At 32.1% G+C, this 70,204-nt stretch overlaps 8 protein-coding genes, 1 long non-coding RNA gene and 2 other non-coding genes across 14 annotated transcripts; 6 read left to right on the top strand and 5 right to left on the bottom strand.

The window, feature by feature from the left end:
• Positions 1-10,481: 10,481 nt before the first annotated feature.
• Positions 10,482-14,039, top strand: LOC114178405 (mitogen-activated protein kinase kinase kinase 1-like). Its single transcript, XM_028064277.1, has 8 exons — positions 10,482-11,168; positions 11,476-11,560; positions 11,643-11,705; positions 11,833-11,990; positions 12,257-12,329; positions 12,412-12,471; positions 12,618-12,728; positions 12,867-14,039. The coding sequence occupies exons 1-8, from the start codon at positions 10,576-10,578 to the stop codon at positions 13,077-13,079; spliced, it is 1,356 nt and encodes a 451-aa protein (XP_027920078.1). The 5' UTR covers positions 10,482-10,575; the 3' UTR covers positions 13,080-14,039.
• A 1,461-nt stretch (positions 14,040-15,500) lies between these two features.
• On the top strand, positions 15,501-21,203 carry LOC114176492 (kxDL motif-containing protein 1). The gene is made up of 3 exons (XM_028061545.1): positions 15,501-15,866; positions 15,964-16,116; positions 20,965-21,203. Exons 1-3 carry the CDS (start codon positions 15,748-15,750, stop codon positions 21,068-21,070), a joined length of 378 nt encoding a protein of 125 aa, XP_027917346.1. The 5' UTR covers positions 15,501-15,747; the 3' UTR covers positions 21,071-21,203.
• Positions 21,204-21,571: 368 nt separating this feature from the next.
• On the bottom strand, positions 21,572-25,721 carry LOC114178414 (YTH domain-containing protein ECT4-like). 2 transcript variants are annotated; one of them, XM_028064291.1, is made up of 10 exons: positions 25,417-25,720; positions 24,946-25,022; positions 24,623-24,782; positions 24,442-24,515; positions 24,038-24,347; positions 23,751-23,950; positions 23,052-23,645; positions 22,754-22,966; positions 22,525-22,668; positions 21,572-22,444 (listed from the first exon to the last, which is right to left on the bottom strand). In XM_028064291.1, the coding sequence occupies exons 1-10, from the start codon at positions 25,442-25,444 to the stop codon at positions 22,208-22,210; spliced, it is 2,037 nt and encodes a 678-aa protein (XP_027920092.1). In that variant the 5' UTR covers positions 25,445-25,720; the 3' UTR covers positions 21,572-22,207. The 2 variants fall into 2 exon arrangements, with proteins under 2 accessions (XP_027920092.1, XP_027920091.1); XM_028064290.1 differs by having other exon boundaries at positions 23,751-24,347; positions 25,417-25,721.
• A 7,819-nt stretch (positions 25,722-33,540) lies between these two features.
• LOC114179661 (protein RTF2 homolog) lies at positions 33,541-34,925 on the top strand. Its single transcript, XM_028066074.1, has one exon. It carries the CDS (start codon positions 33,682-33,684, stop codon positions 34,759-34,761), a length of 1,080 nt encoding a protein of 359 aa, XP_027921875.1. The 5' UTR covers positions 33,541-33,681; the 3' UTR covers positions 34,762-34,925.
• A 1,421-nt stretch (positions 34,926-36,346) lies between these two features.
• Positions 36,347-40,051, bottom strand: LOC114175940 (pentatricopeptide repeat-containing protein At2g33680). 2 transcript variants are annotated; one of them, XM_028060795.1, is made up of 4 exons: positions 37,862-40,051; positions 37,385-37,560; positions 37,111-37,251; positions 36,347-37,008 (listed from the first exon to the last, which is right to left on the bottom strand). In XM_028060795.1, the coding sequence occupies exons 1-2, from the start codon at positions 40,008-40,010 to the stop codon at positions 37,511-37,513; spliced, it is 2,199 nt and encodes a 732-aa protein (XP_027916596.1). In that variant the 5' UTR covers positions 40,011-40,051; the 3' UTR covers positions 36,347-37,008; positions 37,111-37,251; positions 37,385-37,510. The 2 variants fall into 2 exon arrangements, with proteins under 2 accessions (XP_027916596.1, XP_027916595.1); XM_028060794.1 differs by having other exon boundaries at positions 37,111-37,560.
• Positions 40,052-40,266: 215 nt separating this feature from the next.
• TRNAQ-CUG lies at positions 40,267-40,338 on the bottom strand. The gene has a single exon. It is a non-coding gene; the product is annotated as a tRNA-Gln (tRNA).
• A 5,564-nt stretch (positions 40,339-45,902) lies between these two features.
• On the top strand, positions 45,903-52,063 carry LOC114177688 (probable serine/threonine-protein kinase PBL16). The gene is made up of 6 exons (XM_028063147.1): positions 45,903-46,421; positions 47,289-47,587; positions 48,116-48,251; positions 50,086-50,222; positions 50,465-50,588; positions 51,421-52,063. Exons 1-6 carry the CDS (start codon positions 46,358-46,360, stop codon positions 51,810-51,812), a joined length of 1,152 nt encoding a protein of 383 aa, XP_027918948.1. The 5' UTR covers positions 45,903-46,357; the 3' UTR covers positions 51,813-52,063.
• Positions 52,064-52,931: 868 nt separating this feature from the next.
• Positions 52,932-55,541, top strand: LOC114177689 (protein MET1, chloroplastic). The gene is made up of 7 exons (XM_028063148.1): positions 52,932-53,513; positions 53,818-53,924; positions 54,012-54,109; positions 54,235-54,311; positions 54,537-54,657; positions 54,868-54,927; positions 55,182-55,541. Exons 1-7 carry the CDS (start codon positions 53,095-53,097, stop codon positions 55,320-55,322), a joined length of 1,023 nt encoding a protein of 340 aa, XP_027918949.1. The 5' UTR covers positions 52,932-53,094; the 3' UTR covers positions 55,323-55,541.
• An 808-nt stretch (positions 55,542-56,349) lies between these two features.
• Positions 56,350-59,998, bottom strand: LOC114177687 (beta-amyrin 28-monooxygenase). Of its 2 annotated transcripts, XM_028063145.1 has the most exons (4): positions 59,443-59,998; positions 57,955-58,410; positions 57,558-57,745; positions 56,350-56,811 (listed from the first exon to the last, which is right to left on the bottom strand). In XM_028063145.1, the coding sequence occupies exons 1-4, from the start codon at positions 59,933-59,935 to the stop codon at positions 56,512-56,514; spliced, it is 1,437 nt and encodes a 478-aa protein (XP_027918946.1). In that variant the 5' UTR covers positions 59,936-59,998; the 3' UTR covers positions 56,350-56,511. The 2 variants fall into 2 exon arrangements, with proteins under 2 accessions (XP_027918946.1, XP_027918947.1); XM_028063146.1 differs by lacking the exon at positions 59,443-59,998 and having other exon boundaries at positions 57,558-57,789; positions 57,955-58,032.
• A 3,147-nt stretch (positions 59,999-63,145) lies between these two features.
• On the bottom strand, positions 63,146-63,218 carry TRNAF-GAA. The gene has a single exon. It is a non-coding gene; the product is annotated as a tRNA-Phe (tRNA).
• Positions 63,219-64,646: 1,428 nt separating this feature from the next.
• LOC114178093 lies at positions 64,647-67,548 on the top strand. Its single transcript, XR_003603264.1, has 2 exons — positions 64,647-65,099; positions 67,182-67,548. It is a non-coding gene; the product is annotated as an uncharacterized LOC114178093 (long non-coding RNA).
• Positions 67,549-70,204: the final 2,656 nt, after the last annotated feature.

The following is a 70,204-nucleotide window of genomic DNA, read 5'->3' as shown; positions in this document are numbered from 1 at the left end:
TAATTTCATATAAAATTATATATATATATATATATATATATATATATATATATATATATATATATATATATATATAATTATGTTAGTAATTGTATTAGATCCAACATATTTACACTCATTTTAGCATAGCACATTAACAAAAAAAACACTTGCAATATATTAAATGCAAAATTCTCACGATCACGAGCAAAAAATAAGGTAAAAATATATTATATTAGTAAATAATAATTTAGTATTTTTTTTCTTCAAATGTACAATATTGTCTTATATGCTTCCTTAAATACAGTCTATCTAAGTTGAAGAATTTATATTAAAAGTGTGAAATTTGTCTAAGTTAACTTCATTGTGACAAGATTGATCATTTAGGTAAAAGAGAATGTTTTTATTTTCATATTAAATAAATTGTATATCAGTTTCGACATTTCTTTGAATAAAATTGTAAATAGTCATTATGATAACAACAATAAGACATGAACATAATGTGTGTAAAAATGCATACTTATTTAGGACATACCAATATTTTTCTCTCCCATCAATCATCTGGTATATCAATTTTATACTTCAAATGAGACAATTTTATGGTTATCATAACTATTTTCAAGCCTTGATTTTGGATAATATCTTTTGGTTAACTCCTTAAATTTGATTGAAATTTCAAGTCACCCCTTCTTAATAAAACTAGTGTCATAGTGTTTCCCATTTCTTACGTGTTTTAAACATGATAAGATAAAACTCTCATTTACTTTAAGATCTCAACCTGCCTTTTATATTTTTGTATTTATAATTCTAAATATAAATATATTTCCAATCATATTAGTAATCATACGCTTTCGCTAGGATAAATTCTAACTTGGCTTTGATACCATGTTAGAAGTGAGTTTTTAAGCCTAACTCAACTCCACAAAATCGACTTGTAAGGTGAGGTTTGTACCTCACTTATATATTGTGAATTGACCTTATCTCTAATCGATATGAGACTTCCAACAAAATTCACAATGATATACAAATAAAGTTTGATCCCTAAAAAAAATTCTCATAAAAATTAAATATTCCACAAATTAGATTTGTAAAAATAAAAGAAACTAAAACAAAAAAAAAAGACAAAAAAGAAAAAATCACAATTGAAACAACCAAAAACTTAAAGCAAAACCACATTAATGAAGAATATATCACATTGAATAATATCGACATAATCAATAATGAGAGATAAAAAAATAAAGTTCAAAAAATGAAACCTCTAAATCAATTATAGCTAACGAAAAAGCTACAAAACGTGAATCTGTCGTCTTTAATTTCATCAATATGATTTTGATAATCTCGTATGCATCAAAATCGATTTTGTATCAATTTCTCTATTGTGCGTCTCTTATCGGTAAACTAAATTCACGCTTTATTTTGTTTTCTTTCTTTTATATTGGCACTGAGTTTATTGCAAACTTTGTTACTGCTGAGTATACGACAGCACCTTGTGGTGGTTGAAAAATAGTACATTTCTTCATAATTTTAAGCATTACATCACATTTTCATTCCAAGTTGAGGTGCTTTAAGAACAATTTTATTTTTTATTTTACCACCTTCAATAAAAACAAACAAAAAAGGACACTTTACCAAGTTGTATTGCTTTTGACTCCTCTAATACATAGTTATCAGCATTTCACACACACATGTGTATGTGTATTTATATTTCACATTTATTTGAATTTGTCCTAAATTTTCTTTGACTAATCATATTTTTCAAAGTAAAATTTTCAAGGTGTAAGCGCAGTGACGGTTCCACAAAGTGCAGGGACGATATTTAAGTTAGTATTTTAATTTATAGATTATAGATGAGTGATAATAAATATTTTTATAATTAAATTTAAAAATAAATTAATAATTTTCATATATATCTTTTGTTATAGGTAAACATGTGTTACAAAAATATATTTAAATACAATTTGATATTCTATATCATTAAATTTTAGTTTAGAGATTAATATAAAAAAGATAAAATACGTATAGTTATCTTATCAACTTTATATTAATTTATTTATTAGTTTTGGCTGAATTTACTTGTATTTTTCACCTAATAGAAAAAAAAGAGATTAGTCTATAATGTAGAAATGGATATTCTATCAAATGCTTAGATATTTAATATTAAATGTTGGGACGAAAATGAAATACCCTATTAAGCATGAACGGAGATCGTTTTGGATTAAATTTGAGGTATTCAAATCATCGAATAAAATAATGAAAACTTTTTTTTTTCGAATTTCCAAAAATGATAGCAGGAGAGGCCCAAATGAAGAAATCAACACCATCTACCAGACCAATGAGGCAGCTGACCCAATGACGTTAACAAGGATTCGCAGGATGCCAAAATATTTAGTGGATTACAAACTTTGATACGTGGGGAGTGAGTGAGGGAATATTGATATATTACGTGTCAGTATTTGAGTGGGGTTGTTATGAGTTTGTTATTCCCTGATTCTGTCTTATAAATGCTATGAAGGAATGAATGAAATAATAATAAGAAAGTTTTCATCTATTCTCTGCCCTTTTTCTGTAGGAGGTTCCTTGACCTCGAATCAAGGCTTCTTATTCATATCATTTTGGTGCTCTCGTTGAGAGGCGAACATGTCAGACCACAACACCCGTTCCAAATCCATCACCAATTTGGAAGAAGCTATTCTCAAACTCACCGTTAACCAAAATGAAATTACTACACGTTTGGACGCCATTGCTTCTCAGCTTTCCAGTCGAGACATACAATCCCCACACGCTGGTACCCATAGTTCATTTCACTCTGATTTCCCTCAATTCACACCACATCTCCGTTTGGATGTTCCACGGTTTGATGGAACCGACCCCATGGGTTGGATATTTAAGATCTCCCAATTTTTTGAGTATCATCGCACACCGGAAGTGGATCGACTTCGGATTGCATCTTTTTACATGGAGGGACCAGCTTTCAGTTGGTTCCAGTGGCTGCATCGGAACAACATGATCCCTTCGTGGCAAGAGTTTCTTTAAGCTCTCGAGGTTCGTTTTGCCCCTTCTTATTACGCGGATCCTCGTGGTTCTCTCTTTAAGTTGACACAGAAAGGTTCAGTACAAGATTACTTGAATGAGTTTGAACGGCTTGCTAACCGCATTGTTGGTCTTTCTGTAACTTTTTTGTTGAGCAATTTTATTTCTGGGTTGACACCGGATATCCGTCGCGAGGTTCAAGCGTTGCAACCTCAGACTCTAACGCAGGTCGCGACGTTAGCTAAGTTGCAAGAGGACAAACTTAATGACCAACGTCGTTCAGTACGACATCGTCTTCCCGTATCATCCTCATCGGGATTGTCGTTGCTTCCCACACCTTCTCGGCCACCGACACCGTTATCCAACTCGTCCAAACCGCAGTATAAAAAGTTGACTCACGAAGAGATGTTGGCCCGTCGTGAGAAAGGATTATGTTACAACTGTGAAGAAAAATTCAGTCCAGGTCACAAATGCAAGGGTCGTTTCTTTCTTTTAGTTGTCGTTGATGAGGAAGATGAAGTCCAAACCAAGTCCCCACATTTAGAGGCGGATCCTAGTACGCTTCATCAAGAAGGTGAAGATCTGGGCCAAAGTGAAGCCCAAATAAGTTTCAACGCTTTGGCTGGGTTGCCAGCCCCTGGAGCTCTTCGCACAGTGGGCTACATCTCTAACCAGCCCACTACTATTCTGGTAGATGGGGGGAGTACTCACAATTTTATCCAAGACAGAATGGCACGTTTTTTGAATTTGGGGACTCAACCCACTAAAACACTACGAGTAATGGTGGGAAATGGTAGTGAACTTGAGTGTGATAGCATCTGTCCAGGGGTGGAATTGAAAATTCAGGGTCATAAGTTCCTGGTGGATTTCCATGTGCTCCCCATTAGTGGTGCTGACATAGTCCTTGGCATCCAGTGGCTCAAAAATTTGGGTCCTATTGTCACCGATTATTCCCAACTCACTATGAAGTTCGTTAAGGATGAGAAATTTGTGGAGTTTAAAGCTGATGCCCCCCCAAAGCCCAGTGACATTTCAGCTTAACAGGTTAAACGAATTCTACAAACACATGCTGCTGCAGGATTTTTTCACATTCGTATACTGCCCACTACACCCTCATCAAATTCATCTAACTCACAAGTCATCCCTAACCATCCTATTCATCAAATATCGACCCTCTTAAAGAAATACTCTAAACTTTTCCAGAAACCGACATCCCTACCACCTTCTCGTCGTATGGATCACCAAATACACCTTATTCCCAATTCTTCACCAGTCTCCGTACGTCCGTATCGATATCCCCATTTCCAGAAAGCGGAAATTGAGAAACAAATTGAGGAGATGTTGTCTGATGGCATGATACAACCAAGTCATAGCCCTTTTTCTTCCCCGGTCTTGCTTGTCAAGAAAAAGGACGGTAGTTGGAGATTCTGTGTTGACTTCCGTGCCCTTAATGCTATCACCATCAAAGACAAGTTTCCCATTCCCACGATCGACGAGCTCTTAGACGAGTTGGGGGGAGCTTCGTGGTTCTCAAAACTGGATTTGCGGCAATGATATCATTAAATTCGCATGTCTGAAGCTGATATCCCTAAAACCGCCTTTCGCACGCATCACGGGCATTACGAGTATACGGTCATGCCGTTTGGGCTTTGTAACGCCCCTTCAACGTTTCAAGCAACTATGAATGAACTGTTAAAACCATTTATGCGTAAATTCCTGATTGTTTTTTTTTTTGACGACATACTGGTTTATAGCAAGTCACTAGAAGCTCATATTCACCACTTGGAGATGACTTTCCAACAATTAATACAGGGCGAGTTTTTTTTTTTTGCGTGGGACTAAGTGTTTGTTTGCCTAACAACAAGTTGAGTATTTGGGGCATGTGGTTTTTGCAGCTGGTGTGGCACCGGACCATTCAAAAATTCAGGCAATGTTAGATTGGCCACCCCCTACCACGATCAAAGCATTACGTGGCTTTCTGGGATTGACAGGCTTTTATAGGCAATTCATGAAAGTGTATGCAACCATAACTTTTCCCTTACTGCACTTTTAAAAAAGGATGCATTCCAGTGGACCAGTGAAGCCCAAACCTCTTTTGACACCTTGAAGACAACCATGACTGAGGCACCGGTCTTATCATTACCCAATTTTGACTTGCCTTTTGTCTTGGAGACTGACGCATCTGGCTTCGCCATGGGAGCGGTTTTGATGCAGGAGGGTCATCCGATAGCGTTCCACAGTAAACCATTTTGCCCAAAGCTCATGCGTTCATCTACCTATGTCAGGGAACTTCATGCCATTACCAACACCGTTAAAAAGTGGCGCCAATATCTACTCGGGCATTTCTTTACAATCCTCACGGACCATCGTAGCCTCAAGGAGTTGATGTCGCAAGTAATCCAAACGTCGGAACAACAAGTTTATTTATCGAAGTTGTTGGGCTTCGATTATTCCATACAGTATAAAACAGGGAGCACAAATGTAGTGGCAGATGCGTTGTCCCGTCCTTCTGATTTTGGTGACAGTCATCTCTTTGTTCTATCTATGCCTCGCTTCTTATTTCTTGAGGAACTCCGTAAGGCTCTCCTTACAAGTGCTGAATTTGTTCAATTATTCAAGGATGTACAAAATGACTCAAATGTTCCGGCGCACTACAGCATCCACCAAGACCTCTTGTTGTACAAAGGCAAAATCTGGTTAAATCATAACAATCCCTTCATTCCAGTATTGTTGGAGGAATTTCACAACACTCCACTCAGCGGGCATACCGGGGTTGCTAAAACTTTGTCGAGGCTTCAACACAATTTTTATTGGAAAGGCATGCGTGAGGATGTTCAAAATTTCGTTGCTCACTGTGCAACTTGTATGCAAACCAAGTATGAAACTAAGCGGCCCGCCGGACTATTGCAACCTCTTTCTATTCCAGTAGAACCATGGGTTGACTTGTCTTTGGATTTTATTACGGGCTTGCCACTCTTCCAAGGTTGTACGATCATTCTGGTGGTTGTTGACCGCTTCTCGAAGGGAGCGCATTTTGGAATGCTACTCGCGCATTTCACATCCTTTAAGGTCGCACAACTTTTTTTGGATATGATTTGTAAACACCATGGATTCCCTTGTAGCTTGGTCTCAGACCGAGATCCAATTTTCATTAGCAAATTTTGGAGAGAATTATTCCGGTTGTGTGGCACCAAGTTGCGCATGAGCACCTCTTTTCACCCGGAAACGGATGGCCAGACAGAGGTTTTAAACATGGTCTTAGAATAGTACCTACGTTCCATGGTTCACAACAAAGCTAATGATTGGGGAAAATATTTAGGCTTAGCAAAGTGGTGTTACAATACAACCACTCATTCAGCCACTGGAATGTCTCCTTTTCAGGTCACGTATGGGAAAGAGCCTCCTTCGATTCCTCAATATTTGGTGGGTTCCTCGTCAGTGGAGGCAGTTGATTCTCTACTTTCAACTCGACAAGACATGCTAATTACTCTTCGAAGGAAACTCCAAAAGATACAAGATCAGATGAAGGCAAGTGCAGATGGCAAGCAAAGAGAGGTGGAGTATCATGTTGATGATTGGGTTTATGTGAGGTTGCGACCCTATCGCCAAAATTCTGTTCGTGGTTCATCTTATGCGAAGCTGGACAAGCGGTTTTATGGCCCATTTCGCATACTGGCACGAGTTGGACATGTTGCTTACAAGCTAGAGCTGCCTTCAAATTCCAAAATTCATCCAGTTTTTCATTGTTCGGTGCTTAAAGCTCATCTCGGTCCTATTCCTGTTCACCAAGTTGAGATGCCAGTTGAAACCCATGGTAATAGCCCGACAATTACTCCTATGGCTATACTGGATTCTAAGATAGACAACTCCACGAACCCTCCTGTGAAATTCGTTTTGGTATAGTGGAAAGGATGGGCTCCGGAAGACACCACTTGGGAAGAGTGGAATGAATTGCAGCTGAACTATCACCTTGAGGACAAGGTGATTTTCCCAGGGAGCAATAATGATAACAATACAGGCCCAAATGAAGAAATCAACACCATCCACCAGACCAATGAGGCAGCTGACCCAATGACGTCAACCAGGATTCGCAGGATGCCAAAATATTTAGTGGATTACAAACTTTGATACGTAGGGAGTGAGTGAGGGAATATTGATATATTACGTGTCAGTATTTGAGTGTATTTGTTATGAGTTTGTTATTCCTTGATTTTGTTTTATAAATGCTATGAAGGAATGAATGAAATAATAATAAGAAAGTTTTCATCTATTCTCTGCCATTTTTCTGTAGGAGGTTCCTTGACCTCGAATCAAGGTTTCTTATTTATATCAAAAAATGACTAATTTATGTTCATTAAATTTTCTCCTAGATGTATATCTTTCATTGAGAGAAATAATTAGTTAGAGACAATTTAAAAGAAAACAACAAAATTTAGTTTAAAGTTAGTTTTAAAATAAAGCAATACCAAACAAAATCTAATATACTTTTTATTGTTTTGAATATATACTTTGAAGCAGTTTTTAAGTGGAAAAAAAAAAAAGTTTGGATAAATATAACCTTTGTTTGACACGAAAATCACTGTAATAATCAACTTAACTAAACGCTCTTTGAGTATTACTTCTTACATGAATAATTTATCTATAAGCATTTTGTATAACTTTTTTTAGAAAAAAATGTGGTTAAACTTTTATCGTCAAATATTATTTTTAAACGTCATTTGTAAGTTACCTGTGTTGTGAAAAAAACTCTAAACATGGTTTTCACAAGTTATTTCAAATACTTGTACACACATGAAAAAAAAAAACACTTACAAATCTTTAGAATTTAATGTTACCTTGAAATACTTATTAAAATTATTTAGAGTGGACCATTATTTTCGGTAATTAGATTAATTTGCTTTCATAATTTATACACATAATTTCTCACTCTTTTACATCATTTTACTTTTATGGTCTAAGTAGGTAACATTTATATTCTAACTAGTTTGGATTCTTAGTTTTATGGTGACAAAATCTTCAAAATTATGTAATTTTTACTCTAAAATTACTAAAATAATTTAATTTTAAAGTTATATGAGTTTAATTCAACTCTAATTAAAATTTAAAAAAATATAATAAAATAAAATTATACTAAGTTGACATAACTTTAATTTATCTCACAATACTATAAAATCGTGCTAAACAAACACAACTTTAATATATATATATATATATATATATATATATATATATATATATATATATATATATTTTAAATTATACAATTTTGAAGTTCAAAATACACCATTTTGATGGTGCTTTTGTCTCTAACTTTTTTTCATCTTACAACTTACTTACTACTACTCCTTTAACATGATAACAAAACGAGTAATTTGATAGAATAATAATTTCTTAAAGTTTCATTAAACATACATATTTGATTTGGAAAACAAACATAAAAACATGTACCTAATAACACAAAGACGTAAAACACTCTCATACTCGTAAACACCGCTTTGGCTAAACCCTTGAGGAAGATTTGATTACGGAAACATATAATAATCTTTTATTGAATGTTATAAACTTTATTTTGTGTTCTCATCCTTGGAATGAGGGTGAGAAAATTTGATTTTGAATACAACACATTTGTTAACTTTTAATGTTGCAAATCTCTTGGTGTTTAAAATAATAAGTGGTATAACATTCAAAATTTGGGTGTGTTATGATGCATAAGAACCATTCAATTCAAAGCCTGCGTGGGCTTCGTGTAGCAATAATAATAATAATAATAATATTATTATTATAGCATTTAGATGTATTTAAAAATTTGTTTTTTCTTTTTTTTAATCGGGGTCGAAAATATGAAATAATAGGACATATGAAAAAGAAGTGAATAATATTTATTTATCTATTTAAATAACGGGTTAACTATATTTTGACATTGGGTACGAGCAATAAAAGTTGACATTGACAAATAAATTGGTTATGAAATTGATAACATTGAAACTATTCTTTAGATTTTGTGTTGGCCGCCACGAAAATAATGGTCAAATAATTTTGGTTTTAGAAGATATTTAGGTGGGTGTCTGTGTAATATTTTAATTTTATCATTTATTATATTATATAAAAGTAAAATGAGTTCACATCATGAGTCATTTATTATATTATATAAAAGTAAAACAAGTTCACATAATGAGTCATCTTTATTTTTCACATAAATCAAGGATACGAAATAACTTATTTTTTCATAATCATTAATAACACTAATAAACACATTAAATGTAGTAAATCCAACAATAAGATTAGGAACTTTCTCCGCCCCTATGAATGAACTTGTTTTTACAAAAGTATTGCAAGAACAATTTACCTGAACTTGTTACGAGTAAAAGGAGAAAGATAATTTTCAATATTTATTTTATTGAAATTTATTATCAAATACATTAATATTAATTTCTAACATTTTTACTTTATCTAACCATAATAAACTCAATTTCTTATTTACTTTCTCTTTTATTCAGGTTGGTTTATCCTATTAATTCATTTATTACCTCTTAACTCGTTAACCAAATCATCCATGTTATATAAATAGAGGTTAATACAGATTAAATTTTAAAAATCTAATTTAAATTCAATTTATATTTAAATAGTTAGAATTGGATTCAAACTAAATCTAAAGTTATATTGTCGAAAAAAATAATTTAATTTTGTATGGGTTTAAATCTAAAAGTTTGAATTCAATTTTAAACCTAAATCCAATTCTTTTGATATAGACTAAATTTTAATTAGATTTTTAAAACTTATAAACTGGAGTCCGGGCTAATACATAATAAATTGCAAACAATACTCTATGTTTTACACTTCAATCCTCCAAAATAAAATAAAATGAAAACAACATAAACAAATAAAAAACAATACAACGGATTAAATTTAAAATAGTGTAAAATGGAAAATACAGACGAGCATTTATTAAAATATATCGAATTCGTTCCTTACTTAATTGATTCGATAACTATATATCATTTTAATTTAATTTATACACTTAAAAATGACAGGTTTTAGTTTATTCATTACAGTTTTAGAGACAGGAATAAATTCGTTTAATATCAAAATGAATACGTAAGACTTAAAACATAGGACTTATGTATGTTAATGTCAATTGAATGATTTAATAATGTTTCAAAGGATATAATTCTTTAATTATCGATAAAGAATTATGCCGTACTACGTGGAAAAGAAAAATTAAACAGAAGAATGAAAAATGAAATAGAAGTTAAATACATTCTTATAATTTAATTAATAATTTTGATTTAAACTTTAGATAAAGATAAACATAAACATGTTTTTTTTATGTTTTATACGTTTGGAGGTTAGAAAAAAGAAAGACATTGCACCAACTGCCACGTGGCGTGAAAGGTTTCCTTATGTTACAAAAAGTACAATGATTGTGCAAACAGTATTAAAATAAGGAATAAAGACTATAAATGTGTTGTATTGCGTTGTGTGCAGTGCCGTCTTTGGCTAATATTATGTTTTGGATTGGAAGAGAAAGAGTCAGTGGCGTTGTGCGCGTGTGCGTCTCAGAACATTATGGAAGGTCACCGGAAGCCGTTGAAGCCGCGCCTTGAGCGGCGGAACGCCATGAAGAACATCGATTACCGGTTGAAGGAGGATGAAGACACAGACACCGACACGGACATAGACATAGGTAGTTTGGATGAAAGGAGTTTCCGAGTGGAAGGAATTGACGGCGAATTCGACCGGATATTTCGGAGCTTGGGTCTGTCCGGGCCCGAGGACTTTGCCATCCCAGCGGCGGCTTGGAAAGAAGCCCAGGCCCAGAAGGCCCGCAGCACCGTGAACCTTCAACACGAACCGCCGCCACAAAATAAAAAGCAGAGAGAGGGGGGAATAAATGGCGTTAGGCCTCCCATTTTGGAACCCACGCAGGTTACCTCATCTTGGACCACCCAACAACCAACGGATTCTGATTCCGTGTCACGTGATGAAGACAGTGATGTTGGTGTTGAAGCTGAAATTGAAAAGGTTTCTGCTTTGGTCGGGAATGAGACCTTTGATGTTCAAAACTTGTCGCTGAATGCAACCGGATATTTCGGGTCGTGGCAGAAAGGCGAGATCTTGGGAAAGGGCTCTTTTGGAACTGTTTATGAAGGCTTCACGGAGTCAGTACACTACACTACACTGCTCTTCATTCTCTTTTTTTCTTCCTTTCTTGAGCTTCCCATGCATAGAGATTATCAAAATAAATATTGCAAATTCGTACACCAACTATTTGACATGTTTTCTGTGTCACACTCACACACTTGTTTTGAAAAAAGGAGAACATCAACGAATTATAACTAGTTTGATAATAATACTAAATACTATAATAAATACATTGGTATTTATTTATCTTGTTGATATTAAATTTCACAATTTTTATAATGTGCTTGTCGCTGATGTAGCACATACATTTTCTTTTCCTTGCAGCGATGGGAACTTTTTTGCTGTAAAGGAAGTGTCTTTATTGGATGACGGCAGCCAGGGAAAACAGAGCATTTTCCAGCTTCAGCAGGTGAGAGGCACATATTCCTCATTTGTTTGATCCATCTTATACATAAGCATTTGATAATACATAACTATTTTTGTTCTTCCAGGAAATCTCTCTTTTGAGTCAGTTCCGACACGACAACATAGTTCGATATCTTGGTACTGACAAGGTATGCTGCTTTCTTAGAATGTGTGTGTGCTCTGAAAACTGCATCTTCCTTATGTTTCGTTATCCGGTTTTGGTGATGCTCCTTGAATTATTTTTGTTATCTGTATTTACGTCTTACTATTTCTCAGGACAATGACAAGCTGTATATCTTCCTCGAACTTGTAACAAAAGGATCATTGGCAAGTCTCTATCAAAAGTATCGACTAGGGGACTCTCAAGTATCTTCATACACAAGACAGATTTTGAGTGGCTTGAAGTATCTTCATGATCGTAATGTGGTTCACAGGTAACACGAGTAAAATTTCTATCTTGATTCAATGCAATGATTGTAACCATAATAAGTGCAATCTTTCTTAGGCATTTTGGATTTTCATTTCTTCTTTCTGGTATCCTCAAGAATCTATTTTGAGCCATTTCCACTTTATATGACCATTGAAATCACTAAGTAGTCAAAGTTGGGTGCAGTGGTTGGAAGTTGATGACCGAAGTATCTCAAATTTACATCGACTTCTACATTCTAACTTTACTTCATCGAAAATTTTAAATTTGAAGGGACATCAAGTGTGCCAATATATTGGTTGATGCAAATGGCTCCGTCAAGCTTGCAGATTTTGGATTGGCGAAGGTACATTTCTTGGACAAAATAAACTTTCTTGAGTCAGCATCTTATCACAGCAAATTCCAATGCTAACTTTCTTCCTTTGTAGGCAACCAAGCTGAATGATGTTAAATCAAGTAAAGGCTCTCCCTACTGGATGGCCCCCGAGGTTTGTAATTCCTTATTCAGTTTAGAATTCACAATAATTTCTCACTTGCTTCACTGAGTTTTTCTATATCAGACTGCAGAATCACCATTTTCAGTATTTGTAATTTCATGATGTGCTTAGAATGAGTTTGAATTGTTGGATCATAGGTTGTTAACTTGAGGAACCGTGGATATGGGTTAGCAGCTGATATATGGAGCTTAGGATGTACAGTGTTAGAGATGTTGACGCGGCAACCTCCTTATTCTCATTTGGAAGGAGTATGTCTTAACATTTCACAGTTTTTACTATATTTTTCCACATTCATTTATTACTGAGACTGATTTTTCTCTGTGGCCCTTTGAAATTAGATAAATGATGCTAAATAAGTAGCTTTTTGTTTTCATTTGTTACGATAGATGCAAGCGATATTCCGAATTGGCAGTGGTCAACCCCCACCTGTTCCGGAATCTTTGTCAACAGATGCCCGAGATTTTATTCTTAAATGCTTACAAGTTAACCCTAACAAACGGCCAACTGCTGCCCGGCTATTAGACCATCCATTTGTAAAGAGACCACTTCTGTCTCCCATAAGTCCTGTTTCTCCAAGTATCAATCTTTTACTGTCCTAAGAGATTCTCAATAGTATCTGAGTTATGTGTGTGTGCAGTTCACTTGAGAGGAAGTCCACTTGGTAACTTTGGTGTTGTGAATTAGTGTACATTGATGAACCAATCCAGTTGAGCACAAACTGAAGAAGCTGTGAACGTGATGTGAGAATCATCTTAGAGTGACTTGCTGGACCTCCATGTGTCAAAGCTCTAGCTGTGATAAGCGGAGAAGTTGACTGAAGCTGCGTTTGAATGTGAACAGCTGGTGATTTTAGTGTTGTACATGAGAGGCTTATAAAGAAGCTTTAATCAGCTGCCAAGTGCCTGGAACTTGATAGACCTGTGCTGCAACCTGCTAGCGGTTGTGAGGAAGTTCACTGGACAGATTTGGAAGCGGATTTATTTACTTTTTAGAGAGAAAAGTTACGTAACTTTAGTTCATTTTCATGCCTAAACAAATAAAAGTGAACTAAAGTTACGTGACTTTTTCCTCCAATAAGTCAAAGAATCTGCTTCCGACGGATTTAAAGAGCTGGAATGAAACCTGTAACAAGACTTGAAGTTGACCTGGATGACTGGACACTTGAGAACCTGGAAAGGCATTTGAACTGGCTGGAACATATTGCACATGAAGCTGACTTGTAATTGGCAGTCAAGGTGACTGGTTATGGGCTGTTTTGGCAGTTTGTAGGTTTATCTATAGGCTAGACTATAAAAGACTTGAATCAGAAAACTTAAAAGAGTTTTTTGGCAATTCTGAAAATTCAGTTCACACAAGTTTATAGCTTTCTTGGGTTAGTTTTCTCTGAAGTTCAAGGCAACCTTGACTACAAAGTGAGCTGGGTGGCTTTGGTTCTTCAGAATTTTCTTATTTTGCTGGAGCATTTGAAGGCCTTGACTACAAAGCTAGTTAGGTGATCAAGAGCTGCAGTGTTTGTAACCAAATTTCGTTAGATCAATTCAATCTTGTTTTTACTGTCATCTGCTTTTACAATTCTGGCTTTAATGCACTGCTATTTGATTCTTCTCCTCTTTCCAAAACTTAGTTATGGATTCATACTAAGTTTAGTGAGTACAAAGTGACCATCAATGCGCTAAGGACTTCGTAGATGAGCCTTAGCATGTAAAGCTAGAAAGTGAACACGATTGAAACTCTGGTTTCTGGTCTAGAGTCAAATTTACTTTTAAGGAACTCAACCAGTGATTTTTAGTCCCCTGATCTGTTTTGCACCAAATCTACTTTTCTTTAATTGTTTTCATACTTAGAAACATGTTCCAGACATTAATTTTCAGTTTCAATTCATATTTTGTGGTTTTGGTAGTTTAGGTAGTTATTTTAGTTTTCTAGTCTAGGTTAGGAATAGAATATTCAATTCTAGTGTAGTTTTAGTTTAATTCATTGTTCCGGTAGTCAATTAGGATCAATATATACATGTTTGCATCATCTTATGTTCAATTTAACAAGTGCTGCATAGTAGATTAGGTGATTCAATTTTGCTGTCAAAAGTGCTGTCACGTAACACTGGTTTGAGCAGTGATTCTAAGTTTGTAATGTTGTTTTCTGTTTCTTCATATTTCACCTGCATTACCAGTTATTTTAGTAGTTTTCATGCATTCATATTGAATATAACTCAAAATTTTTTTTGTCAAGGCATACTCCCTTGACAGCTCTGAATAGCTAAGAAATGGAAGTAGTAACCTAACAAAGGAGCTAGTAGTTTTTAGTGTATTCAGTTTTTGGACTTTCTCTTCACTTAGAACAACACAGGGTTTTTGTACATAGCTTAATCAAGGTTTTCAAGTTCTATCAGAATGCAATTACCTCAAACATTCTTTTATGTCAATCCTAATACAAAACTTCTAGCATATAAATTTTCATCACACTTCCTCTTTCTTGTTTGTCTTCATTACAATATATATATATATATATATATACTATTATAATTTATGGTATAATAAGAATTCGTCTTCTAATAATTATCAGGACTTCAACGTAATTTTCAAATTTGTTTTAATTTTCTCTTCTCTTAATTTTAATTTTTAATTTTTTTAAATTTTTTCTCTTTCAAAATTTATAATAAGAATTTGACTTTAATAACAGAATTATGAACTGCTACAATAAACATGTTGATTTAAAGAAATAATATTTTATTAGATTCATTTAAGAGTTGTTTTTAACAAAAACATTACTTGAAGAAAAAAAAAATTAAAATCATAAAAATATTTTTAAGAATAAGGAAAAGGCGGAAAGGAAATAAATGAAAGGAATGTCTGAACTTATGGTACATAGAAATAAATTTTGTCCGCTTAAAATTTTTTCCACTTAAAATTTTGAGAAAAGAGGATCTGTCCCATAATAACTATTAAATTGGGAAGAATCAGGGTGAGCTTCAAATTTTGTCCACTTAATATTTTGTCCACTCAAGTTAATTCAAACAAGCATTAAACAAACACCAACTACCACCCATTATGTTTTCTGAATTCTGAAACGTTTCCTTCAAAAACTAAACTTGTTCAGAAAATTTCTTAAACATATAATTTGAAAATCACTTATTGAGATCCAGATCCAGAAGCCCGTGGGCCCAATTTGGTCATATACTAATTAGGCTTGTCAAAACGATGCGTTTTTGGCATTGATAAGAAAAACATGGAAGAAGTTAGAGACCAAATGCAGTTCTGGTGGTAGAAAATGTCGTCAGAGAAGGAATCGGAGTCTCGGAAATGGAGTTCTGAAGAGATTTCGCGCGAATTCAAAACCCTGGTTAATTCCGGTGATCTTCACTCGCTTAGCCACATGCAACACACCATGTGCGTATCGAAATCCAGTTTCGCTGTTATGCAATAATATTGTGTGTATATGTGTGTTCGTTAATTTGATTGATCGAGTGATTGAAGCGTGTTTCAGATTGGGAAGGTTGCAGGACAGCAATGCGGTGTTGTCGCACTTCAACGATTTCTCTCAAAACTGCATTGCTGAGATTTCCGGTGACATTGCTAGACACACGCGCGTATTGAAATCTGTCAAGTCTGATCTTGATTATATTTTTCAGAAACTCAGGTGATTTTTTTGTCATAGTGTTTTTTTTCTGTTGCTATTACTGCCTCGCCTTTCAAAATTGTTTGGTATTTACTGCTTCATCATCTATTTCCTGTTTTCGCATCCACTTGTTGTTTGGACATTCGAGGGTTCGAGTTCTAGAAGAACGAGGTGGTTTTGTACAAGTAGAATTAAATGCTTAGTTTGGTACTTTAGTTGTGAGATTCTTTCACTTAATGACTAATTTTTAATTTTTTGTGTACATGTCCTAACATATTTAGGACATATTCGAAATGTGAGGCCTTCTTTCAGAACCCAGTTCTCATGAATGAATTGTTACATGAGTGCCAAATATGAGGGCGGCTCTATGCATGAAATGCCCTCTATGTCAAGTCGCCATTAAACGTGGACGCCTTTTACAGCCACTACCAATCATTGAGAGGAGGGTTATAGGACTAATAGTCATCCCAAGGACGGTGGATCACTTGTTGCTCATTTGGATATGTTGTCATTTCACCGCCTCACAACAAGTGACTGACTGAGTAAGAGTATTTTGTCCGACTTTTATCCAGCTTTTATCAGCCATTTCTGGCGTGAATTGATGGGTATGAATTCTGCCTACCATACTTAGTTGGGTGGACGAACTGAGGTTTTAAGGAGGTTGAAATAGTATTTAAAGGCCACGGTTCACCATAAGCCCTCTTCATAGGGTCAGTTTTTGCCTTGGCTGAATATGCTCAATGGCATTTTGCTACATTTATGTGATTTACAGAAGAACTCCTCCTTCCTGATATACAGGCCAACTTTGCAATTAAAGTTGTGGGTTCCTTCTCCTCTTATGTAGAGGAAGTCATGATTTTTTTTAGTATTATTTATTGCTGAAATGGGCAAAAAGAAGAACATGCACTAGAAATGATACTTCATTCTAATACTCTAGAGCAACACCCGAGAGAGCAACAGCTCCTTACAGAGTAGCTTAACAACTACTCGGTCCAACCATAATACGTCAATCCTCCCCCTTCCCCATACTCTTGTACTCCTTAATAAAAGGGATTCTATTCTCTCTCTTTATAACTAATTTTTTTGCCAGCTCATTTTTCCCTTTTCTTTTGTAAACAATCCACTCTTTGGGCTTTGTGACTGCTTCTTGGACAATCCTTTCTTCCGGCCGAATGATTACTGCTTGATCCCCATCAAGATTTCATGTCAATATTGTTCTTGGTCATTGGGTGTGTAAAGTTGCAACCACATCATGAGAAGTTGGATACTGTGTTCTTGTTGAAGGTGTGATTTAATATCATAAAAAAGTAAGCAAGATCAAGTTCAAAACCAAATTATAGGATAGACATTAGTCACTTGTCAACTTATATCTCTACAACAACTACTTAAAGTGCTCAAATTTGATAAAACATCCCAAATGCTTGGATGTGACAATCAAACAACACTACACTTGCATCTTATCGTGACCTTCATGAGACAACCAAACATATTGAGTTGGGTTGTCATTGTTTATAAGTGAAAAACTAGAGTACGAAGGCATCACCACTATATTTGTCAACTCTAGTGAACACTTAGATGACATATTCACCGTCTCTAAAAAACTAAGGTCGATTATATTTGCCACAAGCTAGACACATACAATTTACATGCTCTAGATTGAAGGAGAGGATAATAATTTATCTTATATAATCAAGCATATCTAGATTATATACTACTTATTATTAAGAACATATTTATTTATTTTCGTATCATTGTATTTGTTATTAACAAATATCAAAACTCCTCTATTGATTGTATTAATTCTTTTGTTTTCAATATTCCGCATCAAATCTCCTTTTGTTTGTCAGCATTATTCTTTATAATTTTTTGAGCGTTTTGAGACTCTTTTTGAGAAAAAAAGCCAGGACTTCCGTAAGACAAGAAGGAACCCACAACTTCAATTGCAAAGTTGGCCGGTATATAATTCAAAAGGGAAGGACAGGCTCTTTGCTCCTATAGATAATAGGAGCTGTGTCATTCGTCATACCAAGAATATAAGCTGACAAAAAAATCCAAACAACACACTGTTGGGCTGGATTTTTTCATGATTGTACATGTGTCTAGGCTACCTGGGAAAGTAGGTGTTAATTAGGAAGTGTACTGAAGGGTGGAATTGGATGCTGGTTTTTGGGTGCTTTATATGGTGGGATTGGGTGGAGAAATGACAGGAAATAATGTTGACAATCCTCGTCCTGTGCTTGTCCTTCTCGTTATCTTTGGACGTAATATTCTTCTGCTATTTCCCATGATTAAGAATGTATTTTGAGCCACTAGTGATTCCAAGACTCAAAGATATGAAGGGAAAAGGAGTTCAAAATAGTTAAGCAGAAAAGAAAGCCATTGAGAATGCAAGACCGAAAGATATGAAGGCAAAAGATTATGTCTTCCAAGTAATGATGAAATCTAGAGACCATTTTGAACAAAGATGTAACGGAAAGCTGAGGCTCCTCGAAGGAGGGTGACGTGAAGGGAAGAAAATTCTAAATAGTAGAGATATTAGAAAATCACTTAAGTGGGAGGCTCGAGTTTGTAGGGTAATAAACTTTTTGGGGAGAGCTTTTTCAAGTTCGTCCAAAAAAATCAGTCTTCAACAGTGCCTATTTTTTGAGATGTTTTTTTTTATGTAAGCAAATAGTATCAAACCTTCATAAATTACATGTCTTAGGCTTTTTTCTATCAGTAATGGAAATTTTGCATGATCCTATTATCAATCATCGTTGTCTGCAAGGTTTTTCTTCTTTATCTATCAAGCCTAATGCCTGACACTTAAGGGGGAGTTAGAGATCCCGAAGGAAACTTTGTCAATAATATTTTAACACACCCTTGCCATTGTTGACAAGCTACCACTCAGTAAGGCGAAGGTAAACAATGTTGTAGTCATTGAGAAAATATTGAGATCTATGATGCTTAGGTTCAATTATGTGATGTCTATTAAGGAATCAAGGGGATTGATTACTGAGCAGTTTTATACTATATGAGACTTATGTTCCTTTTTTTGGACAAAGATGCTGTTAGCCACTCTGTTTTCCATTGCAGTTGAATATGTTCCTGCAGTTTCTTGCACCTGTCAATTCATGTGCATGAAGGTGGTGGCACAACAATTTTCTGTGACACTGATTCTTAGCTCTCAAAGAATCATGTTTTTCATGCCCATACATAGATGCTCTTTCACAAGGTTTGTAAGTTAGTTCACGAACAATTTGTGGATATAATGACATACCCAGTATAGCATGATTTCCTTGTAATGCTTTGAGGTTCATTAGGACTATGTGTTGGCCCAATTGAAAACTGAATAAGTTGCTATTCAGTCTTAGGGAGAATATTAAGTTATTAATATTTGAATTATTTTTGTCTTGAACTAATCTTTAAATGTTAGTGATTTAGATAATCTCTATCTTCTAGGAATAAGATATTGGCTTTGTTGAAGATTATTGCCGTATTAGTGTATGAATATAGCTTAAATTTTTTTTCTCCAACCATTTTGACTATCTACGTGTAAAGATTCCCAATTTGGAGATGATAGTTGAGAGAAGGGAGGAAGAGGCAGGTGGATGATTTTGTTTTATATATTGAACTAGTGATTCATGTATGCCAAGTTCAAATTCATTGTGAAGGAGCGCATGTCGGATATGAAGTCCTTTCTGTGTTGTGTTCTACCAAACAACTTAAGCCTTTGGGAAATTTCTTTTATATGTGCATGTGGTACACTTTTCTTCTGTATCAAAATCTTTAGACAGATATTCCATCTAAGGCCTTTATCATCTATATCTGTCTCACTGTTAAGTCTAGTGTCTTGAATGTCAATGATATCACAAATACATAGATTTAGTTGAATTGTTATAAGATTGCTGTGATCGCATTAAAGGTTTCACCACTTTGCTATTGGCTCCTCATTATTTTGTCATATAGTTATGTATTTTTGGCTTTCAACACTTCCTTGTTTGTGGACTTGATATGGCTTGACGACTAGCTAGCTGGTGAGTAGGTTCAGAAACCAATCAACAGTTACGATTTTAGACAAAATTGGCAGAGTCTACTCAGGTGTAGATGGAAATACTCAATTATATGTGTGTATAGAGAGATTACTCAATTATATCTATCAGCCATTGACGAAGACAGACCAGTGCATATGATACACACCCATACAATATAATGGAATTCCTATTATTGTGTGTTTATTGACATCATATGTAGACAAAGTGGTGTTTTTTTGGTGTTCCCTCCCTCCCTATAATGGTTATCATCAACCTTTTCTTCGTTGTGTAATAACGAATGCTGAATGATGAAAGAAAACATACCTTTTGGGCATACACTCAGTTGCTTTGAGTTTTTTTAAACAATCCAAAATTGAAGAGAGAATTCCACAACGGAGCAAAACCTAGGATGGGCGTTGATTGAGAATGTTGAAGATAATAAGTCTTTAGTAAGGACAAAGAAGTATTGATGACATTGGTAGACGACAGGAAATCTGGTGAAGCCAGAAAGGCACAAGCCAAAGCTGATAGTGGCTATCCTCTAATAAACGAATCCATGAAAATCCATGAAACTGGTGATAACTATGGAATTAGGTCTCGTGTTTAGATACACCATTTCGATTTCTCACAAGTGTTGAGTAATCCTGATCTTAATTGGTAGTACATTTTTTTATGTTTCCGAATTTGAAGATTGCCAAATGAAACGTAACAGATGATAAATTTAGGCAACAGTATAAGAAATGTGATAAATGTGTAAAAACGTAGCGAAGAACCTTCTATTTTTGCTTGCTACAACCACCCACATACATCTTTAATTTTCTCTTTTTGGTGACCTATTTTTCTGCTTGGTTCGCAGGAGTATGAAATCAAAAATTATGGCAACTTATCCTGATGCATTTCCTGAAGACTCAACGGGCGAAGTGATTGATGATCGGAGACCAGACCTTGAAATGCCCAAGTAACTAATGTTATGAACGCCATTAGCTCAATAGACAATGGAACTGTTCCTTCATTTATTTTAAATACGCATTTAGTTCCTGTAAAATAATTTAACGAATAACTTTTCTTTAATTTCTTGCTCCTAACAAATTCAAACAGTGCTTCGAATAATAAAGTAAAATGTTATCAAAAATATTTTAGGATCAAAAGTAAATAATAGGTACTATTGTTTTAAAAAAACAACACTATGATAGAAACTAAAACACTACAAGAATTGCAAATTAAAAATTAAATCTGCTTGAAGTATTCATTTCAACTCAAGTTACTTCGAAAAACTCAATAGTAAAAAATACTACTTCAAAATTAATTCTCAGTCAATTTCATATACAGAAGGAACGGCAACCTATAACACGTAAAATGATGCACAACTTCATTGCGAATAGTTCAACCTATAACGTAATTTCTTCAAAGAGAGACTACGGAAGGAATTAAATGATTGAGAAATCAAAGCAGAAGAGGAAATGTAAATGAAGTAAACAATATGTGATCTTCACAAGACAGAAAACACTATTACATAAAAGATTGTCCACAAATATAATTCTTTCTCCAGTATGCCCATGTCAATCATCGGATAGAAAATAAACAGACTAAATTAAGACGAAAAACTTAAAAAAGCATAAAAACCAACTATATTTCAGTATTTCCCACCTTGCTTCTACCCCTGTTGAAAGAAACAAAGAAAGCTGCTCTGCAACAAAGTAGATCTAAATTTACAAGACAGGAAACCACCAACCAAGTAAAAGAAAGAAAGGAGAAAAAGGCAAAGAGAGAAAGATAAAAGCCCGAACAAAAACCAAAAAGATATAAGCATCTTAAGCAGAAACCCTAAAAACCCAAAAACCCTAGGAGTAAAGACTGTTAGGAGCTAACCACTGTAAACAAAACCCAATGAGAAGGGATTGGTGCTAGAATTCTATGAACTAACTCCGCCCAGCCAATCTCAATATACAGATCTTTATCTTCACTAGGCAACCAATCACTATATTCAGACTGCAAGAGAAGGCAGGACAGATCAAAACAGGCGGAACCCAGTAGCCGAGACATATATTCCTAAGAACCAATATTTGAGAATTGGACCCGCCTTCTTCATACACTTGACCTTAGCAACCATTAGCAATCCCATTGCTGCCTAACGCAACCTTACCCTCAGAAACAACTGGTTTAGCACCCTTTGGGGCCTCTCCAGTTTTTGAAATAGATCCATTCTCGGCAACTTTCGGCTCTTCGCCATCCTTTTCAGCAAGGTTAGACTCCTTCAGCAACTCTGATTCAGACTTTTGAATAGTAACTTCACCATTTACCTCAACCTTCTCATCTGTAGGTTTCCCTTCCCACACCTACATAAACATATAATTAATAAACATCAGCACACAATCTAATACTTTCACATAATTAGGATACATGAAATATCACTTGCCTGCTTTGGGTATTGTTGCTTTGCTTTCTTCTCCAAAATAGTCTTCTGACGGGCCTCATAAAACCCAAAATCATCCAGAATGCATGTCTTGCTGGTATATTCCTTGAAGATTTTGATTAATTTCAACCCAGGCTCCAACATTACCTGCAACATAAACACAGTGGATCAGATTAAAGTAAGAGGCACTGCTAAAAGAAACAGCAACTAAATATGAGCGGGACCTAATTACCTCTTGGGTATCCCGACTGTTTGTGACAGGTTTGTTCTCATTGTTGTCCAGCGTAATGTGCCTCAACAAATTGTTAGGTACATCCTTAACAATGTGCCACTTTAAAGGAAAACAACCATTCCACTTGTCTTGCTGCCAATACTCAACACTCTTATTAAAATCAACAGGACCAATCATTTCAGCAAGCCCCACGAATTGGCCACTGGTATTAACCTGCATAATAAAAACACAACAAATTAGATTAAAATTACCATATAAGAAAATAGAAAAAATCAACACCATATGGAGAGATGCTTACTGAGAAGAATAGGAATACAGGGCAGCCACCAGGTTTCTGCTGTGCCTCCTGGTATGCAGCATCAAGCTTTTTGTTGCCATTTTGTGTACTGGCCCACACGTTGTATTTTATGCTCTTGTGAATATCATCCTCGCTGTAAGACTTGATGACAAAAAATTTGGCATCGGCATATTCCTCTGGAAAATCAGCTTTGTTGTATTGATCTCTGTCAGGAACAGTGCTAGTTTTGTCTTTCTCCTCATCTGTACTTAGAGTTGCTGGTAAATTCTGGCCTTTCACTGCTAGAACAGTTGGTGCAAAACCCTTCTGGTTCTTACCACCTTTAGCCCTAGGTCCTCTGTTTAGTTCATTCAAACCATCTACATTCTCATTGCCATAGCCAAAGTAACCACCACTTCTTCCCCTGGTTTTGTACTTACTGTCAACAGCTAACCAAGCCCTTCCATTAGTGCGGGTATCATACCCATGTGTTCCATAACCCATTCCAGATCTGACAGTGCTCCCGTATTGACCATATAACTTGTTTGGATACATCCTATTTATGAAGTTATGGGTGGCACCCATGGCAGGCATTGGTCTCGGATGGTGCAAGCCCTGTCAAAACAAAACTTGCTTATAAATAACCATAATAGCAGACTAGGTAGACAACAGTACATCACATACAACAAACTAATAAAAAATCCAAAATATTGTGCATACCATAAATTGAGAATTAGGACGAAAAGTCTGGTTCCTTGAAGCATTGTTGTTGCCACCTGATATTGTGGGAGTGATGGCTGAGCTACTCACAGGCCTTGGCTGCCCATCTGAAAATAGTGGGGCGTCTAGCCATGGGATTGGTGATCGTACTCCATCAAAACCAAATCTTGGATCTTGATAACCTGAAGTTGGACCACGACCTGGCATAGGAACCCTTTCATTTGAAGCTTTGGAACTATAAGATGAATTCTGATTGGCCTGTTTAACAGGAGCAACAGAATTATTACCTTTAGCATTGCCACCGTTTGCTACACCATTAGAATTTCCATTGGCTGCTTCGACAGGGAGAGTCTTTTGATCGGCACCAACTGAGGTCGAAACCTCACCCTGAGGAAGGACAGCAGGAGTAGGTGTGAATGGCGCACTTGTTGGTGTTAACGGTTGAAAATAGGGAGGATACTGATAATGTTGAGGCCCGTACAACTGACCATCATTACCCATGGTTGGAACTGGAGACCCTGCTGGCGAATAGGGGCCATAGGGAGCATATCCATACCCATGGTGATAAACTAGAGACCCGTTATCCCCATAAACTCCCTGACAATAAATCAAAAAAGCAGCGCAGACAATAGCATTAGCATTGGGTCAAAAGGCTGCAGAAAGTGGAAAACGGTAGAGTAAAATTTCTCACCGAAGTCATCTCAACTCCTTCCGAATTCACATATCTAGAATAATCATCCCACTCGTTACCAGTTCCGTCATAACCTGTAATGAAACAAATAATTTAGCTTGCACGAGATTTAAGCAAAGCATTAAGAGAACTCAGTTACAAGGAATCCATCTTCGCTTGCGGTATTTACCCATAAACTTACCACCATAATAATATGCAGTAGACGGATAACCATTTGGGAGGTAACACACAGTAGGATCAATGAAATCTTGTAACACTGGGGTCACAGACCGATCGTACGACGGGATCTGGCCATTTGCAGCATTTCCTGAATCAACTGATCCATACTGATTCCCAGTGGCCTACAGAATTGTACAAATCAACTCAATAAACACACAATTCACTAAAAGAACACATATAACAGTTACAAACATCTCATTTAACATGTCAAAAGTTACAAGATTGATACACGTGAGGCAAATCGTGAAATTTATATACCAAACATAAAAAAACACATGCTTCTACCTTCTTGGTGGGTTCAGGCATCTCCAAGGCCTTAGGCTGAGTTTCTAGCGTTAGCTTCTGCAGCAAATCAGTTGCTTCTGTAGCAAATCAGTGAAGGAATACCAAAAAGCTGTCGCGAAATAAAAGTTCTCAACATTGATAAAACCTAAAACTCATCACACGAACAACAAAAATCCAAAAGACCTCAAAACCCCGATACCCAACCACTCAGACGAGTCAATTTAAACCACAAAGTCAACGTAAAAAATTCAAGCAGATTTCACCTAAAACACTCAACCGCACAAAAACCCCCAACACGCAACTATCACAAATCAGCAAGCAGACCACCAAACCCTACAAGATCACCCTTAGCAGAGCCCAAAAATTAGGTTTAGGAACGAAAACGTAACAGATCCAATCAGCGATTCAACAGAACAGAACAGATCAAGAAAGCAAGCACGAAAGGTAAATTGCACAAAATAAAAAGGATACGATCCGCGGGATTAGCAACGGTAGCCATGTCAAATCAAGCACGAGATCTGGTGCTCCTTGGGACACAGAAGCGAAAATCGGAAGCCTTAAATCCAAATCGAAATCGAGGGTTTAAGCCCCAAAATCGAAGAGTCGAGAAACCCTAAAGAGAGTGAAACAGAGAGAGAGAAAAGGATAGAGAGAGAGAGAGAAGAGAGGGAAAGAGAAGAAAAGAGAGAGAACTAAACACAACACAACACACAACGGGTCTCGCAGCCGCCAAGGGTTTGGGTTTTTGGGGAGAGAGGGTTTTGGTCCTCCAAAAGCAGTGATTCAAATAGCACCACCACGCTCTCTTTTCGCACTCTCCACTCTCACCCGCGGGTCACTCCGTGATCTCATTCACTCTCTATCATTGGCCCTTCTCCACACGTGTCGCTCCCCCATTCGACTTCCCTTTTCTAAATTATTTTCCCTCTCGCGTCATTATTGGTCTGTCGCGCTCGCTGGGTAGTGACCACGAGTGACTTTAAAATTCCCCTTGTGAATCTTGTAGATGCGGGGTTTGGGCAAAAGATGGAAACCCTAATTAGAAAATGACAGAAATGTCCTCGTCCAGCTGGACTTGTGGTAACCCTTCTTCGGTTTTTTCTTTGCCTCCTTCTGTCATGTGCTCCACCACATATCGTGTTCAAATTCATTTCGAGTTTATCAAAAAGAAAAAAAAAAAGCAAATAAAAATTAATAATTCATAAATAACCATATCCTGCGTTTCAATTAATACAATACTCTCTCTCTCTTTTTTCAGTTTTAAGAATGCTGCCAATTTTTTTTCCATTATTAGATTAGGATTTAAATTTAACAATATATAAAATAAAACAACTATTACTGTAAATTATTAAGAATTTAAATTGTAGGTAGCTTAGATATTAAGATACCACGTTTTCAACACTAGTAACCGGTCAAAATGAGGAAGATAAGAAAGATATAGGATCGGCGTTTAATTTAATATCATTTGGTAAGATAATAAGATTGTATAAATTTATCTTCTTTCATGTAGTCATTCTAATGCTATTTATTTATATATAAAAAAATAAAAAATAAAAACTAGATAGGAAACTTGTTGACCTGGTTATAATTGATGCTGATTCAAAAATTATGACTATTGATTCCAATGGTTATGGAAATGATAAATATTAGTGAAAAAATGTGTTATGTAATTGAGTTATTTCTTTAATAGTAATAAAAAATAATAAAATCATAATTATAAAAATAAATATTTTTTATAAATTTATTTGTTATAAGTAATTTTTTGTTATATAGTTAAGTTGTAAAAAATGATTAAATTTAAAATAAATATATCAATTAATGAATAAAATTAATAAGATGGTTATTTAAGGCTTATATATGTTTTTTTGTCTTTTTACTGAAAATCAAGAGCAGTTCTTTTTTAAAAATTTTGACAAATTTAGTCATTTATTTTTATAAATGTGTCGATTTAGTATTTTATTTGATATTTCAAACGTGTTTTATGATAGTGGAGATGTGTTAAATAATGTAAATAACTCAGATGTTATCATGAAACGCGTTTGAAACATCAAATAAATTTAACAAAAAATTGGTTAAAATGACTAAATTCACATATTTATAGAAATGGAAACTAGATTAGTTCAAAATTTTGAGGAGAGATTAATTCCAAATTCCAGTTAAAATATAGAGACTAAAATCATATTTAACTTGTTATTTTAATTTAAGAAGCAATAAATTTGTTTTTTATTAAACGATAAAATTAAAAGATAAATTATATATATAAAAGAGTTTCTTTATAAAATGATAAAGATTATTTAATGAGTATGAACTAAAAATAATAAATATTGATTTAATTTTTTTCATAAAAATTAATAAAACATGCGTTAAAAATTAAATGTTGATATTCGTTGTTGTCGTTATTGTTTAATTAAATTTCAATAACATCTTTCACATCATTAATTCGAGAGTAACCTTCCAAATAACAAATAAGGATATATTAGGCACCACTGTCAACTTTGACATCCAGCTGTGCTGACAATGAAAAGTTCATCAGTCATTTGTTATCACATAAAAATATATTAAAAATAAAACACAAAATAATAAAAATTATGAGGGAGCACACCAAACTCATTATAGAAATTTCACTTAATGAAAAATCCATAAATTATACCTAATATAAGATAAATAAATACATAGAGGTAAAACGTTAAATAACTTATATTGTTATCTATGAATTAAAGCTAAAAATTAGCTAACTTATCAACACAATTATTTTTTTAATGAAAAAATACGAGAAACTTTGAACTTGGTATGACTACAAAACTGAAAGTAATTTTGTGTTTTTTAGTGAAATTGAAGCAAAACTAAGAGTATGTGGGAGTTATTTAATTACACATAGGAAAATTTTAATACATTGCAATATAACCACAAAAAAATATTTTTTATGCCTAACTTACTTTTTCAAGATAACACTTTAGGAAATAATGCTATGTTAACATGGTTTTGGTCAATTTTTCATGAAAAAAACATTCTTATGTCACAATCGTGCAGTGAAATGATTCGTGAATGGACAAAAACCAAGAGACATTGAATTGGTTTTTGATAAAATTATTGCTTTTAAAAAATTTTCCCAAAAATTTGTGGTTTAAAATAAAGTTTCAGTTCCTTTAAAAGCAAGTTTAGATAATTAAAGAGTATAGGGAAGAAAATCAACACTTGTTTAAGATAAAAAAACCCTACGTCCAATTGTTAATCTCTTAAACAAATAGATTAATTCAATCACAAAAATAATCACAATACAATCAGATTAATATGTAATTTTTATTATATAATTAAGTTGTAAAAAATTATTAAACTTAAAATAAATATATCAATTAAAGAATAAAATTAATAAGATGGTTATTTTAAGCTTATATATGCTTTTTGTCTTTTTACTGAAAATTAAGACCAATATTTTTCAAATTTTTTGACAACTTTAGTCTTTTTTATAAATGTGTATATTTAGTATTTCATTTGATATTTCAAGCGCGTTTTATGATGATGGAGATGTGTTAAGTGGTATAAATAACTCAAATGTTATCATAAAATGCGTTTGAAACATCAAATAAATTTAACAAAATTTGGTTAAAATGACTAAATTTACATATCTATAGAAATGGAGACTATATTATTTCAAAATTTTGAAGATGGATTAATTTCAAATTTCACTTAAAATATAGATATCAAAAACATATTTAACTCGTTATTTTAATTTAAGAAGCAATCATTTTGTTGTTTATTAAACGATAAAATTAAAAAGATAAATTATATATATAAAAGAGTTTCCTTTATAAAATGATAAAGATTATTTAATGAATAGGAACTAAAAATAATAAATATTGATTTAATTTTTTTATAAAAATTAATAAAACATGCGTTAAAAAAAAATGTTGATATTCGTTGTTGTCGTTATTGTTTAATTGAATTTCAATAACATCTTTCACATCATTAATTCGAGGGTAACCTTCTAAATAAAAAATAATGATATATTAGGCATCGCTGTCAACTTTGACATCCAACTGTGCTGACAATGAAAAGTTCAACGATCAGTTGTTATCACATAAAAATTTATTAAAAATAAAACACAAAATAATAAAAAGTATGAGGGAGCACCCCAAACTCATTATAGAAATTTCACTTAATGAGACATCGATAAATTATACCTAATATTAGTTAAATGAATATATAGAGGTAAAACGTTAAATCACTTATGTTGTTATCTATGAACTAAAGCTAAAAATTTGCTAACATATCAACACAATTATTTTCTTAACGAAAAAATACGAGAAACTTTGAACTTGGTATGACTACAAAACTGAAGTAACCTTATTTTTTGTGTTTTTTAGTGAAATTGAAGCAAAACTAAGTATGTGGGAGTTGTTTAATTATACATAGAAGAATTTTAATACGCTGCAATATAACCACAAAAATACATTTTTATACCTAACTTACTTATTAAAAATAACACTTTATGAAATAATGCTTTGTTAACATGGTTTTGGTCAATTTTTCATGAAAAAAAAATCTTATGTTATAATCGTGCACTGAAATGATTCGTGAATGGACAAAATCTGAGAGACACTGAATTGGTTTTTGATAAAATTATTACTTTTAAAAAATTTCCCCAAAAATTTATTGTTTAAAATAAAATTTCAGTTCCTTTAAACGCAAGTTTAGATAATTAAAGAGTATAGGGAAGAAAATCAACTCATATATCTAGATTGGTTAAGATCAAAATACCCTACGTTCAATTGTTAATCTCTTAAACAAATAGATTAACTCAATCACAAAAATAATCACAATACAATCAAATTAATAGAGTAAAGGTTTAGAAAACACCTCTCTTAAAGATACAAGAGATGAAGAAACATTTCCTCTGAATCAGACAGAGGACGACAAACTTTTCTAGCAACAACAATAACACTCAATCTCTCAAGAACCCACTTAGGAAAAGTTATCGCTCAACCTACACTAGGCTTTTCAAAGCAATTTTTAAGAACGGTAAGAGAAACATTTTGCAGTAACAACACTTGAACTCTGATTCTTAAAAAGTTAAGTTTGAGGTTGGACTGCAATTCTTTAAATAGAGTCTCAAAAATTAGGTCAACTAACTGAACAAACAAGTTCAAAACTTATAGGAATAATCGATTGTCATAAGTGATAATTGATTATTCCAGTGTGTTTTCTAAAACAAAAGTTTGAGCTGATAATCGATTATTCCAGTGGGTTTTCTGAAAAAATGAACAAAACTTAGGATAATTGATTATCCTTAGTGATAATGGATTATCACAGTAAATTTTACAAAAATGAAAGGATCCCAAAAAGATTTAGAGTTCGATGTTGTTTTTATGCTAATTTAAACTACTCAAAACATAATTAACTTATTACAAGAAAGCTTTAAACATCAATTAACTTGTCTTCAAATTATCTTCCAATACTTGCTTGAGATTCCTTGTCATTGTCAATTTTTTTTTTTAACTTAAATCTTCCTCTTTTGCCAACATCTTATGTATTTAATTTTGTAGGGATAAAACAAAAAAATCAATAAAAATAATATATTACTTTTATTAAATCATTGTGTGGTAATAATTATTACTAACATTTTTTTTCAAGTATGAGTCTCTTTCATATCAACACCCATACTTAAGTATGAGTCTCTTATAAATAATAATGCATCACATGCTTTTTTTTATAGCAATGAATGTGAATCTCTTCCACATTGATTGATACATCCATTCTAAGGTGAAAGAATTTTTAATCACGAGTACCTATTGGCTAGTGATCCTTGGTTGTATTACCATCCCTTATAATAAGACACGCTTGCTTCAAACCTTTGTTAAAAAACTTGATACAATGACCAATTGTACTATACTTATCCAAGTCGATTACCAAGATGGATCATCAATTTTAACACCACTGTTGGTTCTTTTTAAGGAATGATTTATGGATAAGATTCAACAACAATGACATATGTGTCAAACCCAATGTTATAGGTCTATATTCATTCAAGCCAACGGGATTATCCTTCAATGGTATGAGAGATATGTAGGAAACATTACATCCCTTTGGGATTGAGCTATTTAATTGAAAATCATTTACTACTTGTAGCACTTCCTATTTTAAAACCCCTTAATGTTTCTTGATGAACCCAAATTAAAATCATCTGGTCCATGGCTCTTAATGTCCTCACACATCCATACCGATCTTTAACTTTTGCCTCTATAATGGTTTGGGTTAACATCTCATTATCTAGTGAGGTTATGGTTTGGAGTTAAACTTTCCATAGTCTAATTTCACTAGCAGTTGACTTCATTAATCTCTCTTTGAAATAATCCTTCATTAATCATGTTCTATGTAGAATACATTATATAATTAACATTATGTTTTCTATAACTTATTGGAAAAAATAAGCTCTGGAAGGATATGGGTAGCTGAATATGTAAAAAAAGGATTTTAATTCCATTAAAAATCGAGAAGAAAACTGGAAAGAAGGTAATCCATAAGAGAAGACCATAACTTTCAAAGAGTTTATTTTGAATTGTGATATAATTCATTTTCTTATTGATTTGACATGTGTTTGAGAATTTAATTGTGTCTGAATCTAATATCAAGTAAAAGTGAAAAAATTGAATAACACATAAGAAAGAAAAGTTATAAATGTATTGTCTTATGATTTTTAGATTGGAGGTATTGTCAATCATTCATGCAAATTTTACTATGTCTAATTGATAGTGTGTTTTTTCAGTAAATTCTTTTGAAAAAAAAGATATTAGTAGTATCAAACTAAAAGTTTATTTTGGTTTTGATAACTCATTCATATGAATATAATCTGGAATCCGTACGATAAGACTTTTGATGCACATATCATATTATACTCATATGAATCAATCACCAAGACAAATCATTGGTTTTGATATCACTTATGAGTCTATTGAGAAAGGATAGGGAGACATATAATATTAATGAGACATGAGTCCAACTACATAAGGAATTAATAAAAAAATTTAAAAAATAGATTTTTGGGTCTTGATCTTTATATATAATGTTTCACTTCCTCATTTTTACTCAATGCGAGACTTAGATTCACTTATATTCCCATATAATATCAGAGGAATGCTTAGTAAAATTATAGATTTGAAAATATACATACATTTTCACTCATAGCCAACGTTATACCCTTACTAGAATTTGGAATACATACTGAGTAAGTGATTGTGTATGAATTTATATTCAAATTATATGTTCCAATTACTTAATTATCCAAATTTTAATTTATTAAATCAGTTTGTTAATCACTATAATACATTAATAAGCTTGAGATTACAAGTCACTTGTTTAACCTATTCGTATAGCAATAATTTCAATTAGGCGTATTCCTAAAATTTTATGTTTCAAAGATATTTTTTTATATTGATCAAGTATCAATTAAACAGGTGAAAGATTATCGATCTCATACACAATTTTAACATAGAAAATAATAATATAATTAAATAAAAGTCAGATACAATATATTAAACTATGGATTGGGTTTGTCATACAACACTAAAAAGAAAATTAAATTAAAATGCATTAAATTAAAAACATGTTAATGTATTAAATTAAAATTTATGAGAATAATTATTTTTAACATATAAATTATATTCTAGATTTATAACAAACAATTTATATTGTGATACAATGTTTTTTTTACTATTTTTTAACAAATATTAAAAATAAATTTAAAATATGATACAAAATAAAAAATAATAATTTCTCTTTTCTTCTCAACATATCATTGTTAAAAGAAACTCTTAAGAGTACTTCTTTTAATAATAGATCCTGAAAATAAAGTTATTTAGAATGATATTTATGATTAATATGTTGTGTTGTGATCATTATTATTTACTTTTATTTAATGAAGATTTTGCACACAATATTTTTTAACTATTTTTTTTTATATAGATAAGATATAAAAGGTTATCAACTTCCTCCAACTGTTATATTTAATTTTTACATCGGAAAAGGAAGATAAAGAAATATATTTCAAACAATTCATTTTTATTTTTAATAATAAGTTAGGTGATTTTTTTTTAAAAAAAGATGAACAGACAAAACACCTATATTTTTCCTAGTTTTGATGAATAAAAGATCACTACATTAGCCCATGAAATTTCAAAAGTGCTCAAACTATAAACCAAAACAAAAATAATCTAAATATTTTTTAATCACTTAAATTTAGGATACATTTGTTTCTTCTCTAAATTTGAAATTATTTTTTACTTATCATATTTTAAAATATTTATTTTAATTGCCATCTTATATCTTCTTTTAAACATTTTGAATACATAACAAATGATATAAATAACTCATAAGATATTTAATTTTTGATTTGATACTTTTGTTATCAAATATGTAGTCACATATAATTTTTCATTCAAAATATTCATTTCAACAATCAAAATTAACAGGCCCAAATTCAATATTTTTCAAATTTTAGAGATAAACAAATTAATTTAAATTTTAAAAGATAAAAAGCACTCTTAAATTATATTTAGACTTAAGAGAAGAAAAAAAACCTTAAAAATATATATAAATCAGAACCAAAGCCATCATCAACGTCGGTTACTATCACCAATCTTATATCCTTCTTCTAGGGTTTGTTTCGGTCATCGGAAAACCCCAATCGGTCACTCTTTCGATCCCCAATTCCACATCACAAACCCTAGAAAATCGTTCCAAATGCATCCAAAGTCGCTCCAAATCCTGGTGCAGTCACCGGACCTCGGAATTTCCGTTCAATCCACGATCAATCACAGAACACTTTCCGATGTCAAGCACTGCCTTTTCCCTCAATCACACCAGTCCTTCTACTTCACCCTCAATGGCAAGCCCCTCCCCGACGAAACCCTTCTCTCGAGAATTGCGCCTCTCTCCACCCTCTCCCTACGGCCCCGCCTCCTCGGCGGCGGTGGAGACGGCGGAGCCACCGGAGCCGAGTCCCGCGACTGCTACCTCAATATGTACGCTGAGAAGAAGCCAGATAAGGTGGACCCCCACGAACAGCGGCTCTCGAAGTGGCACAATTGCTCTCTCTCAAACGAGCCCCTGAGGGAGCCCTGCGTGATCGACAAATTGGGGAATATATTCAACAAGGAAGCGCTGGTGGAAGCTTTACTGGGGAAGAAGCTTCCGAAAGAATTTGGGTACATCAAGGGATTGAAAGACATGATCAATATTCAACTTTGTCCGATTCCTGGCTCTGATGATGGGGCAAAGTTTCAGTGCCCCGTTGCGGGGCTTGAATTCAATGGAAAGTATAGGTTTTTCGCGCTGAAAAGTTGTGGGCATGTTTTGAGTGCCAGGGCTCTGAGGGAGGTTAAGTCCTCGTCGTGTTTGGTTTGTCACAAGGAGTATGCTGACGTTGATAAGATCGTGCTCAATGGGACTGATGAGGAGGTGGCGGTTCTGAGAGAGAGGATGGAGGAGGAGAGGGCTAAGATAAGGGATAAGAAGAATCGGAAGGTTAAGAATAGTGATGATGGTGTGAGTTTGGAAGGGAGTAGGTTGAGTGGTACTAAGCATGTTGTTGATGTTAAGGCTGTGGAGAGGGTTTCGGCTAAGGTGGAAGGAAATGGAAAGGTTTCTAATGGCAAAGTTGGTTTGAATGGTGGTGTTGCTGCTGCGAAGCGTTTCAAGGCTGTGGATTTGGCACCAGCGAATGCTACTAAGGATGTGTATGCGTCCATTTTCACTTCGTCTAAGAAGTCTGAATTTAAAGAAACATATTCTTGTAGGTCTCTTCCTCTTGGTAGAAACTGATTGAGGAATCTGTGTACTGGTGGTGTCGCTACTGTTTTATTGTTGAGTTTTAGATTGTTGTATAAGAAATTGACTTTTCCTCTTATGGATTTAATGGTTCCATTCCCAACAGATTATTGTCATTAATCATGCATTGTTAATAACATCTATTATTTGGAAAGAGAGATTTTAGAATTTGTACTCGTTGTTTTCCTATATTTATGATTTATAATCACTGATTATATACCGCTTGCGAATTATTCGCTAGATAGTTTAGTCGTTGTGTATCAGTAAAGCAATTTGTCTTCAAACATCTGGTGTATTTTCTGTTAATGAAGTTTGTGCCGGTTGAACCTGTCAGATGGAGTGGTCATGTGCAAGGTTGTCAAACTATAGTTTTATCTGTAGAATTGCGTGAGTTTACGATAGTTATGAAGAAGCGTGGTTTTCATCTATATACTTATGCGATTTAAATTTAGAAACTAAACGCATTGTTTTTGTGGTGTGCTGCTGCTGCAAAGCATTTCAAGGCCAGCTTTTTGCCTCTAACAAATGGTGTAAAGGATGAGCCTGCATCCATTTTCACTTAAAAGAGAACTTTACCTTTAGGTCTTGGTAGAAACCAATTGTGTCATCTGTATAGTTCATGCTCTAAAACAAGTTTGTTTTTGTTGATTGGAGTGAATTTCAGTTCATGCTCTAAAAATGTTGACTTTCCAAGTGATGGTTTTACCGATTTCATTAGTGTAAAAGCTTGCTTTGGAAGAGGTTTTGTTGATGAAATCTTTTTATTTGGTCTTATTTGGGAGGCATAATTTAGATGAAGCGGACATGTAGAGAATCCAAGAATTGTGGAAATAATCAGGGCTTGAAAATAAGACAGAATTGCTGGCTGGCAAGCTTTAGGTAGTGTTTGGATAGAAAATCTGTAATGCACGAAGAACATACATAGGTATGAAATAAAAGTAACACATCACCCTCGTACATTCGAATTAAATGATATGTAATGTGGGAACAAAACACATGTTCAGGAAGCAGAACAAATGTAATAGGGTGGTTGATATTCTATATTACTTTTCACAAGCAAAGATTAAAGTTCCACATCTTTCTATATGGTATGAGCTTCGGTTTCAATGTATGCCCACGACAACAAAAATTACAGCATTGTACCTGTAGAGCATTTGTGATTAGAATCGTTGTAGGAGGTGGAGGTCGATGTTTGACTTTTGCAGAGGCACCAAAAAGAGTTAATAACGTGTATTAGTGAATAACATACAAATAGGTAACTTGTGCTTACTTAACATTATCAATACATTGTCTATAATCCATGAATACAAACAATGCATTATCGGTTGTAGGCCCCAGAAAGAAGTATAGCATGGCAAGTTTAAATCGCGACATTACAACAAAACTTGTATTAACCTGCAAGATAGACGACGTTTGCAATTGCTTTAAATAGAAGGTGAAAGAAACAAACAGAATTCACGAGTCATATCTTAGAATTGCAATGGTATAGGCGTTTCTTTTGCAATGGATCTCAATTTACAGCACAAGTAGATGGTTATTGCTTAGCCATGACTTAATAAGTAAATATCATATTGTAGACTTAAAAAAAATAACATATATCCTTTTATTTCTTTTTAGTGTCTTTACCGAGTGATGGACTCAGAACCAAATTACATACTTTGTAGATTGTATATGTTGCGAAGCAGGGGAGATAGATATGTAACAATCAATTGTATGCAGTGAAAAGTCAGGCCCAAATCAATTAGAAAGAAGAGGTTGACATTAAACAATTGGAAACACAACTCACTCAGTCACTACTACTTCAGGATCAGCAGCACTCTTGTTATCAGAGTTCGCTTCTTCACGATCAGCACTCTTGTTATTAGTGATGGCTTCTTCACGATCAGCACTCTTGTTATCAGTGATGGTTTCTTCAGGATCAGCAGTCTTGTGATCGGAAATGGCTTCTTCAGGATCAGCACTCTTGTTATCAGTGATGGCTTCCTCATTGACATCACGCAGATCTGGATAATTTCTATGGTTTAAAGAATGCAACCAAAGAGCAACAGTTCCTTCCTTCTGCTCCGTGGAAGAAATATGGGAATAATGTACTTCATTCTGAACTCCTCAGCTTCTTTCTCATATGCTTTCATTGACACCTCTTCATGGCTATCTTTCCACTTCTGGTTATATGAAGCAAAGAAGCACTCGTCCAGATATAATCCAACCTCAGGAGCAGTAGGCACATTAATATTGACATCCCTGCGTTTAGGAAAACACAAGTAAAAGAAGTGCATCCAATGAGAATCACAGCATTTGAAATGAAAACTTACAGATAACACAAACAATAGAAGTTGTACTCACTGCGGCAAAGCTTTATTGATAAGTGATTCTGATGCACAATTTCTCATTATTACCACCCCAGCCCCATCATCTTCCGTATCTGAAGATGAAGAATGAAGCTCTGTCCCACGATCTCACACTTCACAAACTCAATGCCCTCAACTACAACAATAGTGTTAGCATTGAATGAATAATGTAATGGGTTCTGCACTTTTGTTCGGGTGGTGAAGTTATGGAAATTGAGTCCCAAAAAAATAATTTAAAATCCTATTAAATCTCTCCCTCTCCTTCTCACCATAACAGAACTTGCTTCAAATATCTCAATCAACGAATTGATATCAAACGGGGACCATAAAAGAGAGGTTTCCGAATATAATGAACAATATACATTGGGCATGAGTTGAAGATCTCCTCAATCTTGCTACAAGCCACCACAAACCCTGAGTTGTATCTCATCGCTGCCTTCTTGATCTACGTGAATAAGGGAAATGAATGTAAAGTGAAAATAAAATAAATTAAGAATTGGAAGAATATATAAAACTAATATATCAAGAAGAAAAGGCAAGCAGGAGAAGGAAATAAGTTTGAAGACAGAATATGCTGGTTCAGATGCAGATCGTATTTATCTCAAATTTTCAATACAGTTACTAAGAGGCTTTTTTAACAGTAGAATTATACCATACCCCAAAGGTCTAATCCAAACAACAAAAAGAAAAATTACTGCATAGATTACTTGTAAATATTGATTGGTACAGATGGGAATTTTTATTACCTTTCAAATCATCACTGATAATGTCAGGAAGTAATGGATCAAGAAGGGGTTGATATCCCTCATCTTTCATTAGCTTGGTTAACAGTTTTAATGCCAACCTTATTTCATCAATTTGTGGGTGCATATTGTCTCCAACAACAAATACATGGGTCAAACTTTTCAACTCAATCCAGCTACAACCAGGTTCTTTAGTCACCCCTCGAGTCTTCATCATGCCCCTGACACGCTCCACGTCTTCCCATTTTCCTAAAGCCGTATATATACTCGATAACAATACATAAGCAGACGATTCTGGCGAGCCTAACTCCATTAGTTTCTCTCCCGCATAAGCACCAAGATAATAGTTACGATGGTTCTTACAGGCCCCTAATAATATGCGCCACAGACATAGACCATGATCAACCGTTGCTGATTCAATGAATTGTTTTGCTTCATTGAGTTGTCCAGCACGGCTCAAGATATCAACCATGCAAGCATAATGCTCTACTGTAGGAGCAATGTTAAACTCATCAAACATCATCTTAAAATAAACCCACCCTCTGTCCACCAAACCCATATGACTACAAGCAGAGAGAAGATTCACAAATGTGACATTATCGGGCTTTGTGCCCTCCAAGCACATCTCTTCAAACAACTTCAAGGCTTCAATGCCGCAACCATTTTGAGAAAGTCCAGATATCATTGCATTCCACGAAATTACATCTCTAGAAGGCATCCTCCAAAAGATGCGGCATCCGTCATCCAAACTTCCGCATTTTGCATACATGGCAGAAAGAGCACTTCCAATGGGAACTTCCAAGCTAAAACCATACTTAATAATCCCGGCATGCATTTGCTTTCCCTGATCTAAAGCCGCCAAGCTAGAACAAGCCTTTAGAACACTCGCCATAGTTAAATCATTGGGGATAACTCGCCCCATCTGCATTTTACAGTACAAATTCAAAGCACCTTCATAATCCCCATTTTGTACATACCCCGTTATGATTGAAGTCCAAAGAACAACATCAGGTTGTTGAATATACTCAAAACCCTTCCGAGCATCCCCTATACTACCACACTTCGCGTACATGTCCACCAAAGCCGACAAAACATACAGCTGTAGTTCATACCCCAGCTTCAAGGAATAACCATGCATTTGTCTCCCTTCCACAATAGCACAAACATCACTACAAGCATTGATCACCCCAACAAGAGTATACTCAGAGGGCAAAACTCCAGAGTGATGCATATCATAAAACAGTTTCAAAGCCTTATCCGCATCCCCACTCTGAGCAAAACCAGTAACCATAGCCGACCACGTGATCGAATTCTTATTCCCCGACAACTCGAAAGTCTTGAGCGCATCCTCCAAGCTCCCACACTTCGCATACATCGTCACAAGAGCATTACCCACAGAGACAAAGCAAACCAACCCGTTTTTCACCGCAAGAGAATGAACCTGCCTTCCAGTGTCCACAAGCACGTGACACGTCAAAGCACTGAGAACACCAGTGAACACAAACTCATTTTCATTGTCTCCCTCTTTTTCACGACGCAGGAGTTCAAAAAGCTCAAAAGCCTCATAAGCAAACTCCTTAGAAGCATACCCAGAAATCATGGTAGCCCAAGAAACCGCATTCCTCACAGGCATTTCGTCAAACAACTTACGGGCCTCGGCAACGAGACCCGTTTTGCAGTAAAAATTGAGAAGCGAACTGGCCGCAAAAACGTCATCTGAGCAGGCCGTTTTGACGGCGAGGGCGTGGGCCATGCAACCGGCGCCGGCGTCGGAGAGGTTGGAGGCGGCAGTGAAGACCCCGGTGAAGGTGTGGGCGTTGGGGACGGTGGTGCAGACCATCATACGGCGAAAGAGGCGCATAACGTGAGAAGAAGACGCGAAAGCTTGCTGTTGAGAGAATGCATTGATGAGACAGTTCCATGAGACGACGTCCTTGTGGACGATGTTGTCGAACACGAGGTTGGCTTCTGCGAAGTGACCACGCTTGGCGTAGAGGTTGATGAGGGCGTTGGCGATGTGAGTGAAGGAGAAAGAAGCGTCTTTGAGAATGCGAGCGTGCAAAACTCTACCTTTGCGAAGTTCTTTGTTCACAGTGCAGTGAAGGAGAGCACGCAACACTTGCACGTGTTGGGGAGGAAATGGAAGAGGCATGTATCCACTCTGCTAACAAATGACAATGTCTATGTTAAATTTCACTCCTCTTCGTGGTTACGTAGTTGTTTTTTTTTTTTTTTTTAAATTTGAGTGAAGATGTTGATGTTTAAATCTTGAAAATAATTTGAACAAGACGAATAAATTTTCAATTCAGTACTTTAAAAATCAATTCCCAATTAAAAAAATAGTTATAGAACATACCATTTCAATTGAAAAAAATCATACGATCATATTATTCACCGAATAGGAAAAAAGGTCCCACCGAGATTTGAACTCGGGTTACTGGATTCAGAGTCCAATGTCCTAACCACTAGACCATGGGACCTTGTTGTTAAAGTCTTTAGGTCTAATATATATCTTTATTTCTCAATGAATACTATTGCTCCATTAAATAAATATATATTGACAAATTATATAATGTAAAAAAAAATGTTGAGCCCTCTTATTTGTTTAATCACTTTATAATAATTTTACTCAGTATTACCATGTCTAAAATTTTATTTTTTATTTTAGATGCATGGAGTTTGAATATACTTTCATATAAATATTAAGAACGAATATGTTTTTTTTTTGTTTTTTGAAAACTATTACTCTTTGCATCGCTTAAATCAATTCACACGTAAAAATTCTTTTGGATTTCATAATCGTGTATTTGACGTGTTTCAGTAACATAATACATTTGTATGTTTTTAGTTTTATTTGAATTATTTAAAAAATTAGTTGAAGTCAAGATATGTTAAACAGAGTTAAACACCCCTACAATATCTCAGCTAAAACAATCTGATTCACATTATATCATATAAATTTTGGTCAAAAGCTTAAATATAATTAACAAAACTTTTCATAAAACTATATATTTTTTTTCATTTTTATCTACCATTATCTTCTAAAATTTTCTTCATTTATGTTACTTTATTATAATTTTATTTTGTATATTAATTTAAGAATATTGTAATATCATCACTTATTAATATAATATATGTATCATTAACAAATCTATATTCATGTTTATGCTGATATTTATACTTTAAATTATAATCTAATTACATATTTACATTTTTGGAATTCTATAATATAAAAATTCCAGTGATTTTAGTTTAAATAAATAAAATTTATTTTCAAATATAATATATAAAAAAAATGTACACGGTTTGGGGTTGCTCTACTCTGGTTGTTCGGTGGAAAAACAATGAGGATAGACCTCACCAATTTTGTCATCTACAATTTTCTACTTAGATCTAATATTCACGAAGTATTCTAAAATTGCATATTTAAGTTAAAAATTATCAATGAGTCTTGCTTTTACTTTTAAAATCATCTTTTAGAATTTTTAAAATCATTATCAAACCTTATTTTAAGTCTTAAAAAATCATACAGATAGGTAGCTAATTTGTTATTATTTTTTAGGTTAAATTACTCTTTTGATCACTCTATTTATCATGAAATTTCATTTTGGTCCTTAAGTTTTTCGATGTCTCAATTTGGTTATCATTTTCTTAAAAATGACTCAATTTATTCATCACCGTTAACGTTGACCAGACGGTGTTAAGTCAATGCCACATGTCAATTTCTGTTTTTTTTTTTTTTGAATTTTTTGTTTTTTTTTGTTTTTTTTATTTTTATTTTTTGATTTTTTAATTTTTTTGAATTTTTTTCTTAAATTTTTCTTATTTTTGACACGTGTCACTTCACAGTTGTGTCACGTGTTAAAGTGACTCAATTTGGTCCGTATATTTATTTTTAGTTTCAATTTAGTCACAATTTTTGAAAAAATGAAGCAATATTGTCTTTCTTAGATTGAGACTTGATTTAATATTTGTATACAACTTATGATGATATTTTTAATAAAATTGACGTTTTTATTAAATATTTGTAGAAATATTTTTAAATAAGTTTTCTTTTTAGTTTTATTATTAAACAAAGTTAAACCCCAAACTTAATTTCAAAAATTAACAATTTTGTCATCGTATATAAAGGCATCAAGTGTATTATATTTTACAAACTTAGTAAAAATTAAAAATCAAATAACTTGTCACACATAAGTTTAGAAACTAAATTTTAAATTTCAAGTTCAAAACAAAATTAAAGTCTAATGTTTTGTGTAGAATTTAAAGTTAATTTAAAATATTTATAAAAATATTTAATAAAAACATTAATTTTAGTAAGAATATCACCATAAAATATATAAAATGTAAATTTAGTAACAATTTAAGTAGTGGCGGAACTTGCTCGATATTTATGGGGGTGCCAAAATATACTTAAAATTTATATATTTAATTATGGATCCGCAAGATTATTTAACTTAATAATAATTGAATCAATACTAAGATTTTTAGTTATATTTTGTTTTTAATGTAAATAATCATATCGTCAGAAAAAAAAAACATCTTCCATATTATTTTGCAGTCTTATTTTGATAATTTTCATTGTAGAAAATTATCTTTTTGATATAGTTGTAGAAACAAGAATAGTTAAAATAAGACGAGACAGATTAAAAAATTAATGAAATAGATGTAATTGACTTCCTATTTTTGTCAAAGATTGATTTTTTCTATTTTCTTCCTCACAGTAGCTTCCATTTTATCACTTTTAAATAATTAATTTATTCTTTTAATTCTTCATCAATATACTTGTGTTTTAAAAAAAAATACTAAAAGATAATTTATCATAATCTAAATAAAAATTGTGATATGTAATTAATAAAAGAAAAATATATGATAATCAAGTCACAATTAAAAACCAGTTATTAAAAAACACTTAGTGCATTGCTTTTTCTTGATATTTATAAAAATGAATATACCAAATGCTCGTGAGATAAAAAAATAATATTAATTATTAAACTAATATTTCACTATCAATTGAGAAAAAAAGAATTACTTTTCTCTTCAATAATAGAAGAAAGCATACAAAAATGAGAGTACAAAATAATGAATTTGTGTTGAACTTTCTTTTTTTCTTCATAAACAAAAGAAAACAAAACAAGTAAAAGTCTAAAGTGGATACAATATGTGAGAAACTCAAAAAACAGTGAGAGACAAAATAAAAAATATCTTAATAAATTTATTTATTTTTTATTAAATTTAATTTTATGTTTTATTATTTATTAACATTAAATGTTATATTTTATAAAATAAATAAAAAGATACCTATTTTAATATTTATCAATTCCTAATATATATTTTTATTATTTAAAAAATTCCAAAACATTAAATTTCTTATACATAATTTAAAAAATTAAAAACAAAAAAAAATCATATAATATAAATAAAAAAAAAATCAAAAACATTGGGGGGGCCACGGCTCCCCCCGTCCCTTCCTAGGTCCGCCACTGAATTTAAGGGAGGACAATATTGCTTCATTCTTACAAAAATTGGGACTAAATTGAAACTAAAAATAAATATATGGACCAAATTGAGTCACAAGTGACACGTGTCAAAAAAAAAAAAAAAACAGAAGTTGACATGTGATGTTGACTTTAACACCATTTGGTTAAAGTTAACAGTGAGGACCAAATTGAGTCATTTTTAAGAAAATGATGATCAAATTGAGACAACGAAAAAACTTGTGGACTATAATGAAATTTCATGACAAATTGAGGGACCAAAAGAGTAATTTAACTCATTATTTAAAGGGTTAAATATGTTTTTTGTCCTTCAAGTTTAAGTGAATTTTGGAATTAATCCCTTCTATATTAATTTAGTCATTCATTTTTAAAAATGCGTGGATTTAGTCATTCTTACCCAATTTTGTTAAGTTTATCTAACATTTTAAACGCATTTTATGATAATATTTGAGTTAACATCGAAACGAAAATGTGTCAAACAGTGTAAACAATTCAAATATTATCATGAAATGCGTTATAAACGTTAGATAAACTTAATAGAATATGGTTAAAAAAATTAAATTCACACATTTTTAAGAATAAATGATTAAATTGATAAAAAATTTTGAAGAACGACTAATTCCAAATTTCATTAAAGTTTAAGGGACCAAAAACATATTTAACTATTTTTTAAATAGTTATTTTTTTAACTACAAATGTATTTCCAAATTAAAAATAAAAAATAGTATATTAATTTTTTAACGACTAGAATCGAAATCAGAAAATGTTAGAAAGGAAATATATTTATTTATTTTATCAGCTATATATTTATTCATTACCCAAACAATGTCAAAGTTCACTTTTTCTCTGGTTAAAGTTCCTATAGAATTACAAAAATCGTGTTTTATCAATGTATTCAAAATTTCAATACCAAATTTCATAGGACATAAATTATCATCATCTTTTCATTAACCTCAACGAAAAAAGAAAATGGTGTTTTTCAAGATTTTTGCATGACAATTATGAAAAATTGTCCTAAAAATATTTTTTTATGACGATTTTCTGACAAATATAAAAAAGTTTTGAATTTTTGTTTAAGTTATCCATATAAAGGTTAATTCTAGAATCCACATAAACAGTACATTTAACCTATTATAAAATGTCTCTGTCTACTAATTATATATATTTATATATATATATATATATATATATATATATATATATATATATATATATATATATATATATATATATATATATATATTGAGTAATAAAGTGAGAATTAGTGCAAAACAAAATTGTTAGGCAAAAGTTGGTAAATGGGGATGCATGACCACTGTTTGATTGTGGCTTCTGAAAATACTTTTTTTCATACCTTTATAAAACAATTAGAATTTTAACAACAATGGGTCAATGAATTTTATTCTGGGAAACAAAAAGAATAATTTCATCACAGGGAATTAAGTTTCTTTTGAGTGAAATCAATTAATATAACAGTCTTCAAATTCAAACTATCCTCACAGTTGTTTCCAAAAACTAAAAACACACTCAATTTTTTTTTTCTTTTGTTTGAAAGTATTTACTTTAAAAACACTGTACTTGTATATCCTAATCTTTTTTTTAGATCTGTAACTTATCCTATTAATGTAAAAATATTATTATTTTTGTATAATTATTACATTTACTTTAAAAGATAATGTTTTTATCTTACACCTATCAAAATACATACATCACCGTCCAGACACCAGTTGAAACATTAGTATACACATAAATAGATAATGCAGAATATAAATTAATATTATATAGTACATGGTTTTTTGGACTGATTATATAGTGCATGCATATATATATAATCATTAAATGTCATTGGTTAATAAGGATCAATAAAGTGTATATTCTAAGAAAAGCATTTGAATAAACAAATAAAGCAAAGAATGTAATATAGCATGATAATTAGTAGGGATATGTTTTTTTCGCCCACATTTGTTATAAAGATTATTAAATGTGCCATAAAAGTGCATGCATCATCTTGTAAGAGAAACATTTTAATAAGAAAAAAGGGAAAAAAGAAATACAATATGAACACAATAATTATAGACATATTTTTGTTTGAAGGATTTAATGAAAGTGATGATACTAATAGAAGGAAAAAAACTATGAGTGATGATCTTTTCATATTAATTTACAAAAATGGATTAATATTTTTTTTTATATTACTCGTTTTAAAAAAATTACAGGTAGAGATAAGTCGTGTATACGAATTTCGACTTCATTTGAATCATATATAAAATAAATGATATTGAAGTCGCTAATACTTTCAGAAACTTTAATCTTAAACATACAAAACCTCAATATATTGAAGTCGTGTATATAAAACACGACTTAACCCTATCTATAATTTTTGTAAAAACAGACTGAGATTGGTAATATTAAAAATAAATTAAGCTCTTTTTAGTAAATTAATCTCTTTTGATTGGATTAGGAGGAAAGAAGAAAAAAATATTTGATTGAAGGAGAAAGAAAAAGGATGGTTGGGTGTGGTGGTTGCAAGTTTGTGTGTGGAAGAGAAGAAGAGAAGTGTGAAGAAAGACAAAGAGAAAGAGAAAGAAGAAAGAGAGTGATGGAAAAAGATTGGTGGGTATGCATTATCAAAAACATGCACCTTCTATGTGCGCACTAGCATCAAAGTGCACCAAGCCACATTTTGAATCACTACAACCCAGTCGATGTGGGCCCTTCCATCTTCCCCCATAGCCAAGCCAACACCCACCTCATCAACATCATTGCCACTCTTACCTTTCTGTCACCAAAACCCATGTCCCCTTTCACATTTCATCACTCTCTATTTCCTTCTTTTTCTCATTCCTCTCTCTGTTTCCTCCTAAATCTAACCCTTGTCTCTTCAGGAGTCAGATAGCAGCACACAAAAAAGAGAAAAAAAGTTTAAAAAGTTTGGTTTTTGTGATGAGGGGTTGCTGAAGGAGCTGCTTCTGCTGCAAAGGGTGTGTTTGGATTTGTTATAATGGGTAATTGCTGGTGTAGATGGGAGTCATCAGATTATAGAGTTTCATCCAATGTAAAGTCAGGTTGGTTTGCCAACAACGAAAAAAAACCTTGCCTTTCTCTGTTTTCGATGTTTTCTATGATTTTGGTGTTTATAATAACTGCTTTTACTGCATGTTTTCTTGACAAAAATCGTTTCTTTTTTAGGTGGGTAGTAAAATCTTATTCATCTCTTATTTTCCTTCCTTTAGTTTTCAATATTTTTGTCTTTGATAAGTGGTGTTCTCTAAGGATTTTCCCTTGATTCCAGGTTCTTTTTCACTGAAATTTTTCTGTGAATCATTTTGAATTGAAACTTGTGTTAGCTTCATATATGTCATCCTTGTTGATGTTATGCAAATCATTGGAAGACAAAGAGAACAAAAAAATTACAAAATCTTTTCAACTTTTCTAAAGTTTCTTGTATTGTAAAATCTGTTAACATGACCCCTAATCACTTTTTCTTTATGTGTCTGCTTCAAAAGTGAGTCTACATGTAAATGTAATTCTCACGTGGTTAGTGAAAACTCTTAACTCTAGCACGTTCAGTCTTATCTTAACTAAATTTTCTAAGAAATTTGATCTCCTTCACAATTATAATATATTCCCACCATCCATTGCTTTTGAAACAGTATCCTATTTTTCTTCTCTTCATCCAATAAGAGAAAAGAAGTTTATGCAGACTTCTTAATCTTTCTGCATGATATAAAAAGCGTTTCAGTATTCATTTTTTCCTTTCAATATTTTATGCAGAGATAGTGAACAAAATAACAGTGATCTGGTTGGTTATTCTGAGAAAAAAAGGATGAACATAAATATGAATAATATGAATAAGAATAAGTAATCTGTTTTCATGGTTTAAAAGTGCATATCATGGTTTGTTCTCATTTCTCTTATTGATTCACGAGAAGAACAAAACCAGGTAACGAAGGAAAGAAATGATTATGATAGCAAGTTGCCATCAAACCCTGAGGAAGTAGAAGACCTAAGGCGTGACTCTGCTGCAAATCCATTGATTGTATTCAGTTATGATGAGTTGAAGATAATCACTGCAAATTTTAGGCCAGATCGTGTGTTGGGGGGAGGAGGATTTGGAAGTGTGTACAAAGGCTTCATTTCTGAGGAGTTAAGGCTGGGTCTTCCTACTCTTGCTGTAGCTGTTAAGGTTCATGATGGTGACAATAGTCATCAAGGCCACAGAGAATGGCTGGTATATACTTTTTTTCTCTTTCTGTCTATTCTTTTCTATCAAATGATCTACCTGCAAAATCATGATGCTTCACATGCTATGTTTATTCTGCTATGACCACATACTAGTATAATATAAGTTGCTATTTTTTTTAAAAACACTCGACTGAGTTCCTATTTTTGCAAAGAAGACTCGATATGATGGGATCCCTTTTGTTAGATCGACGTTAAGTGTCAAAATGTAGGTCATCTTTTATTTAAAAAGTGTTATGTATCAAAATTATAGGAGTTTCCAAATAGAAGATAACCCAGATTTTGACACATGACAGTTTCAAACTGTGTTAACACTAATTTAACAAAAATGATCACATTAGTATTTTTACTAAAATAGGAACTCAATCGATTAAAAAAGAGATGTAAAGACCAAAACAATTAAAAAATATATATATAAATATAGAGATGAAATTACGAATTAAACCTAGTTGCTAATGTAACAAGACAAACTTATTGTTATAAGGTAAACTAAATTAAGATTTTGGTTGCTTTCTAGGCAGAAGTGATATTTTTGGGACAGCTTTCACATCCAAATCTAGTCAAATTAGTTGGATACTGCTGCGAGGATGAACATAGGGTACTGATATATGAGTACATGTCCCGGGGAAGTGTGGAACACAACTTGTTCTCAAGTAAGTATATCATGCCACCTTTTTTTTTTTTAATTTGAATATTGAAATTTGTTGAAGATTCTCTGTCGACTAAAAATACAACCAAATCATAAGACATAAGTAAACGTTATTTCCCTTACGAGTTTCAGTTTTGTAATATTAAGTTTTGTGAGATTAAGATAGACTCATACTCTTAAAAAAAAAGACATTGTTGAGACATACGGTATTTGTTTAAACAAAGTCTAGAAAAATGTTATTCTGCTTGTGTGTGTAGAATCATTTATCATTACTTTTTACTTGCTTTCCCTTTTTGTGTTTTCTCCGACAATGTTGACATTAACGTAAGGAAATAAAGTGTTGTTTTTAGTTGTACTCAATATAACTTTTAATAGAAGAAGCCTATGACTAATTGAACCTCAACATTCTTTGCCATTCAATCATTTGAGATAGAAAAAACTAAGAGAAGTTACCTTTGAGAGATTTCCTTAATGTAAAACTTTTGTAGGTCCTACACCATTGTCCAATATCTTTTGAGTAATTAAATTATTAGTATATATATGTGTACAACTTTGCATATGTCAAATAATAGTTTAAAGTATTTATAGATTAAATCTAAAATTAATATGTACATTTATCATAAGATAATAAAAATTATTACAACAATTGGATTTTAACTTAATAAATAAAATAGCATCATAAAAATCAGACGATCAGTATTTTCCGTTGTGACACGTAATGAGGGTTAAAATTTAAGTGTTCCTGGGCATAAACATAAAAAAGTAAGTAGCTTAAATATACAAATTTTAACGCATTATTTAATGTTATTATTTGAAAAATATTGTTGTGTTTAAATTCAGACAAAATATCTTACCAATAAATAATTGAGAAAAAAGAGACGTCTTAAACCGAACTATTTTTAGAATTTGAGCCCATGTCTTAAAAAAAAGAATCTGTTTCACGAAAACATTTCGTATGATAAATTTTAATTTATAACTGTAATTTATTGAATTAGAAGTATTGATAACTTATTAATTGACAGATGTAAGATGACACGGAAAAAATATAATTATATAAATTTGATTGCATAAATAAAGTTGTATTTTTGAGAAAAAAATATATTATTATGCAATTATAATTTTAGATTTTTTCAAATAATGAAATTCTTATTAAATATTTTAGTAAATAAATTGATGTAATATGAGTATTAATCAAATTTAATTTTATTTATTTTAAAATTTAAATGTTTTGGTTCCCAAAATACTGCTACATTAAATTTGTTTTTTTACAAGTTTTAGTGTATAAATAAATACTGAAAAGAAATACAATAATCATTTGTCTAAAAAAAATTAAAATAAGTAATGATAAGTAAACGTAAATTAAGGATGATAAAGAAATATAAAAAGATATAAAAAATAGTAAAGAAAGCAAGAATAAGTTAGAAATTTAGATAGTTAAAGTAGCTTATAACTTATAAACTTTTATAATATGCTTTAAGACACTTATAAAACACTTTTGTACGAATTAAATAAACTACTACCTAATTTATTGTTCTTACTAAATATCCTCAAAAACATATTATTAATTTATTGAGACTCACTACTCTTAAAGTAGATAAAGATAAATTCTAAATCCATACAAAGCATATTTATGGATTATAGTATTATTTTCTTGGAGAAAGATGGACTAAGATTTAATGTTGCAAGGACCCCACCACGAACGTTGTAATCATAAAGTCCACTCATGTTCAAAAATCAAAAAACTATTTTGAGTCTTTATTCAACAAAAGAAGACACTTTAATGCTTATTATGGTGCTTTTGTTTGTATATCTAATGTGTGTGCACTTACTGGTCCCAGAAATCTTGCTTCCCATGCCATGGTCCATAAGAATGAAGATTGCATTTGGTGCTGCTAAGGGACTTGCATTTCTTCACGAAGCAGAGAAACCTGTCATCTATCGTGATTTCAAGACATCAAATATTTTATTAGACCAGGTCAGCAACTTCAATAGTGTTTTCCATTGATTTTTTGGAGTTCTTATTTCATAGTTATGCTTGATAGTTATGTCGAAGATCTCACCTTAATTAGATATAAGACGAATTTAGAATATATAAACACATATAAATCTCATTTAACACGTTGTTTTTTAAAGTTGAGTTAAACTTAAATTCTATCTTCCTAAACACAAAACAGTGCTTTCAATTAATCATCTTGGTTTTTTATGTTTCAAAAACAGGACTACAATGCAAAACTTTCTGATTTTGGCCTTGCCAAGGATGGACCAGTTGGAGACAAATCACATGTTTCTACAAGAGTAATGGGAACTTATGGTTATGCAGCACCTGAATACATAATGACAGGTAAAGTACATTCTGAACCCAGAAGTCTGTATTCAAGTGAAACAAAGTTCATATTTTTACTTCTCATAAACCAAGAGTTTTAAAATATTTGTCACAAAATTCAACAAACTCATCAGTCACATGTTATACTATTAGTGTGTGTTGAAATTAGAGTCTTGTCGGTATAATACAAACCGACATAATAACGAGTCCAGATTCTTTATTGGTCTTTTTGGTACTGTCCTCTGCTAAATATTAAAAATAGGTTAAAATATCTTTTTGATCCCAATTTTCGTCAACTTTTTTCAAATAGGTCCCAATTTTTGCGGGGTGCTCAAATAGGTTCTAATTTTGGTCAATTTGATTCAATTAGGTCCTAATTGGGTAACGCCGTTTAAATTGATAACGTTTTACTGTACAGGTGGCTTTTCCTTGCTACGTGTCGAAATACTAATCCTACGTGTCTGTGTTTCTTTACAATGAGGTGGTTAATTAGTGGGTTAAACACATTAAGTTTTTAATTAAATGCAAAAAATTAAAATTAAAAAATAAAGTGTTAGGGTTTAACCTTAAAAATATACTGTATTGATATTTTAAATATTTTTTAATATATTTGAAAACGTCAAAAGTAATGGTAATCCGTATATTATGAAGACACAGATGTAAAACATAAGAAAAACTCAACTAAGAATCCAAATCCTATAATAACTTAAAAAGTCACGTAATTTTAGTTAACTGATTTCTTTTGAAGTTGGTCATTCAACACATAAGAGTTAACTAAAGTTACATTTAGGGTTTATGGTATATGGTTTATGGTTTATGGTTTAGGTCACTGAATCCGTTCGTTGTGCAGGTCATTTGACTCCTAGAAGTGATGTTTACAGTTTTGGGGTGGTTCTGCTTGAGCTTCTGACAGGAAGAAAATCTTTAGACAAGTTAAGACCTGCCAGAGAGCAGAATCTGACAGAATGGGCTATTCCTCTGCTGAAGGAAAAGAAGAAATTTGTAAACATAATAGATCCAAGGTTGGATGGTGATTATCCAATTAAAGCAGTTCACAAGGCTGCAATGCTTGCATATCATTGCTTGAACCGCAATCCAAAAGCAAGGCCTCTGATGAGAGATATTGTGGACTCGTTGGAGCCTTTGCAGGCATACACAGAGGTTCCTATGGGAAAAACAGTGACCATAATCAGTGAGGTTCCTGAATCTGGTTTGAAAATCAAAGATGCAAAATCACTTTAAACATCTTCTCAGTTTCATTTCTCATGTTCTTTGGGAGAGAGAGGTTTTGCCTTAACTTCTTGTGTTTATAAACATGACATATAGGCAATTTCTTTTTGTTCTATCCCTTTCTTTGCTTTTCAACATGGTTTTCATATCTCTGTAACTGGATTACTGTATGAACTCATATCAATTTCAACAGAAACAAAGCAACTCATAGCAGCAAAAATTATATTATCAGCAGAATCTCAAACCTTGTTGGAACCATATCAGTCGAAGCCTTTCTCTGTTATTATTATTTTTCTTGACAGTACTATGTTAATATTGTATTTTAAGTTTTTTTTTTTTGTTTTAGTAAAATCAGTTGTTATGATGAGTAATCTAATGCAGTTTGTATGCATTTGCTTAATTAGTTTTTTTTTTCTTCATAATATAAACAATTTATCTTTTTCATTTTTCAGTGGTTTTTATATCCTGGTTTGGAAAAACTTATGCAGCACGAACTGAACTTCTGAACTTTTTCTTGTTTATTTTTATGTAGATATTTTTAATAAATTTGTTATTTTCTTGCAACAATAATTGCATTAAAAAAATATTATTTTCTTAATTCCATTTGATATGTTCGTAAATATTTAAAATGTTTAGCTTTATTTTCAAACAAATTTTGTATTGCATAAAAAAAGTGAACATTTTTTTATAATTTTAACTAAAAATAGTTGTAGTTATTTTTGTCCACTTTTTAAGCAGTAGCAGGCGTCAATTTTAAAATTGTACAATACCAAAAAGAAAGTATTAATAATGTTAAAAATATCTTAGTATCATAAAATGATTAATATTTGAATATTATTATTAAATTTTAAAGTTATATATATATATATATATATATATATATATATATATATATATATATATATATATATATATATATATATATATATATATGAATAGATTCCCAGAAGAATTTTAATATTCCGATGAAGGTTCTTGATTTTTATTTAACTTCCCATATCTATAGTAAAATTGTTGGAGTAATTGAGGTAGCAGAACCACGTCTCAAACATTGGAAAATCGAAAGGTACACGTGGCATCATTGTAGTGAACTGAATGGATGTGCCTTCATAACCACTTCAGCAATCTTCATTCACAACCTCTCATCTCTGTGTTTGTGGCCCCAACAACGCAACCTCCATTTGTTAACTATGCACAAGCACAGCTTCAGGCACCAAAGGATGTTCCACTCAGAAGAAACACAACATAGAAATTAGCAATTGCACTTTCAAAGTTTTGTGCAATACCATAAACCATGTCATTACCAACCACCACTAGTGGTCACTCATCTCTTTACTCTGCACTAACTTTGCCAAGAACCACCCAAATTCACCCAACCCTGTTTTCTTCCTCCGCCAAGTTCTTTTCTTGCAGAAGCCCCTCGTATTTGGGTGTTTCCTTTTGTTTCTCGAACACCCTTTTGTCAAGACCGTTGCTTTTTGCTGTCAAGGCTTCATCCGGGGTTGGGTCAGAAGCATCCAAACAGGAGAGTGACAAGAGTGAAGAACAAGAGGAGGAACAGTACGAAGAGTACGAGGTTGAAATTGAACAACCTTTTGGACTCAAATTTGCAAAGGGTAGAGATGGGGGAACTTACATTGATGCTATTGCACCAGGAGGATCAGCGGATAAAGCTGGAGTCTTCACTGTTGGGGATAAAGTACTTGCCACCAGGTGTGGTCTTCGTGTTTTTGTTTTTTCCTCTTTCTGTAAGTTTCTTTATTTGGAGAACTGTGGACAAAGTTTAGGGGTTGGTTTTCATATCATGCTTAAGAGACTTTATTGGAGGTCTTATTTATTCTTGGTTGGTTTATGGATGTGGAATTGATGAATTTAATTTATAGGCACTGTTAATGTAAAGTTTTTATGTATATTATGTGATTCGAAGTTCTGTTGTTGAGAAGTAAAAGACTTGTGCTCTTTGTTTTTGTCTCATGATATTTGAGTCTGATATGACCAACATGTTCTATATCTGCAGTGCAGTTTTTGGGACTGAGATTTGGCCAGCTGCGGAATATGGAAGGACAATGTACACAATTCGCCAAAGAATTGGGCCATTGCTCATGAAAATGCAGAAGAGATATGGTTAGTTCAATGTGTTCATTCATTTTGCTCTATAGTCACTTGTGAATTTTTCTTGTGATCTCAGCCATGGGTTTATCGCTTTGACAGGAAAGAGTATTGATAGTGGTGGTGCGTTAACTGAAAAGGAGATTATCAGGGCTGAGAGAAACTCTGGGGTAATCAGCAACAGAGTGAGAGAGATTCAAGTAAGTTTCATGGTTGTGATGAAAGTGTAAAATTGTAGTCCTTACATTCACAAACCATTTTGTATGAGATGTTTTGACTTCTACATAGACATTCATTGCCAATTCTCAAACTTGCAAAATTTCAGATGCTAAATGCTTTGAGGAAAAAGGAACAGAAAGAACGCAGAGAAAGGGATTTGAGAGAAGGATTGCAACTATATAAGTAAGAATTAGCAATTCAAAATCATTCTTTTTTACATTTATGGTGTATCCAGGATTCCTTTCTATCCTTTGTTTGTCTAGCCCTTAAACAACTGGTTAAAGAAAAGACTTTCTTCTCTTCCCAAAAATCTCAATTTTGCATCATATCTTGGTTAAAAGTCTGAAAAATGATGCGATCTCACTGATAATGTTATTGTGCACTCTGTTCCTGGATTAAATGCTGAAGGAATGGAAGCTATAATGAAGCACTAGAGAAATTTGAGTCTATTTTGGGATCAAAGCCAGAACCTGAGGAAGCAGCAGTTGCAAGTTACAACGTTGCTTGTTGTTACTCTAAGCTAAACCAGGTATATGTTTTCTACCATTTGCTACTTAGAACATGCAACTTGACCTGATCTTGGATTAGTTCCTTAATATCCTTGCTGAATAGACACCAACAAGGACAACATACTTTGTAGTTAAGTGAATTCATTAGCCTTGCCAACAAAAAAATCTATGATTTATCTATTTCTCTCTTCATACTTGTATACTAATGGAGAGTAATAAATTTCTAACAGATTCAAGCTGCACTTTCTTCACTGGAAGAAGCCCTGAATTCTGGTTTTGAAGACTTCAAGGTGATCAACCTATTTGAAGTTATTCCATTATGGGGATGGATTCAGTGACTTTTTTTCCGGGAGAAGTCACATAACTTTGCTTAATTTTCATGTGTTGAATGACCAACTTCAATTTTCCAAAAACAAAAATATAAAACAAAACCAGTTAAAAATTGAGCAAAGTTACATGATTTTTCCAAGAAAAAGTCACTGAATCCATTCCCATTCCATTATCATATCGGCTAAGCCATCTAACATTGTTGTTATTTTAACAGAGACTGAGAACTGATCCTGACCTGGCTAATGTCAGGGCATCAGAGGAATTTGATCCTTTATTGAAAAGATTTGATGAATCTTTTATCAATGAGAATGCCATCAATGCCATTAAATCTCTTTTTGGATTTGGTAAGAAATAACGTGTTGTGTGAACACAGGCACAGAGTTTGGCTGACTAAGGGGTTGGTTGAGCAATATGGTAATTATTTTCCATGTGTGTATAACTTTATAGTTTAACTACACAGGTCCCTCATTTTTTGTCCCTGCACTGGGATCTTGCTTTATGTACTACTAGTATAATAATCAAGCAAAATTATAAGAAGCTTATTTATGATCAATAAAATTGTGCATTTCTATTACCTTCTACTTTGTTGCCTGTTTCCTTCATATGGCTCCAAAAAAGAATGTGTAAGTAATCGTAAGGATTTGAATCTGATGAGTCATGAGTTAACTCAATTAAGAGATCTAATGTCCATTCTAGGTCAAAACCATGAGAAAATGAGTTTTGTTGGGAATAATTTAGATGCGAGTCTATGTCTTACATCGATAGAGATGATAAAATTATACACCATATAAGATGAAAGATCTTTAAATTCATTATCTTAAGATTTTTGGTTAAAAGTGATGTCAAATGTCTTATGTGGAGCAAGACTCATGTCACACATTTGAGTTTCCATAAATCATTAACATAAATCATTTACTGCTGATTGCTAATTTGATGAAGTTGCTATTTTTTATGATGTTTCACATATCTGTTTTTCAACCATCAGCAGTTACCTTTCTATAAGATTGTCATTTTTTTTTACTGATTTCAACTTTCAATTCATTATACAAATGCTCATCTTCTAAAACTTTACATATTTTATTAATGGATTGAAATTTCTGTTCTATTTGAGAAAAAAAATTATTAAATATTTAGATTATAAATGTTTTGGAAATAATCAGAGCAATACCAAAGGAAAAACTAGCAAAGAGAAGTTATAGGTTTTATTGGTGCAACTTGTTTGCAGAGGAAAGTCTTGTCTCATATTAAGACTATCTAATTTTCTTATACTGTTTTGGACATGAACTTCGATGTGTCATCTCTTCATTTTCTCGTACACAGAAACAACTTCAAAATGCTAGTATCACAAAGGTTAGACATGAACTTATATGTACTGAATAATAACAGAATAATCAAAGTAGCAAAAAAACTTCATAGAAATCATGGAAGCAGATACAAAAAACTTCTAATCAAAGTAGAAAAAAAGTTTTATTCAAATATAGCACAATAAGTGACTACTTAGAAAGCTTCTAAACCTTGCATTATGTTATAGCTAAGTTATTTGACTAGAAACTAGAAGGATGAAGTCGAATTTCAAGTCCTTTTACTGGTTCTAGCATGGGATCATACTTCAACTTTTCATCAGGAATCACCAATTCCCACTTGAACCGTTTCACGATATTATGCATGAACACAAGTATCTCTAGTCTAGCAAATTCTTGGCCCAAACACATTCTGGGGCCACCTCCAAACGGAACATGTGCAAAGGGTGTAGGTCCTGCTCCTTCAAACCTTGAAGCATCAAAAGTTTCTGGATTCGAGAAGATTGTTGGATCCTTGTGTGATGAACCAGTGTTCCAATGCAACTGTCATAAAACATCATAGATAACGTGATCAACATGAGACAAGGTTCTCTCCTTCAGCATACAATAACTTCTTTTAATGGTCTTCAAAAGGTAACACTTAGTATTGTTGAGTCTCAGAAAGGAAGCTTTTGGTCTAATTTAACATCAGACAGCTCAAGTAGTTCATGGAAACAAATAGAAAAAAAATAAGGACTGAAACAAGGTTGTTGTGGAATGGACTTGTCTAACTCAACCTTACAAAACAAGTTTGTAAGGTGATATTTGTATCTATTTATATACTGTAAACTGATCTTATTACTAATCAAAATGATATCTCCAAAACAGACATTAATGGATGATCTGACGGTGGTTTGATAGACAGAACAAACAACAATATCGGCTTGTAAGGTGAGGTTTACACCCACTTATATATTGTAAACTGACTTTATCACTAGTCAATGTAGAATCTCTAACACAAATATTAACGGGTGATCTGATAGCGGATGGCAAGATAGACCGAACAAACAACAAATCTCATTAGGATAGACTCTAAACCATGATTTTGATACTATGTTAAAAAGTGAACTTTAAACCTAACTCAATCTTACAAAACCGACTTAAGGTGAGATTTGTACCCACTTATATTATATATTGTAAACTGACCTTATCAATAGTCAACCTGGGATCTCTAACAAAGGTTAAATTGAACATGTCTCAAGAAAGCAAGGTAATAGAAAAGAAAGTTCTGCCAAAGAAAGGAAAAATACCTTCCAGCCTTTAGGGATGTTATAATCAGCATAGGTGAAATCCTTTATAGCTTCTCTATAAGCACCACTGACTGGTGGAGACAGCCTCATAACTTCACACACAACATTCCAAGAGTATTTCATTTTCTGAACATCTTCCCACTGCAACAATTCCCCCACCTCTTTCCCTTGAATAATTTCAAGTTGTTCTGTCATAAAAATAACTTCAACATTTATCCTGATCATGTTATGACTGAAAAATAGCTGTCAGCAACAGTTTGCTATAACAATCTTCTTTGGGTGTGTTTGAACAAGAAAATTAAGAAGAAAAAAAAAAAGATGAAGTTCTCCATGATCCATGAGTATCCAAATGAAATCTTCATAGGAAACAAACATGGTTCAGGATTTTATTACTAACCTTTCAAGACATGCTCATAAACTTGAGGTAACTGTCCAAGATATTTCATGACCAATGATAAAACTGATCTAGCAGTATCATGGCCAGCAAAAAGTAGAAGAAGTATGTTATCAAGAATCTCCATTTCTGTCATAAACCTTCCACTTGGGTCAGATGTAAGAAGCATGTGTGATAGAAGGTCTTGAGTAGGTGATGCTCTCTTCTCCTCCAAATCCACTTTCCTTTTCTCCAGAATCAGTTTAATTTCTTTCCTTATTTCATCTGCAGCTTTTATTGCACGATGAAACCTTGTTCCAGGAATGTTGAGGGAGAAGCCAACGATCCCTTTCAGAAATGCATCAAACTTTAACGAAAGCTTTGATATTTGTGCAGAGTCTTCAATGCTTAAAAATAAGCAACAAGCCAATTCAAACGTGTATAGCTTTACAATTGGATGGACAAAAACCTTCTCCTTTCCTACAAAATTGCAGAGTAACAAAAGTATCAAAAACAATTTATCACAGTATAAATTTTCTCTTTCGTTTCTAATGCATAATCAGTTTTTATTGATGAAACAAAATAATATTAGTCAATCATCACCTTTTAATCATTGGAAAAGCTTTAAAACAGTGTCATCTATCGGAAATAATTCAAGTGTGAATCTAAATCATACATTGGATAGAAAATCCAAAATTAAATACTATATAAAATAAAAGACCCATGAATTCATTATTTTAAGGTTTTTGATTAAAAGTGATATCAAATGTTTCATAGGTGTGTAAGACTAATGTTAAATGTAGTCATTGAGAAATTTTATATATATATATATATATATATATATATATATATATATATATATATATATATATATATATATATATATATACACACACACACAATTTCTCAATGTATGAAAAATATAAACCCATCAATGATATCAAATATGGTTGGAGTGACCGACTTACATCACTATAACAATCAAACCATAACCACAAGGGTATATGTAGATCATCAACATACAACTCACTCTTGAAGGGAGATTGTTGAAAATAGTTTAAGTGTGAGTTAAAGTCACACATTAAATAAAAAAGACAAAATTAAACACTATATAACATAAAAGACCCATAAAAATAAGAGTTTGATGGAGAGAAGCCCTGCTTGATAGATTTGTTTGGATCATAAATTTGACACTTCTCATCTATCAGTTGACAAGTTGAGCTGTACCACTACAAAATGTTTAGGATTTGTTTGTGATACTTGTACACACTATAATAACTGTATAAGCATGGTAAGAGAGGATATGATAGTTTCCAATAAGGTTCAAGAACGTGGTATTCTCCACCAAAACTGAAAAAGGATCACACCAACACCAAGATTTTTTTTGCTTGATCATCGATACAAAAATTTAATCATCAAAGCATTATTTAACTATCTGATGGGTAAATCTTTGGCAGCACAATTCTGATATGTATATGACCAAGCAAACAAATAATTGAGGTATTATGTTACCTTTCCAATAAGTGTCTATATGGTGCTGAGCAATTCTATCCATTTTTGGCAAGTAATTTCTGAGTGTTTCTGCGTTAAGAAAGTTCATGAGCAACTTTCTCACCATCTTTGCCTCATCACCAACCTTGGTAACAAGGGACAACCTTAACAGCTTCCTCACCGAACTAGGCCACCACACTTGAACATTCTTGTTCTCATTGCTAAACAGAAACTTGTTCCCAGCTGGTCCGCAAAACACAACAACAGGGTTTCCAAACATCGATGTCTTGAACACCCTTGAGTCATATTTCTCCACTCTCTCTTGTAGGAACCTCAACACGTTGCCCTCAACCATTGCATGCATGAACTCAAAGGTTTCTCCAACTACAGGCCACCCTAATCTTCCAGGAGGAAGATTAAGGTTTCTGAGTCTCACCATTCTTCTCATGAAATGCAGACAAAGGACAAAGAATGCCAAAACTGCTGGCAAAACTACAAGATTTGAAACCTCCATAAGGGTTAGTGTCCTTAAACTGAAGGGCACAAGAGAGTATCAAAGAAGAACCAGAAAAACTGATGGATGAAAAAGTTTTGTAATAGGACTGAACCAGAGAAGCCATATATATATATAAAAGAAAAAGTTTCAAAACTTACCTTAACATCAAATTTTTACACTTTCAAGCTTTGTAATTATTTCATAAGTAGTAAAAGAATACTTGAGGTTGTGAAATGTGATTTCAGTTAACAAAAATCATTTTTTTACTATTAAATTTTGATAACTTTCTCTATTAATTTTAGGTGTTATTTTCTAAGTTTTTTTTTTTTTTATTTTTTTCATTCTCAATATTCAAAAATCACTTACAAAATGACACAAGTAAAAAAAATTATCAAAATTTATCTTTCTTTTTTTTTTCCTTATCCTGAACTTTTTTGAAAGAAAAAGTTGGTCCTCCAATTACAGAACACGAAAGTGACATTTCCGTATTATATCATAAAATCAGTCCTTCGTGCCCATAACTATGCCATAACTGTAACGACCATTAAGGTTCATAAATAAATACAAAATTAAAAAAAAAATGTTTTTTATATAATAATTTATGCTAACAGTTTTCTTTTCTTTTGAATGGTCAACTACCACATATTTAGAATTCTTTTACATAAGATTTTAATTTATTCTTTTTCAAAAATACAAATCGATATATAGCTTAAGTATTTTTTTTATTATAATAACTTTTTCAAAGATTCTCCATTTGGTTTCACTTTTTAAAAAATAAGACAATATAATTTTTTCTGTAAAATTGATAACAATAACTTTACAACAATGACATATAATATAAACAATGATCATAATTTTTTCGGAAGTTTATCAGAGAAATCAGAAATTAATACAACTCTCGACTTAAAATATTAAATCAATAATTTTATGGATTATCTATCTTATGTGGTGTTCACTTTTTATTTTTAAGTAAATCATATGAAAATCTTTAAAATAATAAAGCGTAATTATAAAATTAAAATAATAATAATAATAGAATAAAAAGTACAAAGTAAAATGGATAAATTAATTCTAAAATATTATAAATTAATTATAACTAATTTACTATTTAAATGTTATTTCATCCATAAGTAAGATTTCACATGTGTTAACGAATTTAACGAGTCGTTTACTTTTTCTAATATGGTATCTAGACATTATGACACATGTCATCATGACAAGGAGAAAAAGATGTTATATAAATCTTTATTACTATGATTGGTAATTTAGTATGTGTTGTAAACATTAATATTAAAACAAACTTAATATTTAGTTAATAAATGTCGTTGATCTGGAAATGAATGATGAAGAATAAAAAATAAGTAAACGTTGTATTACAGAAACTGTATCCATGTGGTGAACCGACAAATGAAAGCACTGAGGAAAATGCGGGTTAAGGATAGAACAGTGCAAAGGCTTAGTGGGATTCAAAGACCATTTTTTTTTATTAAATAATAAATATTAGTTGATAATATTTAAGTAAATTAATTAATTTCATTTGTTTGTTTAAAATAATTAATATTTATGATTTGCTTGATGATATGAAAGCTATGTGATTGTTTCTTTATTTGTGGTTTCGCGAAGACACATGATGATGGAGTTTTGCTCTCTACCATTGATCATAAAGTTATGTCATGTACAATGGTTAACAACTTCTATCTTCAAAGGTGGTGTTAATTATTATATCGAGACTAATGGATAAGAAATTAAGAACATAGTATATTATTTAAGTTATTAATGTTTTTGTCTCTAATTTTATTCACTGGGTATTTTTTAGAATAATGTTTGTAAAACAGAATTATATATCTATTGTTTTTTACAGATTTAAAAAATATAAATAAATAAGGTGATATTTTTCGTCATGAGGAGGGAAAATAAAATATAAAATCAGATAATGTTTTCAAAAGTGGTAATACGTGGTATACAAAGGCTTAGCAACATGATAATATTTGTATGGTTCTAATTTTTCCCAATTTACTGTAAGCAATAAGTTATAATATCTGGTTATTGTTCAGAAGAGATTTTTAAAAATAAAATTTCAAATATGAAAAAAATTAACGTTTTTTTAAATTAAAAAAAAATTCAAAAATTATGTATTTGTTTTACAAATTAATTTATGAATAAACAAGTTTTAATTAAAGAAGAAAAAAAAATATTTTCCTATCATATAATATTTGAGGAAAAACCGTACTCAAAACTTTTGATTTTAGTAAACATAATTCGGAAAATATTTAGTTAAACATACCATTTAATTCGACGAAAATTGGTTATTAGGAAAATGATAAATCTCTCACATCGAAAATTTTAACACATCTTGATTTTTAAACTATAAAAAAAATTAAGTAACTTTTCTTGTTTAACATATTAAAGAACATTTTAAGTTAATAGTTATTTATATCGATTCAGTTTTAATATCAATCTAAACGAAATTTATATTTAGTTGGGTTAAAAGAATTATATTTCTTATTATTTACAATTTACGATCTCTTTTTTGACAATTGAGTCATCAAAAATTAAAGTTGTAATTTTAACTTTAATATCAATTATTAGGATCGAGCATTTATCATTAAATCAAAACTATGCTTACGTAGAAAAGTGTGAAAAAAAAAACTTAAAAGAAAAACAACATTGGCTCATGTTGATGTGTTTGAAGATTGGAAAGAGGAAATTGTAAAAGAAGAAAGAAGAAAAAGAAAAAGAAAAGATGAGAAATGAAATGATGGTATCAAGTCTTCTTGGGTCTGTAGAAAATGGAACCTTGGCCTTGCAATTGTTGGCATCCCAATCGACAACCTTTGTCGCATTGTGCAATTTTTGCAGCTGCAATCTTCATGCATATGGGCATGCATTTTTCCAAACATGCAGAGAAGGGTACCCTTTCCGCATCAACATTTTTTCCGCCACCCTGAGAACATGTTGTTGCTGCTGCTGCATCTATCATCTCCAATCTCATCAACAAAGCCAACATCACCATACCCAACCATTTGTAAACCATTCTCTTCCTTCTTCGCTGCCACACCAATTTTTATCCAACCTCTTCTTCCCTTCTATATCTCTGGTCGCTATCCATTCTTTGACCCTTTTTTCCACAAAAACTAATGTTCAAAAATCATTAACTCTCTCTCTCTCTGTCTCCACTTTCTAATAATATCAAATCAAAAAAAAAATTAAAAAATTAAAAAATCAAAATGCGGTGAACGTGGATCGAACACGTGACCTTCAGATCTTCAGTCTGACGCTCTCCCAACTGAGCTATCCCCGCAAGTTGAAAACTACACGCAAGGCAACATTATTGACTTTTAGTTAATTAGGTGACATGCTGTCACTTTTTTTTTTTAACTGACTAAAATATTAATAAATGTTATGTTATGTTTTATAATTAATGTAAAAATTATACTTCGATTAAACAAATAACTTTTATTGTTATTATGTATTGGATAACAAGTCATGTTGTATGATTTACACCTTATCATCTATAGCAACTGATGAATGATCATAGCCACCATTATTTTTATCCAACACTTTTAAACTACAAATACTATAAATTATAAGATTTGTAAGTATTTAATATACTAAAATGATTAACAGAATCTTACTTCAAAATATCTGAATTTCTGAGAAAATTTAAACTTGAATAAGTAATTATTGTATAATGTTATCTTCAAATTAAGTTCGTTTAAAGTAAAAAAAAAAAAATCCATTTACAATAAAATAAACAACAACAAATACTGCATAATATCATTGAACCAAACAATTTATTAACATATCTTATCTTATCTTATCATATTACTAAAACAAAACTATTAATATTTAATAACATTAAGAAGTAATTGATCCAAGTAATATAAGATTTTATTTTCTTAAACAAGTTATGGAACTCTCCTACATATTATAACTATAAAATATATTAGTTTCAAATATTAAAATAATCATTCGTACAAAAATATTTGAGGGCACAAATTAAAATTATAGTAAATACAAAGTTATTTAAATTTTAATTTTTCTTAAATATTAGATTAATGTAAGATAAAATAAGTTTAGTTGTACTTATAATAATTAGTAATTAAAAAATGAGAAGTTGAGAGCTAAATTATTGCCATGTATTTTCTTAATTTTAATTAGTAAAATTGGTAATTTTGGTTTTATTAGGATGAATGACAAAGGCTTACTTCAGCTGTGTTAAGAAAGTCCTTGAAGTCTCCTTCAATAAGTTTTTTATACCTTCCAACATTGAAACGTGTACATTCACACATTGTATCTCGGATCAATTACGATGAAAATATACTTTAGAAAAAAAATATATACAGGTGTAATATATATATATATATATATATATATATATATATATCATAAAATAAAATAAAGTGATAGATTTCTCATGATAGACTTAAACGTAAAATTTCATAGAATTATTTGTACTCTAAAATATAAATATCTATAGAACTTTTTTCGTGTAATAGCTATTATTTATGTTTTGGTAATTAATTTATTTTATTAGCCCGAACAAATGTTCTATGATTAATTGTATACAAATATAATTATACAACCACCGCGTGAACATTAAAAAAAATGCACTTTTTATTAAAATGTATAAAAATATATATTATATGATTTAAAAAAAAAATCCCTCTTCTTTTGTTAAACTTAACTAACTATAATACTAAACAATTATTAGAATCTACATTGTTTAATAAAGTGTCACCATTGAGACTAGTCAACAACTCCATGGAAGAAACGCGAAGAATAAAATCAGAGGATGAAATCAGAAGTTAGAGATTAGGTAGGTCAAATTTGGATGATGATGGTGACGGTGGTGGTGGTGATGGATTGATTGTGATGGTGAGAGTGAGGAAAGGGAAGGGAATAACAAGGATCCGAAATGGTGTGGAACAGCATGGTGGTGTTGGCGGTGGCACGTGCGTCAGCGGAAGCGTGGGAATGCATTGCGGAGCCTCTGAGCAGTGACCAGATTCTGGATCTGGTTTGCTGTTTCCCTTTGCATCAACTCGCTCTCTGTCTCTACTCCTTCTTCTGCGCTCCTCACTTCAACTATTCCTATTTCCCTTCTGATTCCGACGAAGACGACGATGATTCTTCTCGCTTCGACTACTATTACCAATCCTACTCCGACTCAACTCAATAGGTATTCTTTCTATTTCAATTTCCTTCCGCTTGTTTTCGTATTCATTCATTCACTCATTCTCACGCAAACGCCGTATCTAATTTCGCTTACGCTGTGTTTGGATTAGTACGTTATTTGTTTATCTCGATTAAACAAAGGCTTGCTTCTAGATTTTGAGCAATTGCAATGTATTTTTCTCTGTTTGATGAATTTCATATTGCAATCTAAGGATACGCTTGGCTGTATTTCGATAATTGAAAATTAGACTCTGGAATTAGGAATAGCATAGAACTAGGAATTTTACTTTCTCTTTAGTTTGTACAATTTTATCTATTTTTTTGGTGGAGGAGATAAAATATAAGACAAACTTTGGTTTTTTTATATGCTTTTGGCATTATTTTTAATTACGGTGTTTCTTTTAGGTAGTTTGTTAAGTAAAAGTCTGTGTTAATGTCATCGAGGTGAAACCAGCATTGAGATATTTTGGGATAAACTTATCCAAAAAAAAATGTGAGAAAGTTGTGGAGATGAAAAAAAATAGAATCATAAGCTAAAATTAGGTGCGGAGAAATCAATGTGAGTGAGTTTCTGTTACAAACTACTTTATATATAAACTAATTTTGATTTATGGAGTTTTTTTTTTTTTTTGTAAGTATTTGTGGATAAGTTTAGTCAAACAGATCGTAATTTGGATTACAGAGCAATACTGATAACTCTTAAAGGAATTGCATCTAAGTTTTGTTGAAAAGAAGCGAAAAAAGTAAAGGTTTGCTTTGTTGTTTGTTCACGAGGGGAATATGTCACTTTGATCCCATGAAAATATACTTTGTGGATTCAAATTTACCCAAGAATAGTTCTATATGTTGCACCTACTTTTATTCTAATTCCATCATCAGAAGTGTGTGCAGGAGATGAAGCTTATCATTGTAGAATGATGTAGAAATTAACAACTTTTATTGGAAAAGAGTGTAGTGTCATTTTATATTGAAGGTTTTTAAGTTAGCATGTACGTTGTCTCTTCTTGGGGGTGAGCTGTGCCTCTGAAAGATTTTAGTTCATAGATTTTCGGAAGAGGGCTGGAGGCAGTGTCCGGTTTGATCTGGGAAGATTTTTTACTGTGCCTGATGTTGTCATTAAAGCGCAAGAGGAAACGTTCTATTTCCTCTCTGCCTGGAAGAATTTCTTCACACATAAGTTGGCTCATTTTAGCATTCTTAACATCCGTCGGCTAGATTTTATGTACTTGAGTTAATTATGAAGCTCAAGTTAGCATAACAATTTGAGTCAAATGCATCAGCAGACCAGTGATTTATTCCTATTCTCAAATAAAGTCAATCCTTGTTCATCTATAGCCTTCTCGGACAGATTGATATTTTGAGTAAAGTGCACCCGTAATCCAGTGACGGCATAAGATCTCTGACTTTTGTTTGTCCACTTTTCGAAATTTTTCGTGGTGGTCGTTATCTTGAGTATCACTCCCTCAGAATAAGGGATTACATTCCTGGAATCAGTTCAATTGCCAGTGTATTAACATCATCACTCACTACCACAGACAGGATCACCAATTGCGAGTCTACTTTCGGAATGATTATTTTCCTGACCATACCAAAGATAATAAGAGGAGTGAGAAATGCATTCATTTTCTTTCCATCATAAAAGATTCCAGTGAACCAAAAGTTAGCTAATAGGTTTATTTAGAAATCCACAGAATACCATTTCCTTGACTGTATTCCCAATATTATCAGAAGAACTGCTGTTTTATGGTTAAAATTTTATCAAATAATCAGCAGTGTGTTCGCCTTGTTGATTACTCAATAGGTGTAAGTTCTTGTGATTACTCCAGTAGTTAAGCAAAATTTGAGAAGTCGGAACTTTAGACATGCTACAAATTGAGTTTTATATATTAGGAAATCCTTCTTAAATTTCCTGTACCATTGGTTCCTCGATGAAATTTTGATGTTCTTTTGGGAATTTAGATTATGAGAGATACAAGTAGGACATTGGTTTGTTGTTCGTCCAAATTCTGAGATCATCTGCTGCAAGTTATCATCCTTAGACTCTTCATTGTATCTCTACTTACCACGCTTTATGCTCTTTTGATAGGAAATTGCCTGCTAATTATGTGTATGAAGTGATGTAACGAGACTTCGTTTGGTACGACACGAGAGATCCTCAATTGCTCAATTGTCTAGTTGATAATAGATGGTGAAATCTTTTTCTGTTCTTTTCTTTTTCAGAATACGATGACACCAAGGACTTTAGCAGTGTTCAAGCTGTCCCCATTGTATAAAAGCATACACTTAGATTATTGTAGTTGATTGATTCATCTCTTCACATTGTATACCCTTGTAAAAAGTGATTTGTGAGTGGTAAGATAATTTTAAGGTGCCCTTGAAGGGGTGTTGTGATATAAATTCAAAACTGAACTTTGTTTAGTAAATATATATATAGTACATACATTTTCTCATCACATATTTCTCAAAATTTAACCTTTTTTTTTATGCTTCTTTTCTTGAGTATATATATTATATACAGGCTAATTTGCTCCGAAGCTAAAGAATAAAATAAATAGTATCACAATTCATGTGCAGTATTCTTTACTGTGTTTGGTTCGATACATGTCTGAGTGTGTTTGTGTGTATATATCGCATTTAATTGAGAAATTTGAATGGGTGGAAAAATGAGGGGACAAATGTTCTTTCCTTTTATTTTTGTCTCCTCCCCAATATTATTATTAGGACATTTTGCAGGAAAAAACGTAGTAATTTTTAACTTTTGAAGTTTGTAAACTATTAAGATGTTATGGATACTTCTGCATGGTGAAGAAAAATAGATGTCATACATCATGGCTAACTGTGTTGCACCAGTTCTTACCAAAAGTGGAAGGCAAAAAAGATTCCTTAAAATCCAAATTTTTGTATGATCCAAGCCTAAACCCCTTCTGAACCCAGAGTTCTAAAACTACAGTTCCACACCCAAAAGAGTAACCCGCTACCCACAATCATTATCAAACATTATAAAGAGAAAATATTTCATCCCTTAATGTCGAACACCAAAGATCCTAGTGTTTTCATACCAAATGAAAGCCGAAAACAAAGCACGGATCCCATCACACAACAACGATGAGAGGGGCATCCGTCATTTCTCTGGTTCACAATTCTCTTAGACTATTGTTATCAATCCATAAGTAGAGTTTATGCTTCTCTCGTGCATTTGTTATTAAATATGTTTTTAACACCTATCTTTGATGTGAAATTTAAATTTTTCTTTGTGCGAATTTTAATAGATTTTGGTCCTGACACTCAAGATGACTAGATATAGTTCTTCTAACCTAAGTCACTCAAATTTGTTTAGATGTGTCAAATTGTGCTTTAAAATACCATTTAAGTTGTTCAGATCATTTTACTCGTTCTAACTCAAATGTCAGCATATGTTATTTAACACATAAAAAAATTATTGTCCTTATATTAAAATAGATTCACTGATTTTAAAAGTTTGGATATAAAATTGTATCAGATTAAAACATATTTCACGTCCAACCAACTTTAAAGATTACAAACATATTTAATCTTAAATAAATAAAGGGTTTAATTTTGTCACATTATTTCCAATATAGAGATTTTTGTATCACCAATATGTTAAAATCCATCTTAGATATAACTTTTACCTTATTTATTATAAAAATTTCTATAACTTTCAATTATGTAAGAATCCATGATTAATTAAAAGTTAAAAATCATTTATTCCAGTTAAATTCTATAATCAAATCCTTTTCAATAATAGTCAAAGATTAACAAGGGATAATTTCTTCATGTACTTCTATCATTTCTATATGCATTTTCATAAATTTTGTATTTCAAAATACAAAAAATTATATTTCAATCTGTATATTTTGAAATAAAAAATTAATAATGTATTATGAACTGCACAATCCAAAATATAAATATATTCTGAGTGATATAATTTGAAAAATATTTTTTGCACTACGAATTATGTATGCTGAAATACAAAAGAAAATATGCATTCCAAAATATATATTTTAAAGTATAAAAATTATATTTTAAATTACTCCAAAATACAAAAATTTACAGGGTGCAGAAAAATATTTGTGGAAGTACAGTAAAAAACTGCATAACAATAGTCTATACAGTAAAAGACCCATCTATGGGTGTGAGTGGACTCGGCACTACCAACAAGTAACCCATACTTACATTTGTTTTTTTTTTTTTACATTGATTGCGAACCGATGCAAGCAGCATTAACATGAGTTGGACTAACTGATCTAACTTACGTATGTAAGCTATTTTTTAATACATGAGATTTAAAGGATAATATAAAAAAAAAAGGACATGACATAAAATAAAATAATTTTCCGTTATAGTCTAATTAAAAATTAGGATCAGTTATTCTTCCTTATTATTCATTTATTTTGTTCAATATAAGCTTTTTATTGATAAAAATATTTAATCAAGTCTCTCACTTTTAAAATCATAAACATGTAATTTCTTTAGGATTTAAAGAAATTCTAAATTTTAAAAATATAGTATTATAACTATTTTATCCATTAGAATTGACATCATTAGTTTTGTAAATTGTCGCTGTATATCCCTTGTTAACTATTATGCATAAATTAAAACTGTTGATAATTAACAGTTATGAAACTAAATGAATGAAAGTTATTAGACTGTTACATATTTTAAATGTAAATAATTTGGTCAAACTTTTATCAATATTACTACTAAAAAGGTATATATTTTCTGTCTTTAATTTATTTTTTTTAAATACTTACCAATTTTGTTATAAAAAGATAATGGCAAAAAATTGTTTCAAATTTTTTAAAAAAATATTTTATATAAAATACTTGTCGCAGAAAACTATATGAAAAATACTTGCAGATTATATGAAAAAAAATAATTATTTAAGAATAAATTACATACTAATTAAAATTCTTAAAAAAATGAAAAAAGGAAATTATTTCTTGTAAAATAAATAGCAAATTTGAAAAAAAAAATACATGAAATATGAACAAAAATTAATAGTGTATGGAAATTAAATCAAATAAAATAAAAAAGATAATTAAGTCTAAAATTTTTAAGCATGATAAATTTACTGATATTTATAAATTT

This window comes from Vigna unguiculata, chromosome 3, assembly GCF_004118075.2.
Source record: "Vigna unguiculata cultivar IT97K-499-35 chromosome 3, ASM411807v1, whole genome shotgun sequence".
Taxonomy (NCBI): domain Eukaryota; kingdom Viridiplantae; phylum Streptophyta; class Magnoliopsida; order Fabales; family Fabaceae; genus Vigna; species Vigna unguiculata.
This window is presented reverse-complemented; position numbering and strand designations above follow the sequence as displayed.

Excerpts from the sequence above, each read along its gene's own strand:
- LOC114178405 (XM_028064277.1), top strand. The coding sequence starts at position 10,576 with ATGGAAGGTCACCGGAAGCCGTTGAAGCCGCGCCTTGAGCGGCGGAAC. Across the intron at positions 11,706-11,832 it reads GATATCTTGGTACTGACAAG|GACAATGACAAGCTGTATAT; the intron begins GTATGCTGCTTT and ends ACTATTTCTCAG. Across the intron at positions 11,991-12,256 it reads GATCGTAATGTGGTTCACAG|GGACATCAAGTGTGCCAATA; the intron begins GTAACACGAGTA and ends TTAAATTTGAAG.
- LOC114176492 (XM_028061545.1), top strand. The coding sequence starts at position 15,748 with ATGTCGTCAGAGAAGGAATCGGAGTCTCGGAAATGGAGTTCTGAAGAG. Across the intron at positions 15,867-15,963 it reads AGCCACATGCAACACACCAT|ATTGGGAAGGTTGCAGGACA; the intron begins GTGCGTATCGAA and ends AGCGTGTTTCAG. Across the intron at positions 16,117-20,964 it reads TATATTTTTCAGAAACTCAG|GAGTATGAAATCAAAAATTA; the intron begins GTGATTTTTTTG and ends CTTGGTTCGCAG.
- LOC114178414 (XM_028064290.1), bottom strand. The coding sequence starts at position 25,444 with ATGGCTACCGTTGCTAATCCCGCGGATC. Across the intron at positions 23,646-23,750 it reads GTCCTAATTCTCAATTTATG|GGCTTGCACCATCCGAGACC; the intron begins GTATGCACAATA and ends TTGTTTTGACAG. Across the intron at positions 22,967-23,051 it reads CTGTATTCCTATTCTTCTCA|GTTAATACCAGTGGCCAATT; the intron begins GTAAGCATCTCT and ends TTTATTATGCAG.
- LOC114179661 (XM_028066074.1), top strand. The coding sequence starts at position 33,682 with ATGCATCCAAAGTCGCTCCAAATCCTGGTGCAGTCACCGGACCTCGGA.
- LOC114175940 (XM_028060794.1), bottom strand. The coding sequence starts at position 40,010 with ATGCCTCTTCCATTTCCTCCCCAACACGTGCAAGTGTTGCGTGCTCTC. Across the intron at positions 37,561-37,861 it reads TATCAGTGATGATTTGAAAG|ATCAAGAAGGCAGCGATGAG; the intron begins GTAATAAAAATT and ends TTATTCACGTAG.
- LOC114177688 (XM_028063147.1), top strand. The coding sequence starts at position 46,358 with ATGGGTAATTGCTGGTGTAGATGGGAGTCATCAGATTATAGAGTTTCA. Across the intron at positions 46,422-47,288 it reads TTCATCCAATGTAAAGTCAG|AACAAAACCAGGTAACGAAG; the intron begins GTTGGTTTGCCA and ends ATTCACGAGAAG. Across the intron at positions 48,252-50,085 it reads GGAACACAACTTGTTCTCAA|AAATCTTGCTTCCCATGCCA; the intron begins GTAAGTATATCA and ends TACTGGTCCCAG.
- LOC114177689 (XM_028063148.1), top strand. The coding sequence starts at position 53,095 with ATGTCATTACCAACCACCACTAGTGGTCACTCATCTCTTTACTCTGCA. Across the intron at positions 53,514-53,817 it reads GATAAAGTACTTGCCACCAG|TGCAGTTTTTGGGACTGAGA; the intron begins GTGTGGTCTTCG and ends CTATATCTGCAG. Across the intron at positions 54,312-54,536 it reads GAAGGATTGCAACTATATAA|GAATGGAAGCTATAATGAAG; the intron begins GTAAGAATTAGC and ends TAAATGCTGAAG.
- LOC114177687 (XM_028063145.1), bottom strand. The coding sequence starts at position 59,935 with ATGGAGGTTTCAAATCTTGTAGTTTTGCCAGCAGTTTTGGCATTCTTT. Across the intron at positions 58,411-59,442 it reads TATAGACACTTATTGGAAAG|GAAAGGAGAAGGTTTTTGTC; the intron begins GTAACATAATAC and ends GCAATTTTGTAG. Across the intron at positions 57,746-57,954 it reads TTATGAGCATGTCTTGAAAG|AACAACTTGAAATTATTCAA; the intron begins GTTAGTAATAAA and ends TTTTTATGACAG.